Source organism: Tubulanus polymorphus, unplaced genomic scaffold (assembly GCF_964204645.1).
Source record: "Tubulanus polymorphus unplaced genomic scaffold, tnTubPoly1.2 scaffold_25, whole genome shotgun sequence".
Taxonomy (NCBI): Eukaryota; Metazoa; Nemertea; class Palaeonemertea; order Tubulaniformes; family Tubulanidae; genus Tubulanus; species Tubulanus polymorphus.
Genome location: NW_027437432.1, coordinates 1 through 59,144, shown reverse-complemented (window position 1 = coordinate 59,144; position 59,144 = coordinate 1). Strand labels below are relative to the sequence as shown.

At 38.7% G+C, this 59,144-nt stretch overlaps 5 protein-coding genes across 6 annotated transcripts; 4 read left to right on the top strand and 1 right to left on the bottom strand.

Moving 5' to 3' along the window:
- Positions 1-1,725: 1,725 nt before the first annotated feature.
- On the bottom strand, positions 1,726-3,654 carry LOC141914468 (BPTI/Kunitz domain-containing protein-like). 2 transcript variants are annotated; one of them, XM_074805690.1, is made up of 6 exons: positions 3,510-3,653; positions 3,346-3,423; positions 3,111-3,189; positions 2,376-2,540; positions 1,968-2,178; positions 1,726-1,858 (listed from the first exon to the last, which is right to left on the bottom strand). In XM_074805690.1, exons 2-6 carry the CDS (start codon positions 3,373-3,375, stop codon positions 1,849-1,851), a joined length of 495 nt encoding a protein of 164 aa, XP_074661791.1. In that variant the 5' UTR covers positions 3,376-3,423; positions 3,510-3,653; the 3' UTR covers positions 1,726-1,848. The 2 variants fall into 2 exon arrangements, with proteins under 2 accessions (XP_074661791.1, XP_074661793.1); XM_074805692.1 differs by having other exon boundaries at positions 1,726-1,855; positions 3,346-3,654.
- Positions 3,655-4,543: 889 nt separating this feature from the next.
- LOC141914461 (vesicle-associated membrane protein-associated protein A-like) lies at positions 4,544-11,156 on the top strand. The gene is made up of 7 exons (XM_074805683.1): positions 4,544-4,681; positions 5,065-5,217; positions 5,345-5,451; positions 5,535-5,615; positions 5,953-6,042; positions 6,238-6,336; positions 6,744-11,156. Exons 1-7 carry the CDS (start codon positions 4,624-4,626, stop codon positions 6,909-6,911), a joined length of 756 nt encoding a protein of 251 aa, XP_074661784.1. The 5' UTR covers positions 4,544-4,623; the 3' UTR covers positions 6,912-11,156.
- Positions 11,157-12,378: 1,222 nt separating this feature from the next.
- LOC141914475 (terminal nucleotidyltransferase 4B-like) lies at positions 12,379-18,457 on the top strand. The gene is made up of 11 exons (XM_074805701.1): positions 12,379-12,911; positions 13,919-14,042; positions 14,738-14,784; positions 14,859-14,979; positions 15,157-15,252; positions 15,453-15,593; positions 15,699-15,912; positions 16,313-16,442; positions 17,029-17,202; positions 17,321-17,462; positions 18,008-18,457. Exons 1-11 carry the CDS (start codon positions 12,439-12,441, stop codon positions 18,455-18,457), a joined length of 2,112 nt encoding a protein of 703 aa, XP_074661802.1. The 5' UTR covers positions 12,379-12,438.
- Positions 18,458-29,476: 11,019 nt separating this feature from the next.
- Positions 29,477-56,723, top strand: LOC141914462 (uncharacterized). Its single transcript, XM_074805684.1, has 60 exons — positions 29,477-29,510; positions 30,127-30,375; positions 30,463-30,587; positions 33,381-33,499; positions 33,884-34,102; positions 34,207-34,251; positions 34,346-34,432; positions 34,699-34,867; positions 35,064-35,256; positions 35,442-35,588; positions 35,817-35,974; positions 36,317-36,433; positions 36,653-36,765; positions 36,937-37,161; positions 37,394-37,478; positions 37,618-37,731; positions 38,022-38,102; positions 38,190-38,346; positions 38,724-38,878; positions 38,955-39,061; positions 39,218-39,320; positions 39,423-39,548; positions 39,634-39,786; positions 40,029-40,193; positions 40,466-40,562; positions 40,647-40,814; positions 41,120-41,242; positions 42,625-43,497; positions 43,579-44,085; positions 45,279-45,424; positions 45,504-45,670; positions 45,970-46,086; positions 46,172-46,313; positions 46,696-46,834; positions 46,965-47,175; positions 47,388-47,508; positions 47,615-47,812; positions 47,987-48,161; positions 48,432-48,572; positions 48,666-48,767; positions 48,846-48,941; positions 49,037-49,222; positions 49,302-50,230; positions 50,306-50,453; positions 50,819-51,029; positions 51,108-51,303; positions 51,425-51,784; positions 51,929-52,107; positions 52,206-52,386; positions 52,479-52,652; positions 52,739-52,864; positions 52,989-53,186; positions 53,273-53,354; positions 53,595-53,731; positions 53,911-54,068; positions 54,244-54,447; positions 54,554-54,617; positions 54,698-54,953; positions 55,050-55,199; positions 55,281-56,723. The coding sequence occupies exons 2-60, from the start codon at positions 30,144-30,146 to the stop codon at positions 55,655-55,657; spliced, it is 11,034 nt and encodes a 3,677-aa protein (XP_074661785.1). The 5' UTR covers positions 29,477-29,510; positions 30,127-30,143; the 3' UTR covers positions 55,658-56,723.
- A 147-nt stretch (positions 56,724-56,870) lies between these two features.
- On the top strand, positions 56,871-58,550 carry LOC141914472 (uncharacterized). The gene is made up of 3 exons (XM_074805697.1): positions 56,871-56,958; positions 57,678-58,174; positions 58,265-58,550. Exons 1-3 carry the CDS (start codon positions 56,946-56,948, stop codon positions 58,442-58,444), a joined length of 690 nt encoding a protein of 229 aa, XP_074661798.1. The 5' UTR covers positions 56,871-56,945; the 3' UTR covers positions 58,445-58,550.
- Positions 58,551-59,144: the final 594 nt, after the last annotated feature.

The window sequence follows — 59,144 nt, the reverse complement described above, 5'->3', positions numbered from 1 at the left end:
GCGGCCCAGCATTTAAGTTGGGTCAACTACATTCGGTTTCCAAAACGATGACAACTCAAAAACCAAACTAAAGTTTCTCCAAAACCTCTTCGAATTCCTAAATAAACGAATAAATTTATCGTAGAATTAATAGCGTGAATCAACTGACCCGAATTAAACGGGCGAAATTTTGATCCCCCTTCCGGTAAAATCGCTGGTAACATTGTATTTACTAAAGACATTCCATATTCAACCATAAATATTACATTTAAAGCTAATATTGACAGAGTTATTTGTCGTCCTTGTTTACTATTTGTCGAAGCTTCATCTTTGACGTCGATTTGTTGAAGTTTGTGTCTCAGACGAGCCGCCAAACGAACTAATATCGCCATGTGTAGATTACAACCTAAAACAATCAAACCCGGAATAAACTTCAACACTACTTTACCGAATACAAAATCGTAATACAAAGCGTATTGAGTATTGAGAAGCAAGAATCTCCTTTTTGCCAATAAACTACAGACCCGACCAGGCAGCCTTACGTACACTTCTTTATCCCAAATTGTCGGTAAATCGAAAATAAAAGTTAGAATCCAAATTGCAACAGAAACACGAAATGCATTTCGAATCGTGCAAATATTCCTAGCAGACAGTGGGAATCTAATAGCTACATAACGGTCTAAACTTAACGCGAAAAGTAGCCACGAACTGGTGGTCGTCGTCATTTGGAAGATGGCGTCCACGTAAGTATTGATATAACGATAATATTGTTGATAAATGTGATTGTAGCGAATATGTTCAAATGGGAAGCGTCTGGAGATCAGTAACAACTCGCGTCCGAACAAACCGGTCAGACAGTTTACACAATCAGCTACAGCCAGCATCTCCAAATATAGAATACTGCTACCTCTAAGTTTCATCAGATGAATAACGATAAACGCGAGACAGTTTGAGATGATACCGATTGTATAAAATATGCCACGAGTTAATGTCATGATCGTCTTGTACGTGAAGATCGTGCCTGAACCATCACAATATCTACCGCAACAAATCAGCGCAGGATCTGCGGCTGTTTCATTCATTAGTAACGACATTGTTTTTGGTGTAATGCGCAAAACTGTAAGAATCACGGCGTCACGAAGCAGTCGACTCCACTGATGTGAGTGATGCGCGCACTCGTGCAGTTCATACCCATTTATTATTGTTCACAGTTTTGAAGTCTGTAATCATCATTTGGCGCAGCTATATATGTGCGATGCCTATAATTTTCTCTCTCTCTCGACGTGTGTTTAGCTCGACGTCTTCACAGCGCAGCGATTCAGTCTGTAATTTATACAGTAGCGAGGTGTTTGTGTCTATGTTGCCAATTCTATGGACATAAAACTCTATTGATTTCGATATAACACATTATAGTTGCTATTCTCCTGGTGATGGCGATATTTGTAAGACTGTTTTTTTCATTATCAAGTTCTCCGCAGTCACTCACACTTTAAACTAGTTTTAATGTTCTCACTCACACAGCTAAACATATCTATTATATTTTACTAAAAAAGAAAGCGATTCATTAAAAATTCATTAACCCCGAGTGTTTACGAGTTTCTGACTACAGCGGGCTCCAATCAAACCCTGGCAAGCGAGGATGTTTACAATGCACCAACGACCCCATAATCTTATAAAATTCGAAAACTTGATTCAGTTAGAACTCATGAAATTTATTTTTTTTAAACCAAATTGAATAAAGTCATATTCAGTGTCGTGAAGTTTATTCAATTAATCTCCAACAAATATATCTCAGAAATTACACATACAACCCTAACCCTTTTCTTGTCGATTTTCAGATTTAACACACCACTCAGTTCTTCTTCTCTTCTAACCTCTTCTAGAAAATTATAAAAATATTAAACCTAGAGATGAGATTGCCTCACGAGAACAGGGAACCCCGTTAACCCAGCGCCCCCTGCTGGTGAACATGTTGGACTGAAGAATACCTGTTAATTCTGCGAGCACCTGCACACTGTAAAACACACGCTCGTTTGGTTCGGAAGTTATTACTATTTCCGTCACATCCTCCATAAGTAAATTTGACACATTTTCCCAGTAGTTGATCGAAGTGATATCGCTGGAAGGCTCCTCTACACTGGCCGGTTTCAGCTGGTAGGGAACACGTATCAGCGCCATCTAGCTGCGGGATAGGTGAATCTACAACATAATATCAGATTATCAGGAAAACTCGGAAAGTCGCCAAATCGCTGAATCGAGTTCATTTCAGCTAACATCTTATTCAACAGTTAACAGTCAAATACCTAACCGCCGCCGCCCCGATACCCCCTTCCTGTCCCTCCCCCAGACCGATCCTCCATCATTTCTTAAGATGGAGGACCTGTATAATTAATTACCTTTCACACATTTTTGAGCGCATTCCGCTTCTGATTGGAAGTTATTCTGGTTCCCACGACAACCTCCATAATAGAATTCCTTACATTGTCCTCTTTTCTTGTTAAAAAAGTATCGCAATGTTCGCGCTCTGCAGGGTCCGACCTTCTTCGGAAGTGAACAGACATCTACAACACATTAAAAACAAAATGAATGGACATACCTATTTAACACTAACGTTTAGTTGTATTGCAGCAGCACTACGTCTCATGTAGCTAGGACTGGTCTATAGAACATGCGCATTCCCCGCTTTTTAAAGTGTTCTTTCAACCGAAATTATTATTTCTGAAGCTCTGTATTTTGTTATCTAGTTTTACTGTAAGGATTTTAAAGGTTTTTGATTTTGTTTTGGTAGGAATCCCTGGTTTTATGCAGAGGCCTCCTGTAGTTATTGACAATGGTGTATTTACTTATGAGCCGTTGTTGAATGGGGCTTTAGTGTTTCCTGACCTGACCCCATAACAACTCAGTTCACAAACAAGTACCATACACTTATTTATAGTTCCATATATGTTTTTCAAAATACAGCGATGAAGATCATAAAAGACTCAAACAAACTATACATTGCTGATAAACAATGAATGGAACAGTGGAACGGTGGAACGGTGGAACAGTGGAACAGTGGAACAGTGGAACAGTGTACTGTTTACTCCCGAACCCCCTCTATGTAATAAATTAAATTCGTTATCTTTGATCACCTTGTTGTTGGGGGCGAGGATTCTTGTTTGTTCTTGCAGCCAGTGAGAAACTGAATTCAGCCACAAACACAAAAACAAACTGCAATATATAGAATACAGTAGATACAAATAATGGATTCCGAATACTTAACGCATTAGATTGAAAATCATCAAGTTTTATAATGTTAAAGAAATTAAATATTCTGTGGATTGATATAACATTAGTAAAGGTTGTTCAACTAAAGTGTGAACTTACCACGAGTAAAGCAACTGTGATAGACTTCATTTTGTCGTGGAGAGACTTTCAAAACAATTTCTATCGTTTCAATGTGATCTGTCAAATATAAATCTGTTGTAAGGAGTCGATCAGTTCTTGCGTTATTCACGTACACGTAAAACACGAGTGACCCAACTATTCACCTGGCTACCGATCAACGCAATGAATATCCACGCGATATCACCACAACTCTGAGGTGGGGGGGGGCGGACCGTGACAGTAAGAGGTCGACGCATTTATTCACATGGAATTTTTCAAAACTCTCAAGCGAGTCGAATCTCTCGTAACGACCGGTGCTAACCCGGGCGAAAAAAGCCTTGTTCTTGCCTTTCTTGGAAATCATGACTTGTAATTTTTCCAAACAGCCTTTGACTATAGTCCCACCCTGGCCGTAATTCGAGGCTTTTCGGTCATTTTCAAGGTTTCATGGGCCTGCAAACCGGGGCCGGGCCCGGGGCATCCACCTCCCACACTGAAAATTGGCCCGCATTTGTCGGCCCACTACTTCAAAGCCACGGGGCAAAAGACCTCTCGAAACGAACTATCGGCGGTCCCGGCGGGCGTGTCATTATGCGATTTAATTTTCTAATATGCCACCCGTGGAACCCGTCCCGCCCGCAGCTTTATTATCAGAAATCTATCTGGTTTTTTTTAAAATCTGGATATTAAAGCAATATTGTCATTTGAATATGTCACTAAACACATGAATACATTGGACGCTGCCCGGAAATCCACCTTTATAACGTACAATAAAAATTATATTGAATTTAATTGAAAATGATTCTGACGATTATGAAATGGTTGCTACCCCTGTCGCAACTAAGTTGAAAACTATTAACTAATTACTAATGAAGTATCGAAAGATGCATTTTTTAGTATATTAATGTTTTTAGCAGATAAACTTAAATAACGTAATACCATTTTTTTGGTGTATACAACTTCAACAGAAATTCGAAATTTTTATATGTTATACGGTTTTTTAAAGATTCTGAAAAAACTTAAGGAATCAAATTATCACAGACATTGTAAAGTGCTCCCACTTGATGCCTTTGACGTTAAATTTTATTCAGATTCTTTATTCATTTCCATTTGAATGAATATTAAACGAATTTTTTTCTCAAGGCAAATCCGTCGTTTCGGCTTTAGAATTAAAACCGGCGATTGACGCATAATTACCGCGCATGCGTAGTGGTGGTTAATAGATAGCCCGTACTGAGGAGCCTGTAACCTGTAACCCGCTCTCTAACACACAGTAAGATGTCTAAACTCGAGCAGGTATTAGCTCTAGAGCCAGCATATGAGCTGAGATTTAGAGGTAAGACTCAAACATCGTTTAAATCAATCAGCGTTCAATAAAAACTGTTTGAATTCTGTGAAACTGAATGAATTTTGAACAGACTATCTCTCTCTAGGGTTTTGACGTATGACAGCCCCTTTCCCTCCTTCCACTGATCATAAACTACTTTCCATATCATAATTTAGAACAGGGACTGGGTATTACAGAAGTTACTTATGAATTAAACTTCGTTAATTTTGGAGGCTGGATCAGATTTTGACCAATCCCGTGGCTGCTGATCTGATCATCTCCTGCGCGGAATGTCTGAACTGTCAGTCAGTCGAGGATTCTGATATTCTGATACCGGATAGATCAAGATCCTGTAATTCCTGTAAACACTGGATTCATTGTGTTTTTTTCAGGTCCATTTACCGATGTAGTCACGGCCGACCTACAGCTATCGAACCCTACAGAAAAAAGAGTTTGTTTCAAAGTAAAAACGACAGCACCCAAAAAATACTGCGTGCGTCCAAACAGCGGTATCGTAGATCCGGGCTCTAAAGTCAATGTAGCAGGTGAGTTTTACTTAGGCTCAGGCGGAACCGGGCTTAACTGGGGGCTGGTCTGATGATTAGGTGGAACTTGGGGCTATTTAAGCTGAGTTAAAATGTGTAATGAACTAATTGTCAATTATTTCTGCAGTGATGTTACAACCGTTTGACTACGACCCTTCAGAGAAAAATAAACATAAATTTATGGTTCAGTCGATGTTTGCTCCAAACGGGCCGATTGAAAGTGTCGATAATCTGGTAACAATAATTACATTCTACGTTTATTCCATATAACGCAATCTAATTTCACGTTTAAAATTGTTTTTATGAATTATTTCTAGTGGAAAGAAGCTGCTCCTGAAACATTAATGGATTCAAAACTTCGATGTGTGTTTGAATTACCGGTTGAAAGCACGGTACAGGTAAGTCTCATCCCCTCCCCACACTCCCCCCTCCCCACACTTCCCCCTCCTCACACTCCCCCCTCCCCACACTCCTCCCTCCCCACACTCCTCCCAACCCTCGCAATGATTCAGTTCAGTGATGATTTTGAGAAGTTTAACCCTTTCACTGTTACTGGATGTATTATACCGCCTGTGTCAGTGGTGATCGGTTGCATATACACTTGATATTAATAGCTAACAGTTTCAGCTTAGAGAAATTAGTCTCAGTCCCTTGTCTTCGGGTGTCAGACCGCTAGTGCCACCTATCTGTCTCTATCAGCGATACAGTAGTGATTTTATTTCTCTCGTCTCTCAGAACAATCTAGATACAAGTCATGAAGATAATACTAAGGTGAAGGTCGCCACTAATATTACATCATCTCCTGAGAAACAGTCAACTATTAAAGTAAGTTTTACTGAACCGACCAGCTAGATTATTCTTCCTCTGGCAGTCGAGGTTCTCAATCTAGAATTCTGGGTTTTTGATTTTCAGCATGATTTTAATCTCCCCTCTGAGCTTGGGGCGGGATTCCCCCTCTCTGCGGGGAGGGGGGTGAATTAATTTGCGGTATTGACTCGTCAGAATATTTGTGTTTTTTAGGCCAGTAATGTCGAGTCAGAATTGAGGAAAACGACTGAAGAATGCAAACGACTTCACTCTGAAATTAATCAATTAAGACATGAAAATTCAACTTTGAAGGTAGGTGGCGCTTCTCAACATATTCAATTCATTCAACAATATCACTCCGTTTGGTTTAGGTATCAATCTGAACAGTCTTATAGTCGTGGATCCAGTTCCACAGTCGTGGATCCAGTTTCACAGTCGTGGATCCAGTTCTACAGTAGTGGATCAAGTTCCACAGTCGTGGATCCAGTTCCACAGCCGTGGATCCAGTTTCACAGTCGTAGATCCAGTTCCACAGTCCTGGATCCAGTTCCACAGTCGTGGATCCAGTTCCACAGTTGTAGATCCAGTGGTATTTAAACCGATGAAACTGGGTTCAGATAATTGTATGATTGAAATAATTGGTTGAATTAGTGAAATGTTTGATAATAATAATAATAATAATAATAATAATAATAATAATAATATGATACTATTTTCAGGAAAGTGAAGTACGTTTGAGGAAAGTAGCGATTTCTGATACAGTTAAATCAGGATCAGTGAGCCACCAACCATCGACGCAGATTCAACAATCCAATCAAATTCCTCCTTACATCTTGCTGTTTGCTGCGCTGCTTTTCGGTTTTATCATCGGAAAATTCATACTTTGAAATCATTTTTACGTCGCGTTTTTCTCTCCCCCTGGTCCGAGGGTTTGTGCATTATTTCGCGATTAGGACGAGTTTTCTGTATAAGTCCTCTTCATTCGTTTATCGCTTTTTGGAGTTCATCGAATTAATTTGAAAAAAATTATCGCGAAAATTGAACTTTTTTTACTTCGATGAAAAGGACTTATGAAATATGTGGAAAAAAAACTTTGACAAATTTTTGTAAAAAAAGATTTTCTGCCTTGTGACGAGTTTCGACTGAGAAAAAAAAGTGATCATTATTCTATACATGAATATGTACTATAATTATAGCTTCATACAACTTAGAAATATGAACTGATCTCTCCCTCTTCTCTCTCCCTCTTCTCACTCCCTCTTCTCACTCCCCCTCCTCTCTCCCCCTCCTCTCTTCTCTCTCCTCTCACTGGCATGAATACAGCTAATTATAATACATAGTGTATTTCTATATGAGAGATTGAGAATTGTTTGAATTTCTCTTTGGTGATATTTCCCTGGTTACTGATGCATCAGTAAGTTGAGGGTCTGAGGGGTCAGTGAGTTGAGTGTCTGAGGGGTCAGTAAGTTGAGTGTCTGAGGGGTCAGTGAGTTGAGTGTCTGAGGGGTCAGTGAGTTGAAGGTCTGAGGGGTCAGTGAGTTGAGGGTCTGAGGGGTCAGTGAGTTGAAGGTCTGAGGGGTCAGTGAGTTGAGGGTCTGAGGGGTCAGTGAGTTGAGGGTCTGAGGGGTCAGTGAGTTGAGGGTCTGAGGCATCAGTTTGTTCTCTGTAAATAAAATGTAAACTATGCTCAAATGCACGTGATTCTGGATTAACTAAACCCAGGTTTTATTATAACTCTAGCGTGGTTGTCGGTCACTTAAGCCACAGTTTAAACAGCAAGAGACAACAGAGTATAATTAAACCCTAGCCCTTGGTCGGTCGGTCAGTCGGTTGGTTGTCTATATTTTATGCAAACAATCACAGATAAGTGATAATAGTCTCCTTCATCATTATGTATTGTTTAAATCTTCTCTCTAACAATCAATAATTTGTCAATGATGTTTTATTGTAAATTTACCTATTCTGGATCAGGTATCTGTGGGCGAGGCCTCCGTTCTGCGTCTGGTACTAGTTATGGGTTAACTCCGCACCGGGGCTGGTAGTTATAGGTCTAGCAATGGTTGGCTTGTGTTTCCCACGTCCTGAACCGCTCACCTATTCTGTGGTTTATGGGAATGCTGTCTGATACAGTTATAGATGGCGCCACTCGTGCATTTTGCTGTAGTGAAGTCGGCTAGGAGCAGGCTGTGGCACTATTCACCTGGTTCTCCGGGTGTTGATTACTATAAACATGTAATATATATAAATATATATAAATTGCTTTATTAATAATAACAGTAATAATTACTATTGTTTTTATTGTGTGCGAAAATAACAAAGATTTGTAGCAAAAAAAACAATTGGCTTCTAGTTGTTCATTAGTTACTAAGATAAATTAATTAATTCATAATTCTTAAGCTGTATTAATTAATTATGACCATTCATAGTGGTGTGTACAGAAATATACATTGTACTGTGTGAATCCCGCATGCCAGGGTTTGTCTCAGATCCCCTGCATGCCAGGGTTTGTCTTGGATCCCCTGCATGACTGGGTTGTCTCAGATCCCTACATGCCAGGGTTCCTCTAGTAGATTCCCGCATGCCAGGGTTCCTCTCGTAGATTCCTGCATGCCAGGGTTCCTCTCGTAGATTCCTGCATGCCAGGGTTCCTCTAGTAGATTCCCGCATGCCAGGGTTCCTCTAGTAGATTCCCGCATGCCAGGGTTCCTCTCGTAGATTCCTGCATGCCAGGGTTCCTCTAGTAGATTCCCGCATGCCAGGGTTCCTCTAGTAGATTCCCGCATGCCAGGGTTCCTCTAGTAGATTCCCGCATGCCAGGGTTCCTCTCGTAGATTCCTGCATGCCAGGGTTCCTCTAGTAGATTCCCGCATGCCAGGGTTCCTCTAGTAGATTCCCGCATGCCAGGGTTCCTCTCGTAGATTCCCGCATGCCAGGGTTCCTCTCGGACTAAGGATGAAAGATAATTTTCTACATTTTCTAATCGATGTCAATGTGTAAAATACTTTATTTTCTGCTGCTAAAATTATGAATTGCACATAGATGATTTAAACATGATTCAATCTCTATGTGATCACATAGAGATTCGATCTCTATGTGATCATACGTTGATTCAATCTCTGTTATCACTTGGTGATTTAATCTCTATGTGATCACATAGAGATTCGATCTCTATGTGATCATACGGTGATTCAATCTCTGTGATCACTTGGTGATTTAATCTCTATGTGATCACATAGTAATTCAATTTCTATGTGATCATACTGTGATTCCATCTCTGTGATCACTTGGTGATTTAATCTCTATGTGATCACATATAGCTTTTTTAATCCCCGTGATCAAGATGTATTTCACCATTTTAACCGTGTCGTTTTAAAGATGTTTAGGATTTCACAACCCAGTCCTGGTTCCACAGGTTTAAAATCCATGATTTATTGATAGTAAACGAATATAAATATTTATGTTAAATCTAACAGTGTAGCCCTAGTGACTGAAGAGTCCGACAGCCCAGCGACCCCGGAGTCCCACACGCAGCCCATGACTCCTGTAATATTCTAATTCGTCATTTTCATTGATTTGAATTTCTAGAATGCGACAACTCAAAAACAGCAACTGTTGATAAACATTTATTGACATGGATTAGTTTTAGTCTGGTTTTATTAAATCTGGTTTAATGGTTGAAACTTTCTTCCTATAGTGTCTTACAGAACTTGTTTCATATAGAAATAAATTGATATTGAGATTGTTTTTGTATTGAGGTCAGTAGTTTTAAATTACATTCATGTAAAACAAATATTTGATGAAAATTAATTAATGCCACTTTTTTGAGTACACTAATTTTCACGCAGTTAATTGTATGTAGTGAATGATGGTCGAATGTGAAATTTGTTGGTTCTCAAATTGTAAATTCATAGCTGCGTTTAGGGCTAATTTTGGAGCAACCTCCAAAATAATGTTTGGGCCATCTTTAATTTCGAAATTAGAACCTAAAAATATCTCTCGAATTGTGTTATTTTTGTGAATTAAATCAGAATAGTATTCAACGAAGAAAATGGTATTTTCATTAGATATAATTGAAGCTTGTCTGTATTTCTAAGATAGAAACAAGCTGCGATGGTAATTCAGATTAAATGATTAAGTTGCAATAATTTTAGTTTTTATAGAAACAGAATTCGATAAGAATTTGGGGTCGGAGCAAAATGACAACTATTTCGATAAAAGCCTATGAAACATTCGTATATTTCGATATATTTATAGAGCAGAGCTAGTCAAGCTGCAGTTGTGGTAAAATAGAGGTTTATACAACACCTCTCGAGATTTATAACTTGTATGTAAGTTTGAAAATTGATTTTCTGGCCGCTCCTTCTCTGGCACGTTAATGTTACCTCCTTGTATTTGATGATGAGTATTTTTTGTTTGATTATTGAATTATCTCTGAATATGAGATGAAGTACTGACACTAGATCACGTATCGATACTGTGATCAGGTATTGATACTGTGATTAGGTATCGATACTGTGATCAGGTATCGATACTGTGATCAGGTATCGATACTGTGATCAGGTATTGATACTGTGATCAGTTATTGATACTATGATTATCGATACAATGATTAGGTATTGATACTATGATCAGGTACTGATGCAAGATCAGGTACCGTCACCATCAGATACTAAGATCAGGTACTGATATCTGGTCCAATGCAAGTTACAGGTACCGATACCAAATCACTCCTGTGTCGGAGGTTTCCTTGGTCGCGAAGTTTTTTTTTTAGCATATTGATACATGATTAATGATAATAAGGTGTTGTACAGCAACAAATTGTTCACTTATGGTATTAAATGAAAAAGTTGTCGAAAAATTAAATTTGTGTTTTTTTTTAAATATTTCTCGGTTGATTCAAACCACAGTTGGATGTTTTGGAATCATGTTTGTAAGTCTATTTCTTAGTGCTACTTTTTTGAAAAGCTTAATTTGCGGAAGGGCTAGACTAAATTGTGCTAACTTTTTGCATGAAGTGCTGAAAACAACATTTTTTACTTAAACCTGTTTCTGAAAAGTGTTCGGTAGATGAGAAATACAATTAAGTCACGTGACATCCCAGAAATGTGTAATCATTTACTGCGTGTGTAAAATTAATTAATTAATATACCTACAATACAGACTATATTAATATATTCAGTGGGTCTGTTAAAATATTCGAGAATAAATTTTAATTTGCTTTAATTTCTTCCTGTGGCATGTGAGTTTGCCGCTTTACCGGATGCTAATGCATTCGCTGAGAAAAGAGTTCTATCAAAAATCCCCTTAAATGACGCCTTTACGTCGAAAAAGAATTAGTCATTCAAACTGATCTAGTGTTGGGAGTGATGAATGGTATCTAACTTGAAAAATTTATATTTTTTCCTCGCATGCCACAGTAGAGTAACGAGGCGGTGTTTAAATCTCAGCCGTTCAGTGCTGCCCCTATCAATAACGATAGCGGAATTTCTGTGAACTAAAATAGTAACAAATTTAATTGCCGTAATTTGAATTTCCTTTTTACGTACGATACGGACCGGTGTGGTGCCTCATTCTAATAAACTATGATACTCTGAATCTGTTCGAAATTCTATATGATAATAGATTTCATATTGTTTAAGGTGAATATTTCATAAGCTCTGAACTCACTCGGTCTACTAGACATCTTATTCATCACAGACTCATCATAAACTATAAATGATTCTTTTATAGAAAAATTACATGTTGAGTTGGTATAATGCTTTTTTTATGTCTGAGATTTTTCTCGGAATCCGGCCCGCAAATCGGTAAATAGTATGTCCACAATACTGCCGGTCAAAGAGTCTGGCAAGCGAGTATTTTGTTAGTTCACAGTTTCCCCGCTATCGTTATACATAGGGGCAGCAATAGACGGTCGAAATCTGACCTCACTATTTTTTACTGTTGCGGTGAATTTGTTTTTTTGTTTAAAAGATACGAATAAAGTCATGTGTACTCAGTCTGACCATGTTATTGCTATGGCTTTGAATGATGAGCAGATACATTCTTTTGAAAAATGGCTGAACATTGGATTAGATTATTTGGAGTTTCTGCCAGTTGATTTGATAGCGCCGCGGTTCGACGTAAAGAGACGAGTTTCAGATATTCCTCAATTATAAGTGTAGAGAATGATATCTCAATAAATGTTAAAAATATGATCTCAATTATTCAAGGTTTTCTGAAATCAACGGGCGGCACATCATTCTGCGGGATTCGACCCCGCATGCTTTACGAAATGTCGGCTGTGAACCGGAAGCCCATGTCGTATCGGCGCATGCGTACTGTGTGAATCCCGTTTCTCGAAGTGAATGCTGTTGGATTATAGAACTAACTGATTGTAGGGAAATCAAGGATATATTTGGGCGAGTTTTGGTTTATATGGATCGAGTTGTACCAGGCGGAGGAGGGAGAGTGACTTGGATTACATCCTTATTGACCCCCCGGACCCCTAACACTAGCAACACGACCACTGAACAACAACAACTGACGAGGTGGGATTTAACCACTCTGCGCTGCTGGCAAACTCAACTCGAGTTCGGAAACATGAACCTGAATAATTCGAATCCGAATCTAGAACAGAAACCTCAACAGTTCATACCGCTCGATTATACGAACGATTTCGATCAGAAACAAGGACCGTCGAATAGTCAGAGGCAAAATCAACAACAGATTTATAATCATCAGATTAGTGCTGTAAAACCTGCTGCTGGTGGTGGGTTAGGGGAACATCAGCAGCAGCATCAGTGTAATAAACAGGAGAATATCAGTCAAACGACACTCACAGCTCTCTTACAACACAGCTCCAGTCGATGGAAAACACCGGATAAAACTTATTCATATGGAATTATTGGGTAAGAGATGAGATGGACCACTGGTCCACTCTCGGTGCAATAATTCGGGGGTTTAGTGCTGGGCTGGTCCGGTAACGATGCATTATGTGGTCCAGAGACAGGAGGGGTTGATAAAACACAGCGAAATATGAGCTAGAATTCATTACACAACCCACAGTAGGCAGAGAGTCACACACAGTACAGTTAGTGTCAGTACACGGTATAGCCTACATTCACTCGATATACCGTGTAGTGTGAAATCCCCCTCACACTGTAACACGCTACACTCTACACGCACGCACACTGTAACACGCTACACGCACACTGTGTGCGTAGTGTTTATAACTATCAGTGTTTTTCAGTCAATAGAATCATTATGCTATATTCATTACGATAGTTTAAAAAAAATTGAACATTTTTCACTGATTCAGCCCAGGGCTTTATTCTTGTGGGGCTAGTTTTGATAGACCCATGGATTTGGTCTTGTGGGGCTTGTTTTGATAGACCCATGGATTTAGTCTTTTGGGGCTAGTTTTGATAGGCCCAGGGCTTTATTCTTGTGGGGCTAGTTTTGATAGACCCAGGGCTTTATTCTTGTGGGGCTAGTTTTGATAGACCCAGGGCTTTATTCTTGTGGGGCTAGTTTTGATAGACCCAGGGCTTTATTCTTGTGGGGCTAGTTTTGATAGACCCAGGGCTTTATTCTTGTGGGGCTAGTTTTGATAGGCCCAGGGCTTTATTCTTGTGGGGCTAGTTTTGATAGGCCCAGGGCTTTATTCTTGTGGGGCTAGTTTTGATAGACCCAGGGCTTTATTCTTGTGGGGCTAGTTTTGATAGACCCATGGATTTAGTCTTGTGGGGTTTGTTTTAACGTAGCTTCATGAATTTATTTACGGGATCTTGGCCCAGCTGGACTAAATTAAGCTTCAGAATGGTGCTAAATCTGAGTGTTCCCTTGACAACTAGGGGCTGGAATTAGTTTTAAATGTGTTCTGGTTGTTTAAACGATGTTTTTTTATTATTCAAAGGTTGCACGAAGAAGTGAAGGATTTTTTTTATTACATGTCACCGCGACCTGAAGAGTATAATATGAGAAATCAGGTCGTAGCTCGGGTTCGCGCCGTTATTCAGGAACTGTGGCCCGCTGCTCAAGTGAGTATTTAATTATTCAATAATTAAACCGGTTAATTACCGCAGTTTCCCGGGAGACACAGAGAACTTTCTTCTTCCCCGTCAGATTTCTACAACCCTTTCATACTATAGTTCTAATAGGACTTATAAAAGTATTAATTGTAGTAAATTGTTTTTGTAATGAAGAGGGAGTGGAAGGGAGTATGTGGGAGGAGAGTGGGGGGGGGAGAGATGTCTGTAACTCACTTGTTACATACATGTATATATGAAGTTTAGTTGCGTCTATGTATTTTTGTTATTCTTGATGAAAGGAATTTTCCACTGAGCTAGTAACAGCATAGCGCGCGATGCTGCTGCTGCTGCTGCTGCTGCTGCTGCTGGTACCAGTCGCTAATACTCAATAGATGATATTTATTCTCTGTGGAAAGATTAAGACTCGGGGGGAGGCAGGGAGGTACTTCACCTCTGTAGACCTGTAGAGGTAGAGGTACTTCACCTCTGTAGACCTGTAGAGGTAGAGGTACTTCACCTCTGTAGACCTGTAGAGGTAGAGGTACTTCACCTCTGTAGACCCAATTTATTGGTAAACTTAAACTTGATCTTAAAATATCATCAAACAAAAACCCTTTTTTAAAACCATCTAAAAATCAATTCCTGGCCTGGAGTCAAGTGAAAGGTGATTGTACTAAATCTATATGAATTTTTAAATATTCTAGGTAGAGATATTTGGCAGTTTTAGGACCGGCCTGTTTCTTCCCACAAGGTAGATTCGATAGATTCAGCATCATTTTGAAACCGATATCAGAATTGTTGTATATTTTTGTTTTTCTATTTTAGTGATATTGACCTAGTCGTGTTTGGTAAATGGGATTCTTTACCACTTCACACTTTAGAGAAAGCTCTGCTCGATAAAGGCATAGCTAAACAATCTGATATCAAAGTACTAGATAAAGCTTCCGTAAGTATTAGATTATTAACCCTGCTATACAGACAGGGAGGTAGGGGGAGGGGGGAGGGGGTAGGTCAGCTGTTGTGATGTGGTTCTAGTTATATGAATTTTAGGTCGCCCACAAATTGATTTATAAACTTGATCCTGGGGCTCAGTTAGTTATAAATGTGTTTGTATATTTTCCAGGTCCCTATTGTGAAATTGACTGATATTAAAACTGATGTAAAAGTTGATATTAGTTTTAATATGACAAATGGTGTTAAAAGTGCTAAATTAATACAGGTAAAAAAACTATTATTTATTACTGGTTTGTTTTAGGAATCGCGAACTGTGATTCAACAATCACTTCTGTGATTCAACAATCACTTCTGTAATTCAACAATCACGTCTGTGATTCAACAATCACTTCTGTGATTCAACAATCACTACTGTTATTCTGTTACAATCACTGCAGCTCTATTGTTATATGATTGTTATTGTAGGAATTTGTTCAGATGTTTCCTGCTCTTCAATATCTCGTATTAATCCTCAAACAATTCTTATTACAACGAGATTTAAATGAAGTTTTTACTGGTGGAATCAGTTCGTACAGTCTCATCCTACTTACTGTTAGTTTCCTTCAGGTAAGCGCAGTGACGTCGCGCGGGGCAGAGGGGGGCGGTCGCGCGGGCTGGAGGGGAACCATGTCAATGATTGTCAAGGATACGGTGTATTATTATATATTGTAGCTGCACCCGAGAATAGACGCGTCTTCCTCTGAAGCGAATTTAGGAGTTTTACTTATCGAATTCTTCGAACTTTACGGACGTCAATTTAACTATATCCGGACTGGAATCCGGATTAAAGATGGCGGCGCGTATGTACAGAAGGATGATATTCAGAAGGATATGGAGAATGGACACAGACCATCATTATTGTGTATTGAGGATCCTCTTACCCCGGGTAAAATCATTTACATCTCTCTCCCTCCCTCCCCTCTAACTCCCCTTCCCTCCCTCCAACTCCCTCCCCTCACACTCCAACTCCCTCCCCTCCAACTCCAATACTCTCTCAGTTTCAGTCCTATTGTTCAAAAGGCCGCAGTAAGATAACGATATTTACTCAAATCTCCATTAGAAGTGTTAATATTTTAAAACTATTTTTCTGTTAAATTCTTGTGAATCGAGTGCAAAATCAAAACGCGCAGAATGCATTAAATAAGTGTTAATAGATTTTACTGTGAAACTCTGTTTCAGCCAAATCATGACTTACCCTTACTGGAAAATATAAATTCAAAATATAGTTGACTTCAGTAATGCGAAGATTAAACGAGTTAATGTAAATTTGATTGTTATTATTTTAGGTAATGATATTGGTCGTAGTTCATACGGTGCTCTACAAGTGAAACAAGCATTTGAATACGCGTATCTCGTACTCAGCAGTGCTGTTACTTGTTTACCACAAAATACTCATCTGCTCAATCCAAATCAAAGGTAACCGACTCAATTATCATCTTCTGTAGGCCCTGTTGTTGGTAGATTATCTATGGAACCGAGGTTTAAATCTTTTCGAGCCTTCCGATGTCACTGATACTTCATGCCGTTTAAATGGTTTTAAGTCTAAGCCTGGGCCCCTGAACCTAGTTCATCAGTTGTCAGTTTTAAAATTTGATTAAGCAATTTATTAAACATTGAAAATGAGGTAATTTCAACTCAACTGAAGTCAACAGGCCTTCCAGCAGTCCTACGGGCCTCCCGGCAGTCCTATGGGCCTCCCAGCAGTCCTACGGGCCTCCCGGCAGTCCTACGGGCCTCCCGGCAGTTCTACGGGCCTCCTGGCAGTCCTACAGGCCTCCCGGCAGTCCTACGGGCCTCCCGGCAGTTCTACGGGCCTCCCGGCAGTCCTACGGGCCTCCAGGCAGTTCTACAGGCCTCCCGGCAGTCCTACGGGCCTCCCGGCAGTCCTAAATTTGCTATGGTTGGGAGACCTGAGTGAAGCTTTTAGTGAAATCTGAAGTTGAGTTGTAGTTACTACAAACTGATTAGTTGTATTAATGTATTGAGTTGTTATTGTTTGTAGTATATTAGGACAGATAGTTCATATATCAGATGAAGTCGTCCAGTATCGAGAATGGGTTCGTCATAGTTACCCGTGCAGTAAAGTACAAGAGAACCCGATCTGTTTACCGAGAACTTACGCTAGCGTTGCCATGGCAAACGCTACTAATTTACAACTGGCTGATGAACAGAATCGGTAATTAATAGCATTGATTTTTATGTTATGAAGTTTATGTTAAATGTTAATGAAGTCAAGTATAGAATTAAACTCTTTCAATTGAAACGTTTGAAATATTTTACGATCTTATCTTCAGAAATACGAACTCTATAGGAAATACATCATCGGTTGTGAATGTAAGAGATGAGGAGGCGGGGTCAGACGGCGGTGTCACCTGTCAATCATCTTCATCATCCGCGTGCTCTGTCAGTTCTAATTCCAGCATAGCCAGTGATACTGTGAGTATATTTGAAATATAACCATTAGCGACTTAACATTTCTAATCATCTCTTTGAGTCATCATTGACTCAGGGTTCTTACAGATCGAGTTTGAATATTTCATGTCTCGTGGTTCATGCTAGTATCAGTGGCGCAAGGAACCTCTCGATTCGAATATCTTATAATTGCTGTTCACTGGTTGGTGAAATATCAGATCTGTGAGAACCCTGGTGACCTCTAGTGGCCGCTTCTAGCACTATACTGTCCTCTGGTGAATTTCTCTTTCATTTTAACAATATTTCAGAATGTCAATAACAGCTGCTGCATGGCTCCACATCAACCTTCACCTTCACTGTTCATTCCTCGTTCATCGGGCACGGTCACGTTCGAATTCATCATTTAACACGTCACTAACCCGTCAAAAATAACAATCATCCGCGTAAATAACATCCGAGCAAAAATAACAATCATCAGCACAGCATTAAAAACATCCGAGCAAAAATAACAATCAGCGTAATCTCAGGTAAAAACAGCACAAACAATGATTGATTGTTTGTCGTTACAGGATTCAGATTTAAACTCTACCGATCACGTTCAGAAACCTGCCTCGTCTTACAATCGCTCGGATACCACCTCAACAATCGTTACCAAGGCAACGTCGTCGATGACTACAAAGCATTTAAAACGAGATAATTCATCAAATCGTACCGGCTCCGCACGACCTTCCGGCTCCACGCGACCTAGCAGTATGCGGAATGTTGTAAAAACGAAACAGTTCACGAATTCAAATTATTCAGCAGCAGCAGCAGCAGCAGCAGCAGCGGGGAGCAGCGGTGGCTCCACCTCGTGGACGAATAGACGTACTACAGCGGCAACGACAGTGCTGCCCCCCAGTGGTGCGACCGCGTCTAACAATTACAACAACAATCGTGGCAGCAACAACAATAACAACAGTAACCATAGCAACAAACGACGTAAAAATAACAGCAGCAACAGACGCAGTTCTAGTCAATAGTAACGAATCATACGGGGGGGGGGAGGGGAGTGAAAGGGAGTGAGTACTTTAAACAACTACTACTAGTAAAGAAAGTAAGAACAGAATTGGATTTTCTTTCGTTTCTGATTTTCGACATTTTTCAATGAATCTAGAATGGACGAAGTCACTTTATTTAGATCTACTTTAGATCTACACTAGATTCATGTGAATGAAGCTAAATCTGGTTGGTTTTGATTCTAGATTCTAACTCTGTAAAGGCAGGGGACCCTTCAGGGTTGTCATACCCTTTCAGGAATTGATTGTAAATAATTCATTCCAATATTTTCCAACTTAAAAAAATTCAAAAAGCTGTCGTCGTGTCAACAGTTAACAACAATCGAGACTGTTGAGTATAATTTGTAGATTGTTTGAAGTGAAGAAGAGTCGATTGTGTAAAGAGGGGTGGTAGGGTTGTGAGCGAGAGTTGAATTAGTGTAAAAAACATTCCGTTATATTAATCATAATAATAATTATAATATATAGCTATGAATATAGGGGGAGTTGTTGTATAGTACTAGTAGGGGTCGCGGTCATTTCAATTATTGATGATTAGAAAATAAAAAAGGACAATTTGAAAAAAAAATCAGAAAAGAACAAAAACTAAGAAAGTGTCATATGAATGTTTGTGAAGACTGGGAATGCTCCGGTCAGTGCATGACTGGGAATGCTCCGGTCTAGTCAGTACATGACTGGGAATACTCCTGTGTGGTCAGTAAGTGACAGGGAACTGTCTCATATATACCATTAGTAGTCATATTGTAAATGTGTATAGTGCTGCCCTCTGATGTCTATTGACAGTACTGATGCACGCGTAATTCAGGCAAACATTTAAAATTCAAATTCGATCTCATTATTTTAACAGCGATGCTTGTTAGAACTCGTAACCACAGCAACGGTAACAGTTGAATGTATTTAAATGTTTTATAAGTTGATAATACGAGGTTTTTACAAATATTCAATAGATATCGAGTGAATGATATATCACACTCAGTGAGTTCCTTAAAATGATATATCACACTCAGTGAGTTCCTTAAAATGATATATCACACTCAGTGAGTTTCCATAAAATGATATATCACAATCAGTGAGTTCCGTAAAATGATATATCACACTCACTGAGTTCCGTAAAATGATATATCACACTCGCTGAGTTCCTTAAAATGATATATCACACTGAGTGAGTTCCGTAAAATGATATATCACACTCAGTGAGTTCCTTAAAATGATATATCACACTGAGTGAGTTTCGTAAAATGATATATCACTCTCAGTGAGTTCCTTAAAATGATATATAAATGAAATGCAGGATAAATCATGTACGCAGCTAGCACACCTGCCTGGCTGACTGACTCAGCATAGCTGCCTGACTGACTGACTCTCAGCATAGCTGCCTGGCTAGATGGCTAACTGACTCTCAGCACACCTGCCTGGCTAACTGACTCTCAGCATAGCTGCCTGACTGGCTGGCTAACTGACTCCCATTATAGCTGCCTGACTGGCTGGTTGTGCCTGGACTAGCTGGTTACCTATGAACCTGCCTGGCTATCTCTAGCTAGCTGTGTGTACCGTGACTGGCTGGTTGGCTAGCTTTCTTGTCTGTGTATCTGCCCGGGGTCAGTTGCTCAAAAGTTGGTTAGGATTTACCGGTGGATAGTTGACATATGTTACTATGGTATTCATCCGTCAGTTATCTGAATGTTTTCAGCAACTGCAGCTGGTTGCGCTGCTTGCATGGCTTTTAATATAAAACGAAATAACGATATTTGTGCTGAAAAAGAACTATTAATTTGCATTTGATAAAATGTGCTGTTTTGAGTTTGTCTGTAAAAATAGAAATGGAATTTTATTTCTGTTGTTTTAATGCGTAACTGAAGAAATGTGTTTTAGCCAAAATCTCAAACTTCATAAATATCAATCATACTACTCTAACCCGGTACCGTACTCTGTACCGTACTCGAACCCGGTACCGTACTCTGTACCGTACTCTGTACCGTACTCTGTACCGTACTCGAACCCGGTACCGTACTCTGTACCGTACTCTAACCCGGTACCGTACTCTAACCCGGTACCGCACTCTGTACCGTACTCAGTACTGTACTCTGTACTGTACTCTAACCCGGTACCGTACTCTGTACCGTACTCGGTACCGTACTCGAACCCGGTACCGTACTCAGTACTGTACTCTGTACCATATGTCGTGTGTATTTAAAAAGACGTTTTACAAAAAAATAAAGTCACATCATAAAATTATATATTGATAATAATCATAATAATATCAATAAGTGCCTGACATATATACCAATTAGGTAGTCGTAGCAACAAAGTGGAAAATACCGTTAACGGTTTTCATTGTCCCCATGGTATAATTATATTTTCAAAAATGGCCGCCATTAACGCGTTTATTTCGATGTGTAATAATGTAGAATCCTGAGGTTTGTCCGTTTGTAGTGTGTGTGAATCCTGCTTTTATAGAAACCCTCGTTAGAACCTCGTGCACTGATGGAGACTGGTGTGTAGAATGTTGATTTAGTTTTAGAAGTTTATTTGAAATGATCTGTGAACAAAAGTCATTCAATATTTACAGCTTATTGATGCACGGTTTAACAGTTTTCTGGTTACAATTTAATGAACTACGAGTTCAACTGAACCTCGACTCAAACTGTCACGTTCTCTGAAGTCAAATTAAAGAAATTTTGTGAATTTAATGAATCGCTGATAATTCGTGCGGCTTAGATAAGTTTTTTTTTTAGGGGAGAAGAAATTTAGATTTTGTTAAGTTAGGTAAAGATTTTGGCTCGATGATGATCAAATTAATCAGGCTTATGTTACCCACCTTTAAAGTGTCACAGATCGGTAAAACTGGTATTAAACCTGGATAGAATAGAGTCATGTAGTACTAGATATGATTGAGATTATTTGAAGAATCGCTGAAGCTCTAGAGCAGGGAAACTATTAGAGCTCGTAAGATGATAAGGATTATTTGTAGAGGTTTAGATGTAAATAGAGTAGGAGTCCTAATTGAATATAACGACAACGCGGTCTAAACTCGTGTTTAGTTCAGATAAATCACTGAAGGTGTCTCTGACTGTAGGACATGAATTGACAACTTTAATATGAAAAAGGCTTTGAATATTTGAATGCAGCGTGCGGGGTCAACATCGGGCAACATCGGGCAACATCGGGCAACATCGGAAAGTGTAAATGAAAGAAACAGTTCAGTGTTTAATGGTGATTTATAATGTTCTGTACAGCAATGATGATGATGACGGTTATTATTATTATTATTATTATTATTATTATTATTATTATTATTATTATTATTATTATTTGTATATTGTGTAATAAGTTATTGTATATAGAAATTATAGACGAAACAATTTGTGATATTAATGCATTGACATAAAGTGATCTGCAATTATATATAGGAGATGAGACAATCCCTCACGAGGGGATGATGAGACAATCCCTCGCGAGGGGATGATGAGACAATCCCTCGCGAGGGGATGATGAGACAATCCCTCGCGAGGAAGAAAAACCCTCATTCATTACTCTCATCTGTTTAGGAATATTGTGTTTCTGTGAAGCCAAGATTCACGGATATTCAACTGATCTGGTCCGGTGTGCACTGCATGGACTAGACAACCCTAACCCTGTCTATGTGGACAGGATACCCCTAACCCTGCCAATGTGGACAGGATACCCCTAACCCTGCTGATGTGGACAGGATACCCCTAACCCTGCCGATGTGGACAGGATACCCCTAACCCTGCCGATGTGGACAGGATACCCCTAACCCTGCTGATGTGGACAGGATACCCCTAACTCTGCCGATGTGGACAGGATACCCCTGATTTGAGAGGTATTTAAATCCTACAGATTCAACCACTGTGATTCCCTTTTGAATACCGCTACTCTCCTTTCACAGCGGTTTTATGAGATATTATGTTCACTTTCGGTGAACTGTTTCAGGTCAGTGAGACTGACTTCTGTTTCAGGTCAGTTGGACTGACTTCTGTTTCAGGTCAGTGTGACTGACTTCTGTTTCAGGTCAGTGGGACTGACTTCTGTTTCAGGTCAGTGAGACTGACTTCTGTTTCAGGTCAGTGGGACTAAGGTAACTCCTGTTTTATGGCACATACTGTGGCTATTGTAAGAAATGCCTAATTGAATATATGCAAGCAACGCTAAAATGTTTATATTTTAATTCACAGTTTTATTGTAAATGAACAGTAACAATCAGTGTGTTAGGTGCACTGTGAGGGGTAATGTACGCTATCCCCTCGCTCGCGCTGTGAGGGGTAATGTGCGCTATCCCCTCGCTCGCGCTGTGAGGGGTAATGTGCGCTATCCCCTCGCTCGCGCTGTGAGGGGTAATGTGCGCTATCTCCTCGCTCGCACTGTGAGGGGTAATGTGTTTTTGCGCTCTGCAATGAGACACTACTTACAAGTATCTATTAAATGCTATAGGTACTGAATAGTCAGGACTATCTGATTACCTGAGTTCCTAAGAGTATACCCTGCCATAGGAGTATTGTTACTGGTTGAGTCAGTAACAGGAGGGGGGGGGGAGTGGGCGGGGGTGGGGGGTACTGAACACCATGTTCTCATTAAGTGTCATATTTAAATGTATTCTATTATGTTTTATTTTTCACTGTAACTATAATTATAATGTACTGGTTTGTATGAAGATGATGTCATCAAGTGCTGCTATAAGTTCATTTAGTGTCTCCTCAAAGTGATGAGGTCATCGCTCAGCCACTGCTCGGTCTCCTCAAAGTGATGAGGTCATCGCTCAGCCACTGCTCGGTCTCCTCAAAGTGATGAGGTCATCGCTCAGTCACTGCTCGGTCTCCTCGAAGTGATGAGGTCATCGCTCAGCCACTGCTCGGTCTCCTCAAAGTGATGAGGTCATCGCTCAGCCACTGCTCGGTCTCCTCGAAGTGATGAGGTCATCGCTCAGCCACTGCTCGGTCTCCTCAAAGTGATGAGGTCATCGCTCAGTCACTGCTCGGTCTCCTCAAAGTGATGAGGTCATCGCTCAGCCACTGCTCGGTCTCCTCAAAGTGATGAGGTCATCGCTCAGTCACTGCTCGGTCTCCTCGAAGTGATGAGGTCATCGCTCAGCCACTGCTCGGTCTCCTCAAAGTGATGAGGTCATCGCTCAGTCACTGCTCGGTCTCCTCGAAGTGATGAGGTCATCGCTCAGTCACTGCTCGGTCTCCTCAAAGTGATGAGGTCATCGCTCAGCCACTGCTCGAAGAAACTTATTTTTGTTTTTGTATATTTCGAAACCTGTCTTGTTTGTAATTATTATAATGTGCTTTGTAGGGAATAACGAGTTTCTTTCAGTCAAGTGTAAAATTGACGACGCGTGAATCACATCAGTTCTAACTTCCTGTCTCTCCGATATTCCATCGATCAAATAAATCAAAACATACCGGTATCTGAAATTTGAGTCTAAAATGTTTGCATTTGAAGAGATAAACCACCACGCCCTCGGGCCGCAGCCCCCGGGCCACCCTCCACCTGCCCTCGGGCCGCAGCCCCCGGGCCACCCTCCGCCTCTATGATGACTGAAATCATGGCACTTGTTAAACATTTCATGAGTTTCAACTAGAATTTTAACACTGCCCCATCATACGAGCGAGTTAGAACAACTTTTGATCAGATGCTGATTTGATCAAAATCATCAATACTTTACTAGTTAGGTATCGCGATCACCATGCATATGATCTGAAGGTGATCACGGTCCAATTTTATCAAAATTATCCATACTTTGAAAGTTTATTTTTGTGGTCATTATGAATTTAATCGGAAGGTGATTGAAATTATCAATGCTTTTTTAGTTACATTCTCGTGATCCCTAATGATCAAGAACTTGTGTGATCGCGCTGGATATTTTTCATATGATGTGATTAGGAAATGCTCCCAGCACCAAACAGTGCCCAGCTCAGCCTTATGCACTGTATAAAAATCAAAATACACCTTGATGTCAGATAAAACATACAAATGTTTTTAACTTTGAGTAACGGCTGACATAGGTCAGAATCCAAACATTGACCAGGGTAACTGTCTGAACTATACAGAATGAATCTATCACTTGTAAAATTGTAAATATGTTTTTGTTAATGTTTGAAAAATGGCTCCAGTAAAATAATTATCAATTATCTTGTGACCCAAAAATTGGCGTTGCGCCAGTAATGTTTGAATGTAGGTGTATCATACGTAATTGAAATGAATAATAATTCAACAGAATTCGGTTAATTTGAGAACATTGAATTGTTGCCTGATAGAATTTACTTCAATTATATTTGGCTGCATTTCGACATTAGGTCAACTACATCTCAACTTATAGGTTTAATCTGAGAATGAAATATTTTAGAATAAGACTATTTTTTAGTTATTTTGGTCAATGATCTGATCAGTGGTTACTCAGTGGATGCACGTACGGTACTGGTACCCAGTTCCACATTAGTGTTACTGGATTCTGAGCTGTGCTGTAGAACTCAGTTTCAGGACTCAGTTCAGCAGTTCAATTACTAGAGTCCCTAAAGAGTCACTGTGTAGTGAAATGCTTGGCGTAACAACATCAAACCGTTACTTGTGTAAATGAAAATAATTTTTAAAATTGTGCAATAATTACAAACAAATACAAAAAAAACAACTCAGTAATCATGTAAATTTTGAAAATAAAAAAAATAAAAAAATACTGGTTAGCTTTTAAACCCTGTAGAATGTTTTCATTTTATAAAATAAAAAGAATAAAAATATCAAAACTTTGTAAAAATATAAATGTGCGTTCGTGTTTTTGCTTTTAACGGAGCTTTTTGATTCTTTAATTAGTTAAACTCATTAGTACCAGCCAGTGCTTCCCTCTGTCGCTCGAATGATGAACTAATTGAACGCCCGAAATCGATGTGACATGAATAAAAACTCTATTTTCACCAGTAAATCATAATTCATCTCGTAAAATTGATCATAATTATTCAAAGATAAAATAGAGAGAATTTTATTAGAACGGAATGACGTGTTTTAGTGAGAGGAGTAATATATTTATATGTGTTTATAATCGTTGTGACGTCGCATGGATATAGAGTGTAAACAATCATTACTCAGTCGTTGAAACGCGGAGACCAGTGCTCGCCTAATCGAACGGTTCTTAATTAAACTATCATTAAATACAGTTCTACCGTTTGTCTCTTTATGTAAGTAACAGATATTTATTTAACACATTTTGGCGTCAATTTATCGTGGAACAAATATACAAATAGTTAATATATTTTGAATGAGAAGCGGGCCGCCGGGATGGGAGCGGAGAGAGAGAGACTGGCTACTGGACCCGTCGCGTCCGGCGCGCGATATGTGTCACTGATTCAATTGGCCTATCTCATTCCAGCTGCTCATATCATACAAGAGGTTGATTCCGTGAAGTAAGGGGTCTTTAAATTGGCACAATAGTCACTGTTGGTAGGTAGGCTATGTCATGGATTTCAAGAAGGATGGAAGTGACACAACAGTCACACTGCGCCCCGCGACTGCCACCTGTTCCCTTGTTGGTTGTAGTGTATGCTATGTTTATAACTATGGCATCAGACATTCAATTTAAGAACTTATAAAGTCAAGGTCCGGGTGGGTAGGAGGCTGCAGCAGCTGATACTGATCTGTATAAACAAACAGACGAGTCTACACATGGCTTACTGACTGGTCAATAGACTGTCATTGGTCAAGAGCTCAGGTCCTCTGTGATGCAAATCAACTTTAGTCACACCTATAGTTTAACCCTAGGTACCTCACCTAGGGTTGAAATAAACTAACCCTAGGGTTAGGGTTACGCCATTGGTCAAGAGTGATCACATGATACAGGCCACAGCTAGGGTTAGTGTGGTTTACTAACCCTAGCTACATCACCTCTCGGACTAATAGACTAACCCTAGGGTTAGGGTTACTACTGGTCAAGTGAGGCCAGACCTAGAGTTTCATCAAGTCTCATAACTTTGATTTATTCCAAAGTTATATCGATAAAATTCTGATGTTACATATCACAGAATCAGCTGCAATACATTACAATACCCTACAATAGGTTACAATACATTACTACCTGTTGACTGGGGCTGATTAAAACTTCATGTAGGCCTACATTGGGATGGATGTCCTTAATAATAGAACTTAATATCTCAAGCATTAATTAACACATCACGCCCGATATTAAAGTAATTTCATAATAAAAAGCTAAAAGCCCTTTCTACTCGAATGGAAGGAGCTGAACCTATTGGAGAATTGACATCTCAGTCTAAATCCTATGACTTTCAATTATCATCACACAGCCAACTAGTTTCAGAGACTAATTCTTTGTCAGCCCTGAAATGAAATCTAAATAAAAATGTCTGATTTCATTCAAACTCATTTCTCTTCGTTGAACTCGTGGACTGATGATTTCACTTTGTGTAATATTGGAGACATGTAATGTTTAGGAGGTTAGGGGTTTATAATGTCTCGAGTCTACATTTAAAAATCTCATATAAATAGCCGTGTAACCACGTCTGACTCTAATGGCTGCCATGTTGACTGCCATATTTTATAAAAGCCTCATTAGTGAATAACCTGTTATTTATACCATTGCGTGCGTGTCGAGCGTTTCTTTCCTTAAACTTGTTTCACTAGGAATTTGGTTCATGCTGAGTTTAATATTCTGAAATATTTGTCTAAGGACACATAGCCTGAAATTCTTCAAATGCAATTGGTCCAATTTTCTACCAAGAAGGTCATGAAATACCTGATTCGGTTCCCTGGCGCCCGAACTTTTAGTTGTGGCTTCAGTTCAACAATATTCAACTTAAAAACATTGAAAATAAATTGATTTTAAATTGTATAGAGTTAAACTAAACCCAGAACTGAAGAACTGGATCTAATCCTACAGTAGAAAATTCCATCCATGAAACTTTATCAGTTTCTATTTTATCAAATGCCGTACAAGAAAAAAAGATTTAATTAGAAAATTGATTTATTGTTTTACAATGAATAAATAAAACTAAGTTTATAGACTTTAACGCTTCCAATAATTTAACCCTTTCCCCTCCTGAGTCCTATCGATTAATCTCTATTCGCTGCTAAACGCTTTTAAATTCATTTGAACCTCTTGAACCCGATAATTTCAATAAAATATAAATTGATCTATTTACGCTCTGCGGTTGCTAGACACCTTGAGAATCATTAGATCATTGAAATAAATCTCGTTTTAATTTCAATGTAATGAAAACCACTGAAAAACTGTCGTAAATTGGGTCAATTGAACGTGAAATTTTTAAGATAAAGTCATTTGTTATAGAAAGTTGTTTCGCTCCATGGTGATTGAGTATTTCATACAACGGACGCCTTTTTATGTCGCTATATATTATACATATATAGAAATGAAAGCTTCGACTGGTTTGACATAAATATGAAATAAAAATTCCAAAAGTCATAAAGCTCTTATATATATTTCATTCTGGAAAATAGAATTGAAAAAGGTTTTATAAGTAGGAATCAATCATTAAAATTGATTAAAACTTGGCCTGGTGTACGTCAGGTAGGTGCTATTAAAGTAACATTAATCAAATACCTTCAAATTGTTTTATGTCAATTTGTGAAAAATATTCATTTTAAATTTGCTTGAAAATCTACACATTCAGAAATAGATTAAAACGAAACTTCTTAAAAAGATGAAATCTCAACGACAGAATTTATGTTTCAACAGAACCAAAGGAATCTCGATTTACTGCAAGTTTTTAGATCGTAAAATATTTTTATCGTTTGTTTGATTTTGATATAAAATTCTGGAATAATCTTTGAATATTTATAGTTATTCTTTATCATACAGAAACCTAGAGGTCCATTGTCGTTTCACGTATCTAGGACTTTTAGGTATTTTATAAATTGTTGACAGTAGGAGTTCCACTCTTTAGAAACTGGTCGTGTTTTTATTTGTCAAAGCTGTTTTTCTATTTAACGCCGTTTTGAATGATTTAAATAGACATTTATATCGCATCCATTCATTCCAACGTCACCTAGAAATAAAACACACATTGAAACCAGTCTAAATCAAACTTGATCTAAATTGGTGTTTGGCAAGGTGATGTTATAAACCTAACTCACTTCTCCTGGATTCAGTTTCAAAATAAGTTTAACTCCATTCAATTTTTTAGAGTATATTTGAAAGTAGGTTCTAGTTGTACGTACGTTTAATTAGACTGTTTGTGACTCCAAGTCAATACACAGTAAAAACAGTGATTGTGATTTAACAGTTTGATGTTTCCAAATGAATGTATTTTTAAGATATGTGTAAAAGAAGCAGAAATGAATGAATGAATGTAGTGCTGAGGTGTTACTGATGAATAGTTAATGGTCGACACAATGATTGCTCACTAGACCAGTATCTGTTAACTGACTGAATTGATGATATTAATTATTTATCACTCACAGATTGTTAAAATTATTTATTAATTTGATAAATGATTAAATAAATTCAGTTCAATTACTCAAAATCTGTCTTCTCTAGATGATGGGCTTGGGTTAAGGTTAACAGGGTTACCCTTGGGTTAGGGTTAACAGGGTTACCCTGGGTTAGGGTTAATATGGATACCATTTTATTTTTAGAATGGGGATCACCTGTGTTTTGGGGGAGGTTGAGAGAGGAGGAGGGATGAGTAGGTGGAATCACCGTGTTAATCATCTAGAGGAAGATTCTCTCTATATTTAGCTATAGACCGGAATCTGCTCGTTTTGTTGCACTGAGATTTGAAGATATATTCATGCAGTATTTGTAACTACAGTTAGACTTCAAGTCATAGCACATCTGATTTATATATCCAATAGGGAGTTAAGAGAGAGAAAGGGGGTGTATGGGGAGAGTCATCGTGTTGAAATAAATAATAAATATTTAATTTATTAATTACAGTTACTGGGCGGGCGGCAGGTACCAGTGCCGTGCGGTGTGTTCAATGAAAGCATAGTAACCAAACACAGTACACTGCTTCACTATGATATCTCATTTCAGGTAGGTTTTCTTATTCTTAAACAATGGAATTTGTACCAAATTATACTGTGAATTAGCGGCACTTGTTTGTGAATATTAGCGGCACTTGTTTGTGAATATTAGCGGCACTTGTCTGTGAATATTAGCGGCACTTGTTTGTGAATATTAGCGGCACTTGTTTGTATAAGTAAGTGTGGGTAATATTTGTATAATGACAATAAATCGTTCAATATGTTTAATAATTATTTGTTTATCTGAAGTAAATGATATTGATTGAATTCTATCAGTCACATATCAATAATTCTCTTGTTATTAGATTAAAATTCTAGCTTTTAGTCTCATTTTCCAAATTTTTGTTCCTCACCATTCATTTTATCAAAATCAAAGACGCCTGAAATTTCTGCTCAATATTTTTTGTCGCTTTTAGAAATACATTGTTCGTATAAAGTCGTTTGTTGCCGAGGGCAACTAAGCTGATAATTGGTGTAATCAGTAACAGGAAGTCAAGTAACACACCTGAAAATATTACATTGTCTGATATTTATTTTGGAGTCAACGCTATTTTTTTCATAAAAAAAAACATATTTCAATTGTTGATATTTTTAATTTTAAAATATTGATATTTTATTTAAATTAGATATTGATTGATAAATAATGGGAACGGGAGCTTCAGTTGAAGGTGATGTGGATCCGTCCGGTAACGGATCAGTCGTTTCATCATCCACTCGTCAATCTCCTAAACTAGTTCAACAATCGACTAGTAACACAACGACCAGTCGACCCGCGACCAGTCGACCTGCGACCAGTCGACCTGTTTTATCCGCCCGGTCAGCTGCCAGTCAAAAAACATGGAAAAAAGTTTCAGCTCTAAACAATGAACGGAAAGGTAAGAACCTGAATGAGTTAAACCCGATCTACTTTAGAACCAACCATTGCGATGATGTCATTGGAGGAATTATATTTTATATTTCAGGACCGTTGAATATTGTAGTGATATCTCGCAGTGGATTTTCATTACAAGCGGTAACACTATCAGAGGGACAGGTTTTAACATTTGCCTGGGATGATCCGGTTGGAAATGGTTATAACGTTATACAGGTAACACTATTTGAGGGTTATAGGGGTAACACTTTGAGGATTATACAAGGTAACACGATTTGAGGGTTATATGGATAACACTATGTCGATCATCCATCCATCCATCATGAGACTTGTTCCATTGCGTGTTAGTATCCTACCCTGTCCCACGGGTGAAGTGAAAACTAAATTATGATTAATTACTAATGATGAACTTCTCTTCTCAACAATTCAGTAAAATTATGATTAGTTACTAATGACGACACCTTCTCACCCAGTACATGTAGTTTGTATAGAGGTGGATAGTGAGCAATTTCCACTGTAAATATCAATATGAAGTGGAGGACACAGCCACTCTCTCTCTCTGTGAACCACTTCAGTCCCGTCAGTCCCCCCCCCCCCACAGGGTGGTTAGTTTCACTGCACTTACACGTTGTCAATGTGTGTTTTATAAGTAGTGATTAGCCGGATCTTGTCAGTCTTCATTAGCTGTCAGTTTTATCACAGTACCAGCATCAGCAGCTGAATTTCATCAGTACCCCAGTCTCTCCCAACATCACCAGCACCAGCATCAGCAGCTGAATTTCATCAGTACCCCAGTCTCTCCCAACATCACCAGCACCAGCATCAGCAGCTGAATTTCATCAGTACCCCAGTCTCTCCCAACATCACCAGCACCAGCATCAGCAGCTGAATTTCATCAGTACCCCAGTCTCTCCCAACATCACCAGCACCAGCATCAGCAGCTGAATTTCATCAGTACCCCAGTCTCTCCCAACATCACCAGCACCAGCATCAGCAGCTGAATTTCATCAGTACCCCAGTCTCTCCCATCATCAGCAGCACCAGCATCAGCAGCTGAATTTCATCAGTACCCCAGTCTCTCCCAACATCACCAGCACCAGCATCAGCAGCTGAATTTCATCAGTACCCCAGTCTCTCCCAACATCACCAGCACCAGCATCAGCAGCTGAATTTCATCAGTACCCCAGTCTCTCCCAACATCACCAGCACCAGCATCAGCAGCTGAATTTCATCAGTACCCCAGTCTCTCCCAACATCACCAGCACCAGCATCAGCAGCTGAATTTCATCAGTACCCCAGTCTCTCCCAACATCACCAGCACCAGCATCAGCAGCTGAATTTCATCAGTACCCCAGTCTCTCCCAACATCACCAGCGCCAGCATCAGCAGCTGAATTTCATCAGTACCCCAGTCTCTCCCATCATCAGCAGCTGAATTGCCAGTGAAGGAGGATTAAATTCAGTAGAAAGCAGTAGAAACGTGTGATTGATTTCTGTTTGAGTTTCTCTAATCCTCTTAGTAAAATACACAACACATTTTAATCTGATCATATAATATTATACCGGTAATAGAGATCAGCACAATCCATGTGAAACTTACCATAAACCTAGACCACGCTGTGGTCTGAGTGTGTCGGGGTCTGGTGTAAACCTAGACCACACTGTGGTCTGAGTGTGTCGGGGTCTGGTGTAAACCTAGACCACACTGTGGTCTGAGTGTGTCGGGGTCTGGTGTAAACCTAGACCACACTGGGGTCTGAGTGTGTCGGGGTCTGGTGTAAACCTAGACCACGCTGTGGTCTGAGTGTGTCGGGGTCTGGTGTAAACCTAGACCACACTGGGGTCTGAGTGTGTCGGGGTCTGGTGTAAACCTAGACCACGCTGTGGTCTGAGTGTGTCGGGGTCTGGTGTAAACCTAGACCACGCTGTGGTCTGAGTGTGTCGGGGTCTGGTGTAAACCTAGACCACACTGGGGTCTGAGTGTGTCGGAGTCTGGTGTAAACCTAGACCACACTGTGGTCTGAGTGTGTCGGGGTCTGGTGTAAATCTAGACCACACTGGGGTCTGAGTGTGTCGGGGTCTGGTGTAAATCTAGACCACACTGGGGTTCTTAGACACATTCCACTTCCCCATTTTCTCCACTCCCTCTCCCTACCCCTCTCTACTAACTCCCTCTCCCCACTCCTCTCCCCTTCCCACTCCTTGTCAGTGAATCTGTGTCTATAAATAGATTCATCACTCCGTTTATATTCTCTGTTGCCATGGGTTACGCTGATCTGATAGTAATATATCGGCTGATATTTTTTTTTGTGCTGTTTGTTTGAAGTCGGTGACATCACACTGTACAGTATCTACCCCCATCAGTCCCCATCCAATCTCACTAACTCAACAGTTGCTAATATTACACTCCCTTTAGGCGCCAACCTATCTAGAAATCTAGAATCAAATGATTTTATCAATAAAGCTACTACTATACTCTACGAGTCATCTAGTGCCGATACAAACTCTGACGAGATACTAGTTTATTGATGATTTTAGAATATATTCAGTAAATTATTGTTGATCTGGATCTTATATCTGTGAAGGTCATTAATTAATGCTGTGAAGGTCATTTTAATAATCGCGCTGTCACTGGTTACCATAACAGATGAGACCAGTTGAGCAGTTACTAAGGAACTATTATTTTCTTGATCGTGATCGACCTGTTTAACGGAACAGTTCAATAAATAATGCAGATTTTACCTTTAGTAGAAAATTGATTTCTTTTGTAGCGAAATAAATGATTTTCTTGTTTTTGTCGTTAAGAAATCAATATGTAACCATTAAACATCAGGGCTCGGTTTCATAGATATGGAAGACAGATAGTCCCTGGGAACGGTTTGAAATTTGTCAGTTATAACCATGGTTATAACTAGATTGAGGATTTACCCGTAGAAACTGCGCCCAGAAATATCAGATCCATTACTCTTGTTTATACGTTGATAGTTTTGATTTGTATTTGTATTTGTAGGTAGTGCATGATGGAGACCAGTTTCGACCGGTTACCGGCGGTATTTACAGCGGACCGTTAACTAAAGAAGGTCATTATGAACATCAGTTCAATTTAGCCGGAGAATATAAATTTGTCAGGTAAAAAACATGTCTCTTGACTGAAGAATCCAGGATCCAGTTCCGCAGTTGTTGTTTGTTTAATTCTAGAATATAAGTTGTTAAGTTTATTTCCGATATTTTACCTCTACTGTCAAATTATCAACTCATTTTAACGGTTATATCTTTAATATTTAACTCTGAACATCAGGTTTAACACTTATTGATATTTCAAACAGTTAAAGATAGTTAAATCCAACTCTTGTAGAACGGGGTATACTTGGCTCTCTTTAAACTGGTATATGTAATTCTAGTGCCGGACTACGCCGTACCCCTCTGATCGTCAATGTTTTTATGTGTATAATTCTAGTGCCGGACTACGCCGTACCCCTCTGATCGTCATTGTTTTTATGTGTATAATTCTAGTGCCGGACTACGCTGTACCCCTCTGATCGTCGTCGTTCAAGAAAGGAAAGAATTAACAGCTGAATTAACGGACGCAGGATTTACTAATCCAGTTTTACACATTGATCAAGGAACGATTGTGAAATGGCAATGGAAACTATGTGAAATACAACATCTCATGTATGAAGTGAAATATTGCTCAAAACACTGTGGAATTATCAAACCAGAAAATACATCAGGGTAAAATATCAATTATATTCTAGCTGTTCGTCTATCTACATTTACTAGTGTTAATTGTTACCATCTGACTGAACCGCATTGATGATGAAATGATTTATTTTTAGAACCGGGATAGCAACTTCTTCTGGTGTTTACAAACATGAATTCAGGTAAGATGTGCTCTTTATTAGTTTCCAGTTTGGTTTATTTTGGATGACTGTAATTTGTGAGACTGATTAATTTTCTATTTTTACTGTTTTCTAGAAATCCTGGTATCTATTATTTCCAAGCTGAAGCTGGAACTATTGATAAAAAACATCTTACAATAGTTCGAGTTAGAGCTTCACAAAAGTAAGTTTTAACACAGGAGTCGTTTATTGAACTGGTCGACATTGTGAAGAATCTGTTTGTCTTATATTGAACTGGTCGACATTGTGAAGAATCTGTTAGTCTTATATTGAACTGGTCGACATTGTGAAGAATCTGTTTGTCTTATATTGAACTGGTCAACATTGTGAAGAATCTGTTTGTTTTATATTGAACTGGTCGACATTGTGAAGAATCTGTTTGTTTCATATTGAACTGGTTGACATCATGAAGAATCTGTTTATTTTTAGGGAGCATCGAATAGAAGTTGAAGATCGAACATTTAAACCGATGATATTATTGATTGAGGAAGGAGATCGCGTCTGGTGGTCGTGGGATAAAAATAACGTCAAAAAACATCATTGTATTTATCAAACTGAGGCTCCAAATCTCAACCACAATCCAGATGAATCATTTAAAGTGAGTCACACATTTCCAGTTCTACATTTGTCAGTGAAATATGAGTTAAGATTAGTTTAATGTTTTAATCCATTAAGTTGTCAATTCTAAGTAAGAACTGTTGAACTGGGAAATGTTCAAATTGAACTAATTTTAAATGTCATCAAATGTAAAACTGAGATCCAGTTTTGAATGTTTCTGTTTGATATATTTACAGCAAAAGAAAGATGGTTTTAAATGGCCTCAACCGAGTAAATGTGGACTAGTGTCTCATGAGTTTAAAACTCCTGGAGTATATTATTACTCCGATCATAGTTTCCATGAAGCTGCTGAATATCTGGGGACGATCATCGTACGTCCAAAACAAAAACAACATTTCATTGAACTTTCTCCAGAAGGATTCGCACCAGGTTCGTGTCTCAATATTTCACACCCAGTTTTAACGTTTTCAAAATATTCAATTTAGACAAATTATTAATCATACAATTGATGAATTATCTGCTTATTTTACACCAGATATTTCATTAATTGTCGGATTTGTATTCTTTATTTCGTTTATTTATAAACTGAACACTGAATCTCTGTATAATAACAGACTTACAGTACGTGGAGACCGGCGATCAGGTTTGGTGGAGCTGGAAAACTAACAGTTTATTAGATAATAAAACTACATTCTCGCTCGTTGAAGTTGAACGGAGTCTATCTCCTATCGCTAAAGAGGCTCTACCTTTCGATTGTAAAAGTAAGTCCTACTGTTTCATCATTAAATCATAATTTTGTGATGAGTAACATGATAGAATTAGGGACCTCGATGGACTGCTACCTAGCAGGGTAAAGCAGGACCATAAAAGAGATACTTAATGTTCTAATAGACTCAAAAGTCATCGTTTCATTCCGAGGAGCGGCTCTTACGTCACCCCTCTTTCCCTCCCTCTGTATATAACTATCACTTTGCAATCATATTTTTCAGATAAATGTGAATTTCTAGATGAATCCTCGGCTTTGACAAAGTCTTTAGTCGGATTTGAATCTACGAGTTTAAACGCAGTTGGATTATATCACTATAGAATAGCTGATAGTCCTAATAACATTTCTACTTCATCAGTCGTAGTCAATCCTGGATCAAGGGTAAGTATTATCTATCCATCTTCCCCCTAGTAGTTTATCTACCTGTCTATCTGTCTGTCTATCTATCCATCTTCCTCCTAGTAGTTTATCTACCTGTCTATCTGTCTGTCTATCTATCCATCTTCCTCCTAGTAGTTTATCTACCTGTCTATCTGTCTGTCTATCTATCCATCTTCCTCCTAGTAGTTTATCTACCTGTCTATCTGTCTGTCTATCTATCCATCTTCCCCCTAGTAGTTTATCTACCTGTCTATCTGTCTGTCTATCTATCCATCTTCCTCCTAATAGTTTATCTATGTTCTCATCGGATGAAGTGACTATATATTTGTTGTATATTTGTAGAATTACACGGTTCATGTGACGGATAAAGGATTTGAACCGAAGGTTCTCAGTGTGCACAGTAATGATAGAGTTTGGTGGGTTTGGCAAACTAGCGCAAAACAACACAACATTATCCAGGTAAAAATACTGAGAAAAATGCTCTATAAAATGCTCTAAAATATCTATAAACCAGTTGAGCTGTGAGGACCAGTTGAGTTGTGAGGACCTGCTGAGCTGTGAGGACCTGCTGAGCTGTGAGGACCTGATCAGTTGTGAGGACCTGCGCAGCTGTGAGGACCTGCTCAGTTGTGAGGACTCGGTGTTTGTATAACCAGTAGTTATATTATTATATCATAGGTGTCTCATCAAGGTTTTCACGTTAAAGATGGATTCTGTAGCGGAGCTGCGATGGATTGTCCGTCTGCTTACGTCAATCAGTTCACTTCACCTGGTGTTTACTATTATATCAGGTAAACATAGAAACCTCTATCTATAGTTCAATGATTCTGGGGCTGTAAAATCCAAAAAGGGCAATTTGACAATTTTTGTCACTCGTAATAGGACCTCAAACTACACTTCGGACCGACCCCAGTAATGTACAAACATGGCCCAGTGTCTCACATGTTACATATATATTTCAGTGCTAATATAGCGAAGGTATTCGGTGCTATAGTCGTCTCATCTCAGCCGAGAGTTCACAACATCGCTGTTAATTCAACCTCGTTAAATCCAGATCCCCTAATTATAAACACTAACGATGTCGTCTGTTGGTCGTTTAAAGGTTTGAAACAAAACGACGTTCAACAAATAGAATCAGTTGATCAATTGTTGAATATATCGTCGATGCCCGGTACTCACGCTCCGCGGTAAGTCTCACTAAACTGTGATTGGAACAAACATATTTCAGAAACGCTTTGAGATTTTAGATTTAATCCTAAAATGTCGAGATTGTATCAGACTATTCAAAGAATGATTCTATATAGCTACTGTTTCTTCTGACTGTGGTTCTTTGCTAGAATACGAAATTCTCTGTGAATGGATGTGAAACAGGAACCAAGCGTTAGTCGTATAATCAATATAAATCTGTTTGTATTTTAGTCGCTGTATGAATCGCTCATTTGCAAACAGTGGAATTTATCATTTCTGTAGCAAAGCATTTATTAAACCGGGCAAGAAAGATCAGGTTTGTGTCTCTCCACTCTCCTCTCTCCTCTCTCCTCTCTCTCCTCTCTCTCCTCTCTCTCCTCTCTCTCCTCTCTCTCCTCTCTCCATTCTCATTGTTACTTTATGATTGATAAATTGTTTTATTTATAATATTTCAGTCTCAGTATAATGATTCTAAGATCAGTACTGTTATAGTAGATGAAGGTAATGATTGTATTGCGGTTCAGGTCTCAACTAAAGGATTCAATCCGACTAAAGTCAACATTCTAAAGGTATGTTTGTTTGTAACCTAGCTCAGGGGGGTAGGAGTCAGGGAGAAGGGAAACCAGGGAGAGGGGAGACCAAGGAGGGGAAGCTGCCAGGGAAAGGGAGTCAGAGGAAAGGAGTCTAAGGAAGGGTAGCTGAAGAGAGTGGCAGCCAAGAACAGCTATCAGTAGCTACCACATCACGATGATTATTTGATGAAATGTTGTTTAATATATAAACCATTCATGAAGGAGTTGTTTGAATTGCTGTACACTTTTTAATGATAAACTAACAGTTATTGGGTTCGTGGTTTTAGGGTCAGTCGGTTTTGTGGACTTGGAAAAACAACGGAGAAGAGGAACACAATATAGTACATGTGAACCCTCCTAGTAGTGAGGTATGTATCGCCTATATACATCTGTTGTGCACATGTATAATGTATTTAGCTGATGTACATGTATATATGATGTATGTATATTTGTAGACTCCACTCAGTGTAATACAAGGCAGTAAATCATTCAACAGCGGACGACCGGTTCCTAATAACAGCTTCCTCTATACGTTTGATGAAGTTGGAGAATTCTGTGTCGCGTCTCAAGGTGCTCCGGGTTTCGCTGGAACTGTACAGGTTCTGTTAGAAGGTAAGAATTTCTGGTGGTACAGCGTCCCAAGTGGTACAGTGCCCGAGTGGTACAGCGTCCCAAGTGGTACAGTGTCCCGAGTAGTACAGTGCCCGAGTGGTACAGCGTCCCGAGTAGTACAGTGCCCGAGTGGTACAGTGTGCGAGTGGTACAGTGCCCGAGTGGTACAGCGTCCCGAGTAGTACAGTGCCCGAGTGGTACAGCGTCCCGAGTAGTACAGTGCCGGAGTGGTACAGTGTCCCGAGTGGTACAGGGCCCGAGTGGTTTAATGCATCAGTCTTTCACTGGTCTCTCATCAATTCAGGGTTCATATGTTTAAATCCTGACGTGGTTTTGTTTCTCATAAAGGATTCTCAGGTATTTCTCATCAATTTTAGGTAAAAAGACCGATTGTCCTGATATTTGCTCTGATAAGATCGGTGGAGTCTGTGATCGAGGACACGTCGTTAAACTGACCTGTCAAACTGTGGACGCTAAGATATTCTACACGTTAGACGGATCTTTACCTGAACCTCATAGACAACAATCAAAGGTCTTTCAATCATTCATTTCTGATATTTCTATTCATCGTCTTTCAGAGAAACTGATTTTATTTTATTGTTTTCTAGATTTATAAACCTGATAAAGGAATTGTATTGAAGGAAAGTGGTTTATTTGTAATCAGAGCTTTAGCTGTGAGTGATTCCTGTTTACAAAGCGATGTCATGACTTCCAGGTTTGTCAATTAGTTCCTTTACCCGAAACAGGTCCAAATTTTGAAATGTTTAACTCTATGGAGTCAGAGCTGGATTGATGTGCTGGTTTTTGTTCACAATTTAGACTCCATTTTCAAATGCAGATGAATTGATTGTGATTATGTGTATTTTTGCAGACGTTTTTGGGTGTTGAGTAAAATATCAGATGAAGAATCAGGTGAATCAGAGGCGTCTGATACCGAACCGGTAAACGATGAATTGGATACAGCAGAAACTACTGTAAGTTTTCATAAACATCAAGAGAAAAGTTGATTGAAAGATGAGTAACTATAAATCCTCGCTTGCCGCAGGTATTTCATTTACTTAATACGTTTATTGCAGACAAAAACCTGGCAATGGTGGGGCTGTATCCCGAAAATAAAAGGCTGTTTCACCGGACCTGGAATTTTAGAAGTTTTCTGGGACCCACCTCCTCAAGAAAGTTTGCATCTGATCAAAGGTTATGAGGTAAACTGAAGGGCTGTTTAAACGTAACGAATTCTCAATCTTCTCATTGTCAATCATTTCACATTTGTCTAATTTGATATTTCAGATATATCTAAATGGAATCTCATATTGTGAGATATTTCCTCACAATCACCACAGTTTAAATATCGCAGGTCTCGCTGGTGGACGTACATACGATATCTGGTTGGAAGTTTTCCCCGAAGAAGAAATGTTTCTACCGCATAAATCTAATCATTTGGTAAGTTTTCAGTTTCCCAGTCAACTCTGTGCACAAAATATCGAACCTAAATCATCCCTTAGGATCCAGTTCCGCAGTTCTGAGTATAAATCTTATTTACTTGTGTTAAAGAATTGAAGGTGTCTCAAGAGTTCAAACTTCAACTCACAACAGTAGAACTGAGTCCAGGATAATTTCCACAGTTCCATAGTTCTTCGGTAAATTGGATTCTTGGGAAATGAACTGATATTTGAATATTTCAGACAATGCATTGTGATAAGACAACAGCTCTTGGAGGTCCATTAATATCACTAGGCATCACTGATAATGATAACGCTATGGCTATTATCTGGATGTCTATCTCTACTCCTGAATATCCAGTAGCCGGTTATAAAGTATATCTCAACGGAAAACAATGTGGAGGAATGGTACGTAATGGTCTAATCCACCTGAGCTGAGTCCAGTTACTTCTAATCCACCTGAGCTGAGTCCAGTTGCTCAAAATTTGAAGTTTAAACAATCAGATATATATTTTTAATTGTTCAACCAACTTCTCAGAAACTGGCGTCCGATGACATGTTTGAATCTTTTAAACAATGAAACCATTCGCTAACTTAAATCTTTATCAACATATTGTATATTGAATGATTGTAGATATTGTATATTGAATGATTGTAGGTTGTATATTGAATGATTGTAGGTTGTACCCGATGAAGATTGTCAGAGATGTAAAGTAGTAATAGAAGGATGTCAGTTGGATATAGTGTATAGAGTAGCAGTAATGGCTATACCAGCTGGTGATAGTAAGAATACATTCTCTCTCAATCCCAGTTCAACGCAGTCTAATCACTTATTTATATAATTTCATATATTATTTACAGATTTAAGTTTACGACCGAAACTGTCCAATCAGTTGGAACTATCGTTGCCATTAGATACAGAGAATATTGACCTGCCGGATATTGAGTTGAGAACGGATGATGTTGATATGTATTCGGAATATGTGGAAGTTCGTGAAGGTTCGGGATATTTACCAGATATGGACAGACGTACGTTCCTTACACAGTTCCACAGTTACTGTCCTAATTAAAAACTTGACTGATATTTGAGAAATGTTTCACAGTTTTCAGTAGGAATAGGTTTCCATCTGGAAAAGAATATATTGAACGAATCCTAGCTTTGTTAAAGAAGCCTCAATAAAACAAAATTAGGAGCATCAGAAAATCTGTTTGCTACAGCCTACCGATAGAGCCTACTGATAGAGCCTATTGATAGAGCCTACTGTTAAACCCTACTGTGCTATTATTAGATGATTTGTTGGAATTTGATGATGTGATTAATGATTTATTTGTAGCAGCTCAATTAGAACCAGAACTAATAAGTCAAGATGTAATAATCAAACAAGAAGTTAGTGCTGAACAAGCAGTACCTGTGATGACTGAAGAGGGAATCGAAAATAATGGTAAAACAGAACAGGGTAAGAAAATAGTTTTATATTCCTCAATTAAACTGCTAATAACAGCAGGGTTCAGTTCAATCTGTATTCAGTTCTGTGACTGAAAATTCTGGATTTTGATCCATTCTGATACAGTCTATAGAACTGATACAGTCTATAGAACTGATCCAGTCTATAGAACTGATCCCTGTAGTTACTATTTGTATTTAATGGTTTCAGTGTTTCTATGTAATATTAATTGTCAATGTTGTTAAAGTAGCTAGTAATACCTGTAATACTCAGTAATACCTGTAATATTCAGTAATACCTCTGTAATACCCAGTAACCCAGTAACTCAGTAATACACAATCTCTAAACTTCACTGTAATGCTCTAACTAGATTTAGTGGTTTTGCAGCCATCTTTTGGAAGCTGGTTTCATTGAAGAGTTTTTACTCAAATATTCAAATCTCTGAGGCCGGAGGACACTGTTACACTGTTTCTATGAGACCAGAGTACACTGTACACTGTATCTATGAGACCAGAGTACACTGTACACTGTATCTATGAGACCAGAGTACACTGTACACTGTATCTATGAGACCAGAGTACACTGTACACTGTATCTATGAGACCAGAGTACACTGTACACTGTATCTATGAGACCAGAGTACACTGTACACTGTATCTATGAGACCAGAGTACACTGTACACTGTATCTATGAGACCAGAGTACACTGTACACTGTATCTATGAGACCAGAGTACACTGTACACTGTATCTATGAGACCAGAGTACACTGTACACTGTATCTATGAGACCAGAGTACACTGTACACTGTATCTATGAGACCAGAGTACACTGTACACTGTATCTATATGACCAGAGTACACTGTACACTGTATCTATGAGACCAGAGTACACTGTTACACTGTTTCTATGAGACCAGAGTACACTGTACACTGTATCTATGAGACCAGAGTACACTGTACACTGTATCTATGAGACCAGAGTACACTGTACACTGTATCTATGAGACCAGAGTACACTGTACACTGTATCTATATGACCAGAGTACACTGTACACTGTATCTATGAGACCAGAGTACACTGTACACTGTATCTATGAGACCAGAGTACACTGTACACTGTATCTATGAGACCAGAGTACACTGTTACACTGTTTCTATGAGACCAGAGTACACTGTACACTGTATCTATGAGACCAGAGTACACTGTACACTGTATCTATGAGACCAGAGTACACTGTACACTGTATCTATGAGACCAGAGTACACTGTACACTGTATCTATGAGACCAGAGTACACTGTACACTGTATCTATGAGACCAGAGTACACTGTTACATTATCTGTTTGTCTAACAAATTCTAACATTTGAATGACTATTTTCTCCCCTCCTTTAGCGGAGTCATTCTGGCAGACGGTAGCCAGAAAATCATTGAATATCGATCGACAAATTGGGAAACTGCATCACATTGTTGGTATCCGTGGACTACTGAATAGAGCTACAACTGGAGAGTTTATAACTCAGCCTGAGATAGAGGAGGAGGTAGAGGAGGAGGTAGAGGAGGAGGTAGAGGACAGAGAAGAGGTGGGAGAGGAGAAAGGAGCTGATGATCCTGAGGCTCCTTTAGCTACAATTCAAGATCCTGAAACAGAGAAACAAATAGTGAAACAAGATTCAATTGTTAAACCACAAACTTCACCAAAACAAAGCCGTGTTAAAACTGATCCAACAATCGAAAAACCACGATCTCCGTTACGGCTTAGCAACACAACAATACCATCGATTGATTCAACCAGTAGATATGTGGTTGCTAGGCGACCATCTGTAGTGAGTTTACCGGCTGGATTTCCCCGTTCGCTTGACTCTAAACCTCCGTCTGGTCCGAGATTTAAACCAGCCCTGTCTCCAGTTCAACCTAGAGCCAGCAGCGATGAGACATTTAAACCAACAACGCCACCTATACCAATCACGCGAACTAAAAGTTCATCTTCTGATAAATCGAATAAGAGACAAATTGCTACTGAAATTATAAATAAACTCACTGATTTAAAACCGAAACAATTGGGAAGAATTTCACAAGCCGAGCGCGAAAACAGACAGAAAACATTCAACAATATGATGAGTAAATTAAGAGAAGTTTTAGATGACGGTGAAGATGATGGAAGCGCAATTGAGGAGGAAATTATAGATGAGGATGAGGAGGAAAGCATGAAAACAGGAAATGAAAATGTAGATGAAGAAAATGATGAAATTCACGAAGAAACGTCAGGTAGATTGTGATAGATTTTACGGGCTCAAATTAGACCTGTTTCTGTTCGTATAGAAATATTATTTTCTGTTTCTATTGAAGTTGAAGGTCGTTCTCATGAAGTCCCCGCAGCAGACGTCAAAGTTCAAGGTCAAATAGACGCACCGATACATCCTAGCGATGATAATATTGTTGTAGATCGAGTTGATGAAGAATCTGATCAGTTGGATAACGATGGCGGCCATCTTGAATGTTCAGTACATAGCGGTGCGGGTAGCGTAAACCAGCAGATAGCAGCGCCCTCTATTAGCGATGAATCAGAAAATGGTTGCGATGTTTTAGAGATTGATGCGACTAAAGGTCCGTGGATGAATAAACTAAAAACAGTCGCCGGGGCTCGGATGGCTGTCGACTATTTACATCGTAAATCACAGGTTAACAATGTAGTTAAAACGAAGAGTATCGCTGGGGACGACGAGATCATTTCTATCGGCGATATCAGCGACCTAGATACCCCTCAGCGAAAACCAAAAAAGAAAAAAGATCTGGGAAAGATTTTATATAAATTGGAACGAGAAAAAGTCAAACAACGACAAAAACAGAGAAAAGGTTGAGAATTTATTAATTGTCACTACACCTGCACGGTGGCGACACCTACACCTGCAGGCATGAATCAGGCATGGATAAGTTATTTTATTTTTATTACAGAAAATCAACAGAAATCAATGCTTTTATATTCACTTGATGATTTGAAAATGATTCCCATTGTGATAAACCATTTATATGTATCTTTTGTTCTGTTTAATTCAACATGATTTTACATTTTAACCCACTCCAGTCCAAACCCTAAATCATTGGGTTACAAACATTGCGTTCATTCTTTCACAAAGTTTTCGTGTCACAAAACGAACCAAAAACATTTTCATGTTGAATATTACAGTAATACATCCTCTTATGCTGCATGTAATCACATCACAACAATCTGTCACTTTACTCTGAAGCTAGGTTTGTATCAGGTGACCAGCTCTAGACCAATCACAAACCTAGGGTTGTTCCATTTTAGCAACTCCAGGGTAAGATAGCAACCCTAACCCTAGGGTTATTAGGGTTATTCCATTTTAACCCATGGGTTGATAGCTATGGAACCCTAGGTGTGGCCTGACTCTAGACCAATCAGAACCTAGGGTTAGGGTTAGTAAACCATTGAAACCCTAGGTTTGGCCTTGGGCCAGTCTATTCTAACCCTAGGGTTAGTAGCTAGTTTGGCCTTAGGATTATTCCATTTTAACCCTAGGGTTAGTCAGCTATATCATTGTTTATTTGCATAATGATAAGCAAACTAGACCAATCAGGAACCTAGAATTACTATATTTGAAGTGATTATTTTCCTGCACCAAACACAACTGTTCGTTTGAATCATTCACAATAAAAAAAACTATTTTTAAGATTTGAAAATAACTGATTTTATTTCAGATTATATTTGGAATGCATGATGAAATCAGCTGATTTTATTTATTGTATAAACATCACTTTACTTAAGAATCTTGAACTTTCCAATGACAGAAATAAAACATTTCTTTTTTAAGTGAAAAATCTACACTTGATAAAGATGAAAATAATAAAAAGAATATTTTTTAAAGATCCAATTCTATCAAAAATCTATTCTTTGGACTGAACTTCACTGAATAATAAAAATATTAGAACAAAGCTTCAATTCTTTAATTTATGGTAAAAAAAGACAATTCAAACTGATATATTTCTATGAGATATAGATTTATAAGAATGTTGTGAATGTTTTGCAGGTGATGCTGTAGTGAATGTTGAAGAAACTGCTGATTTGAGTTTAAATCAACAGGAGGCTGCTGCGGCAGTTGAGGTTGAGGAAGCTATAATTGTTCCCACTGATGCTAAGAAAGATAAATCAGCTGCAGTTGGAACAGCAATGGAGGTACATTGAATTGCAATCACTAATCATCTCTCATTGTTAATTGTATTTTATTGACTGTATCATTGTTGTGTTTGTATAGGCTGATAATTTACCGTCGCCGTCGGTAACAGTGGAACCAGAAGCGTTGAATTCTATAGTAATAGAATGGAGTTTACCACATCCTCCGCTAAAACCATACAAACTCATGTTGTACGTAGTGAATGTGATTGGACAGAAATTTGAGAAGAAAGTTAACAGTGATATCAGGTAGGCTGAACTTAGTTTCTTCACTCACATATAGAATTTGTAGCCGCCAAAACAACTGAGGGAGGGGCCCATTTATCGAGAGCAACCCATTTTTACAAAGTATTTTAACTGCATAATTTTGGTTGTGAATCTGAACCTAAAACTGCAAATCAAGACAAACAAACAGGAGCTGATTTGACAAACAATGAGGAGCTGATTTGACAAACAATGAGGAGCTGATTTGACAAACAATGAGGAGCTGATTTGACGAACAATGAGGAGCTGATTTGATACGAATTTCTTGGTGTTTTATTTTATAGTTTTGAATGTGATCAGGAATTTGATGGTAAAATGTCGAGAGCAATTCAACATTCATGGAATATTGCTGATAAGAATGAATGCGTCGTACATGGTATCGTACCATCTCAAAAATACAGGTAAATATAGCATTAAACGCGGTATTGTACCATCATAAAATGTACTAATTAAAAAACCAGTACGTAAATGATTTGTATATTGTAGGATATTTGTAATTGCGAATTATTCAATGGTTGATGCTCGGCAGCCCGGTGAAATACAAGTGTCTTCATCTGTGATATATTATACAGCATTAGGTGCTCCAGATTCTCCTCATGTTAAAGTTTATAAAGCTGATCTTTATCAGGTACGTTACAAACCAATCTGTTATCAACCATTGATTTATTTCAGCCTTTCTATAAAGCTTCTAGGTTAAAAGATGTGGACTTGGTAAAGCCATATGTTATATATAAAACTTGACCCTGGGCCCCTCCCTGGTTTGACTAGTTTAACAGACTTCCAATGATTTTTTGCGAAGAAATTGCCTTGAAATTCTTCAGTTAGCTTTTGTTTTCCCTTCCTCCTTTAATTGCCAGTCTGCCATAAGAGTATTTGAGCAATTAACCCTGCCTATGGAATGGGATTCTGTCTATGGAATGGGATTCTGCCTATGGAATGGGATTCTGCCTATGGAATGGGATTCTGCCTATGGAATGAGGTGGTTTATAGCTATGTGTCTCTATGTTCAGGTGTGTTTAGAGTGGGATGGTTATGAAGCTATCGATGGTATGGATATATCTGGTTTTATGATAATGGTCGATGGTCAACAACTTGGTGAGAAACTGAATCCTAAAGTTACTAGAACTGTTATTGATAGTCTTCAACCAGGTCAGTTTATCATCATCTACTCTTGTTGTATATGATTATTTATGTAACTCTCGGTGTTTAATCCATCTTTCCCTTCAATATTTTAGAATTGATGAATTTCGAATGATTTCTGAATATTTTGATATTTTAGGAACCACGAAAAACATTCAAGTGATAGCTACTACTGATCACGCAGTAGGGAATAGTCTACCGTCTAAAACTATACAAGTAACATGTCCGAACGTTCCACCCCCGACATTCATCTGTCAACAACCTTCGTTTAAAAAAGGAGTGGTTGTGATTGGTTGGGATAAACCGACAGCGGGAGGTATTCCCCGATTAGAGGATGTCTCTTACTACAAGTGAGTACTTCATCCAGTGTTTCAGAAATATCGATGAAACATCTTATTCTAGGAACACAAGAATATATCTGTGGCCTATTATAAAATTGTTAATTTTATTTGCTATGAGATATTTCAAAAGACCTTCAAAATTGCCGAATGCTCGGCTGTAGCTCTACGACGGGTAGAGGAGATAAAGCTTGTCTGACCGGGATTGCGTTTTCTATTTGTAGGATATTTGTAGATGGGAAATGGCACGGTGAAATGAAATCTGTTAATACGGCTGATAAGAATGGTTATCAGTATTATCTGACCGATCTTATCCCGGGACAAGCTTACGAAGTCTCAGTGAAGGTCAAATATTTCTCAAATCTTCCCTGAATTCAACCATTTCTGACTCTAGGCCGAAGAGTTTGTTTTAGAAATATTATTGATGGTTTAGTGTTTTTGTATTTTCCAGGCGTATGCAGGTTACTCGAAGACCGATAATAAAACTGATCACGTTTATTGTGTATCTGAGAGTCAATTGTCTAATGTAATCACTGTTGTCAGTTCAGCACCACCGCAATCTCCAAACTTACGAATTGAGGGTCTCGATACTGAGGGCATTCATCTCACGTGGCAAACACCGCAGCAATACGGAGACGCTAGAGTATCTGTGAGTATCTCGTGATTGTAGAGTACCCTCCTAGTATAGATCACTAGAGAGGTGTCTGTTTGACGAGGAAAAACCTCGAGAACAAATCAGGGAATTTGAAGGCCCTGGAAACTGGAAATATTCAACGTGTTGTGTTCACTAAATCTGGATGGATTTTAAATTGTATATTTTCAGGGTTATCAGATATTAAAGAATGGTAAATTGTATGGTTCAGTGGTTCCTCCCGATGTACAGAATTTCACTATTAAAGATGTTGAACTCGGTGATAAAGTCGTTTTACAACTGATAGCATTGACGGAACATCCAGTCGGTCAGGGCAATGAGAAATTAGAGAACGGAGATGACTGGGGTAAACTTATAAACCAGGCATTGATTAGTGTTAATTCTTCTACAATTCTCGGTTTAGTTAGAAACAGTTAATGTTCGATGTTTAAACTCTATACAGTCAAATATCAACGATGAACTGTGGAACTGCGTGTTCTAATACTGAACACTACTAAACTTAGCAAACTTTCTTTCACTCTAAATTTGGCTCCATAGCAACAATCTCTCTGTAAACTGATGAATGATACTCCATATTTTCAGATATTTTAAGATTATTTCATCGATGTTTTTACAGATAATATTAAACATGATCAGTATACAGCTTGTAAGGCAGGACCTAAACTGTCAGTTCACTACACAGGGTTAGTACAACCACCGTCTAAAGTGTGGTGTGAAACAGTTACCGGTCATTCAGCATTCATTGTCTGGAATACATGTAAGTACTCACTGTGATTCACATTGTTGTCTCAATCAATTCTATTATTATTTCAATAATTGTCTAATCTCGCTGAGATGTGTTTATTTATAGCTAACAAACCGCAGGCTCACTTCGTAGCTCCTGAGAGTTATGAAGTCACATGGTGGCCAGGGGACCAACCCGAATTAGATATTAACAGTCAGATTACATCAGGTTTGTTCTAACATTCCTTCCATCTCCTCCTTATTGTTGCAGCTCCTTGATTTTCTCAATCTCTCTCATTGTTTTTAGAGGATCACTTGTTGTTAGATGATCTAAAATCGGACACAACTTATACGGTGATCATAGAAGGAAGAAGCACCAGATCTTATTCGGCTTATGATGAAGGTAGACAGATTACCGTAATCACTCTACAATTCATTTCTATAATCCATCTAAAATATCAAACATTACAGTAAACTCGTGTGATTGTATTGTTGTAGATGTTGATGGGAACCTCGTTGAGAACGGAAATAACACGTTAATTCTAACTGGAAAATCAAATAAATTGAATATTCACACGGCTAGGCCTCCGCATCCACCTAAAAATATCGGAGTCACAGCTACAACGTGTCACAGTATTCAACTAGCCTGGGATCCACCTAAAGAGCACGGAGTTGAAGTCATCGGTATAAATCAGTTTAAAACTCTTCAGTTCTCAAACTGCTCAGTTTGAAAATAGATAACTGATTTGATTGTTATTTGTAGGTTTGAGAGTTGATTGCGTTCCTATGGCGACAAATCCTGAGATAGTAACGTTAGATCTGTTGCCGGACGCGACGAGTTGTACGATCGAGAATCTCGGAGAACGCGTAGAACACATTGTTACGATCACCACGGTAACCGAAGAATTCTTTTACGAACTTCCCGATCGCGACGAGACGAAACGACTTCAGAAATTACCGCAAGATTTCAGTTTAATCCCGAAAGACAATCGTTGGTTGCCGCAGGCTACCGTTATTGCTCTAACCTCGGGAACGGACGCGCCCTATAACCTATCAGCCGATCAAATACATACTGATTGTATCGTTATCCGTTGGAAACCACCGACCGTTTATGGATCGAATCGTTTATTAGGTCAGATCGTCCGGTGGTCCGAGGCTCCGTTATATCCTCGTAAACAAGATGAATTAAATACAGCCGATCACATGAATCTAAATCCCGGTGATAATACGATATCGATCGTTAATTTACTGCCCGGAATTCGGTATAAAATCGTCGTCGAGGCGATCGTTAGCGTTAAAACAACAATGGACTCATCGTCGTCGACGACGACTGAAATGATGAACAGACGGACGACTCACGTCGTTTCGAGTTCGTTGTTTATACGTACGCGAGCTCCGTGCGAACAGCCCGTAATCGGTATCCGTGGTTACACGCAGAATACGATACAACTTGCGTGGAATAAACCAGTTTTATACTCTGTAATCGGTAAATATCGGTGTGACGGGTCACCACGGTTACTACAACGTTCGTTACAGGGTTATAAACTGATTATTAACGGTAAATTCCACCGATGTTTATCACCTCTCGCTCAGACGTGTACTCTCACTAAATGTAGAGGAGGTAAAACATACAGTATTGTATTAACAGCTGTAACGTGCGTCGATGAGGTGAAGAAAGATCGCAAGAGAAAGGTCAGTTGTGATGTCATAGGTTGATATAGTGATGTCATAGGGTGATGTGCTTCTAATTGTAATATTTATAAACAGATGAATGGTGAAGATGCTGTAATTAGTTCCGGTACAGATGACTCTATTTCTCGCACCAGTTTCGTCAGTCTTTCTGGAGATGAACAAATAGAAAATGATGAATCGATGTCTGAATCTGTGTCAGTGTCGATACCTGAACTTTATCCCGGTAAGAGAGATTTATTCATTAATATCAATTTCACAATCGTGTTAATTTGAATGCTATTCACATCACCAGAACATCTATCTCACAGTTGACCTAGTTTTCTGGTTGTTATCTCACAGTTGACCTAGTTTTCTGGTTGTTATCTCACAGTTGACCTAGTTTTCTTGTTGTTATCTCACAGTTGACCCAGTTCTCTGGTTGTTATCTCACAGTTGACCAAGTTCTCTTGTTGTTATCTCACAGTTGACCCAGTTCTCTTGTTGTTATCTCACAGTTGACCCAATTTTCTTTTAGTTATCTCACAGTTGACCCAGTTTTCTTTTAGTTATCTCACAGTTGACCCAGTTTTCTGGTCTCTCTATTTTCAGGTTGTATTTCTGAAATGAGTGCTGTATTTGTTCCTAGATCCGCGACTCAAACCGGCGGAGGTGAAATTTACTTCGATTGGAAAATACACGAACAAAACGATAAAATCAAACAATTCCGTGTGAATTATTACAATAAACAGAAACCAGTCGTAAAGAGTAAAGTATTAGATTCTAATGTGAATAGATGTTCAATAGCTGTGAATGAGGACAGGTATAAAATATTGATACAACTAAACTGAATGATTTTACACTAAGAAATTGGTCTGAGTTTGACATGTTCTTGTTGTAGATGCATTTATGAACTCGGTTTAGAAGTGATCCATAAAAAAGAATCGACCACGCCGAATTATCCGCACTTACAAGTACTGATACCAGGTGTCGCCACTGCTCCGGAGATATTTTTACGCTCGATTGAAAGTGATGAATTCAGTATTGTTTGGGGAGAACCTCGAATTCATGGACAAAATAAAATCAAAGGATATCAGGTTAGAAACAATCACTGTTCCCCTAACCCTTAACTCTAACCCAGCCCCAGACCCTGACCCTGTCCCTCTCACTGCGGCTGCTGTTGATTTTTAACTAAGTATGAATCTATTTTATCCACAGTTGCTTTTAGACGATAAAAGAGTTGGTAAATCATTGACTCATAAACACCATAAAGCAGTGATTCCGTGCCGCGCGAATCGACATTATAAAGTGAATCTAATCGCTATAAATGAATCGGGAAGTGAATCGGCACTGTCTAATACGTTATATATCAGTACACAAGACGGCGCTAGCTATCTACCAGAAGCTGGCAGCTTACATCTCTCAGAATATACGTCTGCTGAGGAAGATCACGACATCATTCCATTAAAATCAATACAAACAACCGATGATTCGATTCATCTCGATTGGTCCGGATATATAACACCAGAGGGAGTTACTGGTTATAAAGTACAATGGAGCAGTATGGCACAACCAATGGTTTGTACAATGTCTGATTTACCCGAGTCTGTGTAACTGACACGTGGATCTGTGGACTCAGTTGTTACTGACACGTGGATCTGTGGACTCAGTTGTAACTGACACGTGGAATGTCTGATACATTTTTCGACATGTTTATTTCAGCAAAAAGAAGTAACGGTTGCATCCAATCAGCAGCATTGCATCATTAATGGTTGTTTCCCGGGAACAAATCATTTTATTCATTTACTCGTTTTGGGTGAAGATAAAGATGTATTAGAGAAATCATCACGGATTGTAGTTCAGACTTCAGCTCCACCAGATACACCAGTTCTATCTCTCAGGTACCTACTCTTTCTCCTCTCTTTCTCCTCTCTCTTTCCTCTCTCCCCCTTCTCTCCTCTCTAAGCTATTCATCGAATTTTTCAAATATTTTTTTCAGAGCTTGTAACTTCAAATATATCGCGATTGAATGGGATAAGATTAATACGTATGGTGAGGGTGTTATTAGTGGGTTTAAAGTGTTTGTAAATGGAGTTGTTGAAGCCATGCTCGGACCTGATCAACTCACTTATACATTTACACACGGAAAATGGTGCATGGAATACGCATTCCAGATACAGGTATATATTGTCAGTTCTGGACTCCACAGTTCCACAGTTGTGGATGTTGTGTAAGTGGATGTTATGTATTTCACATGTGTTTATGTTTATAGGCGTTATGTATTAATGAGAAACTACACAGTAAACCGTCAGAACCGTTATTTGTCACGTGGCCCGGAGTAAAAGCACCGATGTTAACACAAGCTGAAAGTATCACAGGAAATGCTGTAAGAGTTCGCTGGACTGATCCTTACTGCACGGGAGGTGTCAAAATTAAACAGTTTAAGGTAAAATCACTCAACTATTACTGTTACTCTCCCCTGGTAGTTTTTGCTATTTGTAAATGGTTTCATGTTATATCAATAATTTCTAGTTGTATTGTACGGAAGAAGGAACTGATAAAGTTGTACAGACTGTTAGTCCGATTCATCCTGAAACTAGAGTCGCTGAATTAAAGAATCTAAAGAAAGGAACTTACAGGGTGCATCTTGAGGTTCTGGTAAGTATTGATTTTCTAGTTTATTTGAGAGAGACTTCAAGGGGGGGGGGGCTGGATGTTAGTTACTATTTTTAGATCCATTTGACAGTTATTTTGAATTTTGGTTTTCGATGTTATTGTTTAGGTTCACGGAACGAGTGAAATTAGTCGGTCGGAGTCGATCTCGATCCAACCGGCTTTAAGTCCGGATCCGCCGGTTATTGCTATCACCGTCGTCGGTTTAGAAGAGCGCAGACGAATCGAGAAAATCACGTGTGATTTATTGAATAAACGAGATCGATTGTTGACTTTAAATAAATCATCGAAGAAACTCGATTCTGAGGTAAAATGAATTTTGACATTTCTGAGACTGATTTGGAACTCATCGAATGAAATCGTTGGTTAATGAAATATTTTATATTTTTTTAGGTTGGTTCTAAAGTAAATGAAAGTCTGGTGCTTGTTGAAGACATGTTAGAGGATTGTTTCTCATCATTAGCTCATTATACAGGTTCGTAGATTAGACAATCAAAATACACAGTTTTTAGTTTATACCATTTGACTCGAGATAACTTCATTTCAAATGATTGAACTATACATTTAACAGACACCCCTCCTCCTGTTCCCCCTCCCCTCCCCTCAAAAGTTGAAGCAGTTAAATGTGCAGCATCACTTTATCTAGGTCCGCTGGTTAATAAGCAACTGAAACCCTCACAAACTGTATGAGGTCTGTTTGTTGTTGTTCTTTCAGGTCACCTGTTGGCACATGTCAGTTGGCAATGTCCTCAGAGTAATGCAGATATAAATGTCAGTGGTTATAAAGTACTGGTTGATGGTAAACAGTATGGTTGTACTTTACACGCTGGCATCAAAACTGTCAGAATCAAGGTAAGTGTAGAATTACTGGTGGCCATCTTGGATCACGCAGATCACGACTAACATTTCAATCGATCAGGTCATACATACATTTCTTCTTTCAAAGGTTCTTCAAAAGAATTCCTTGATTTAAGCATTGTTACCATAACTGAATATGCAACTGTTGTATAAATGAATTGTTTGTTTTGTAGTTGAATTTAGGTGAACCTAGTCACAGATTGAGTATGATAGCAATAGCTGATAAACCACACGCAAACAGTGTCGAGTCAAATATAGTCGAATTATTAACACATCCATTCCAACCATTCTCATTCTACTGTCTCAATAATATGCACAATAAAGAATCCAAGTAAGTTCTACTTATAAATATTCATTTCCTCAAAAGTTTTTTTTTTGAAAATTTGAGATATTCTACAAATTCAACTGATGTTTCATGTTGAAATTAAGGTCTCTTCATATTTTGAATGCCTGTATGACATCAGTATTTACTACAGTGACTGCAATGATATTGTTTATGTTTGTAGGTTTCCGTCACAAGGCTGCTGTCACTATCCAGATACATATAGGATGGAGATGCACACGCCAAACCGTCCGATTCACCAGGGCGCCCTCTCACAGCCCGTACCCGCACCACCCTGCGCTTTAAGAGATGTATTTGATGGAGAATTTAAACCGATGATTGCTGGTAATACCGATAAACCAACAGTCATCTTATTCTGGACTCACTGGTAAGTGAACGTTTCCTGTGCGAGGAAGGAGAGCTACGGTTCTCTGAGGGGAAGTGAGTGGCCTTCGTGAAACCTCATTTATTCGTGTTATTTGATTGTATTTCAGGTGTTTGGCTTCGATGAAAGTTGCCAGTTACTTCTTCAAATTCGCTAAAGAGAAATACACAACTGTAAGTTAACATTTCTGTTTATTACTCATTGTATTTCAATTCTGTTTTCATGAAACTGGATTCAAATAAATGATTTTCAGTGCAATTTCCTGACGGTTGCCGTTGGTTTAGACAGTAATATAATCGCTGAACGTCAGGAATTGATTCACGTTCTAATGAAGAATGGTTGGAGAGATGACGTAATAATCAGACATACAACCGGTCAAATCGTAGGATTAGATAATAAAGATCCTTCTACTCCGAAAAGCACGCCTTCTAAAGGAAGAAAAGATCAGGATTTGAGTAAGAAATTAAAGATTCAAGGAGTTCCGTACATTACTATTATGTATCCACAAAGTAAGTGAAATGTATAAATTAACCTGCCTCGCGATATCATGAACAATCATCTATAACCCATGGTCTAAGACTGATCTTTAATTTTAAATATTTCAGATAATCTCGTATGGCAAGGTCGTAACTGCAGTTTTGATTATTCGTCATTTTCTGCATTTCTCGATCAGACACTTTACACGACGATGACTGAAGTAGATGGTTTAGATGATATAGATGGCGCTAGTACTGATATCACTTCAGAATTCCTCGGTAATATATCGGTCCAGTTCTCTCGATCTGATCGCTTCAAATTCACCAGAAATTCTATAAACTAAAAACCTATAATTTCAGATATGTCAAAATATCGTAAGAAAACTGCGAGTTTACTGATTCATACGCCCTCTAGTGAGCATTCGACTCCCGCTATAACGACACTACATCCGCAGCCTAGCAACGGATTCATAAACGGTCACAGTCGCGATGGTTTAACATCCCCGAAACACAGCGGTATGAGCAACAGCGGGTCGCCAAAACTATTTATCAAGAGTAGTAAATCTCGGAGCGGAGCCGGTGGCAGCACCAGCGCGAGGAAAGATAAACTATCTGTAAATAAACGTCCGTTTTCAGCTTCAGGAAATTTAAACGCTCAATTAACGAGTCCTTATTTAGAGAAATTCCAGTCACCCCTGGCAACAAAAACTAGAAAAATGAGAAAAGATCGATATTGATTAAGGAGAGAAGAATTTCAATGAGTTGTTAAACTGTTTGCCGATGACTTGGGTGTTTATTATATTTCTCTGTGTCTTGTCACCGATTTTTGCTCCCAATTCTCTTTACTTTAGGGAAATACAACATAATAAAACATGTACATGTCAGTCGCACATGTTTCAGCTCGTCACATGACCTAGAAATATCAAATATAGATATTTAGATAATTTATTCATGAAAAAATGTAATTTGTATTCATTTTATTGGTTTTGATATTGATAAAGGAAAAATTGTATACATTTTGAATACAGATTTTATGTATTTATAATCGGTATTTGTTTCAATATCGTGAAAACTGAACAACATGTAATTCATTGTAATACAGCGTAATACATCATTATACATTGTACTAAATGTAATACACTGTAATATTGATATTATGTGTTTATTTGCTCGTAGTAGAAATTAGGTTTTTAGACAACAATTGTAATGTTACGTTAGACCACCATCTGCAGCTAGCGCCCTCAGTAGAAGCCTTCGAGCGCAGCGGGCTGGGCTGTTGCTAGCACTCTGTACAGTAACCCCTCTCACACGCTGACCACTGTCGCCTGGCATATACTAGGCCTCATCATTCACATTCGATTAGCATCTAAGGGTTAAACTTGAATGTATTCAGCCTTAAAACAATATCAGTCTCTCTATAATGAATTCACTGGGTTTTTGGTTATAAAAAATTTACAAATCCTGTTATATATTTTCTACTAAACCATGGAACTAACTATTTACTAGAAAATGTCTCGCGTCGGGGCAGTGTGGAGGTTGTTAAATACTGGAATTATATTTTATTTTTCTTAAGGAATAAGCTCCCATTATAGCTTCATTGCTCCGAGACATTCGGATTTTAGAATCTTGACTATTTTTCTTTTGTTTTGTTTTATTGGTGCCAGTTTTAGGATAAGTCTTTTATTTATTTATTTGTAATGATGATATTTATATATGATAAATTGTATAATTGTTTTAATATCAGAGATCTGTGATATATGAAATTGTCGAATATAATTGTTGTTTCCGTCCTATAATTTTTCTTTATTTATACATGAATATCATTGGTTAAATAAACTAGATCCAAGAGAATAAGTCACCTTGGCTTAGTTAATTGTGGGAAATTAGTAACAGTCTAGACGGTGCTGCCACCCTCCTCTGCGGGATATCCATTCACTAGCGATGCCGTCATGTTTCGGGAACCCTGAATGACGTAATTGGGAAAACCCTGTTGTGAACTAACGGCAGCATATTGTTTAATAAACAATGGAAATTACGGGTAATTATACTTAATTAAGACCTAAATCACGAAGCAACTATGGAACACCTGGAGCCCGGCCTGTAATACCACTTACCGTGGTCATTCTCGGGCCGGGGAGAGACTTACAAAATTAATCTCTGCTAATTGATGATGAACAGATGTCGATCCGGATGATGATAGATAGATGTGAACAGCTGATCCAATCGATCGATGCCTAGCCCGGGCTAGTTAGTTACTCCTTGTTGGTGGTAAGCTTTTTATAATCGGATTGGCTTATACTATGAGGGTTGTGAAAATATGCTATCGTGAAACTAAACCACAGACAGGTTACTGACTAGTTAGTATTAGCCCGGGCTAGTAGATAGAGACCGACTTGTTTACCGAGAGGAATCCCACAATAACAAAGTAAAGATTGAAAAATTCTATATCAGATATCTCAAATACAATCATTGTGATATATAATTTTTCAATCTTGACTTCGTTATTGTGGGATTTCTCTCGTTATCATCATACACGGATATTGTGTATCTTCTAGTCCAATACTTACTTGTTTACCCCTTTAGCTTAATAAGAGGTATCCTATAGAATGAGAGAGGAGGATCATATTGCTGTCTGTCTGGGTATAAGTTGTGACCCTCGTACCATCAGTGTGGTGGTAGTGAGGGTCACCCTCTGGAAGATGCGGTGAGTGTCACAGGGTGAATCAAATATTTAAAATGATTGATATTGTTTTTAAGATGAAGTTAAAACGTTGAGTGAGAAACATTTAAAAACAAGTCTGGAAAACAATGCAAACCACACAGCGCGAGAACCCGGACCAGAGAAACCCGGACCAGAGGAACCCGGACCAGAGAAACCCGGACCAGAGAAACCCGGACCAGAGGGACCCGGACCAGAGAAACCCGGACCAGAGAAACCCGGACCAGACGGACCCGGACCAGACGGACCCAGATTGGAGGAACTAACACCAGTTGAGGAAACTGATGATAAAAGTGAAATAGATGATAATTCAGATGAGGATGATGCTGAGAGCGGTGATGAATCTGATATTGAAGATAATGATCAACAGGATTCAGCGATGGATCATTTATTCCCGTCTCAACGAGCGATCGAACGCCCTGAGTATCCTAATTTACCGGATACCGTCACGACGCTAGAGACAGCAGACGGCAGTAAGGTGTATATTGTAGGAACTGCTCATTTCAGTGAGGAGAGTCAGGCCGATGTAGCTCAGGTCTGTGTCGTCATAAATCTGATTAATTTTCTCTTTCCTCGTAATCGTGTTATTATTAATCAAAGATTGTTTTTTCTATTGTATTAATAGACGATTCAGGAATGTAAACCAGATATAGTAATGGTTGAATTATGTCCAGGAAGAGTTAGTATTCTTTCATTGGATGAGAAAACTTTACTGGAGGAAGCAAAAACAATCAGTATTGAGAAACTACGAACAGCTATTAAACAGGTATTGATAAACTACGAACAGCTATTAAACAGGTATTGAGAAACTACGAACAGCTATTAAACAGGTATTGATAAACTACGAACAGCTATTAAACAGGTATTGAGAAACTACGAACAGCTATTAAACAGGTATTGAGAAACTACGAACAGCTATTAAACAGGTATTGATAAACTACGAACAGCTATTAAACAGGTATTGATAAACTACGAACAGCTATTAAACAGGTATTGAGAAACTACGAACAGCTATTAAACAGGTATTGATAAACTACGAACAGCTATTAAACAGGTATTGAGAAACTACGAACAGCTATTAAACAGGTATTGAGAAACTACGAACAGCTATTAAACAGGTATTGAGAAACTACGAACAGCTATTAAACAGGTATTGATAAACTACGAACAGCTATTAAACAGGTATTGAGAAACTACGAACAGCTATTAAACAGGTATTGATAAACTACGAACAGCTATTAAACAGGTATTGAGAAACTACGAACAGCTATTAAACAGGTATTGAGAAACTACGAACAGCTATTAAACAGGTATTGATAAACTACGAACAGCTATTAAACAGGTATTGATAAACTACGAACAGCTATTAAACAGGTATTGAGAAACTACGAACAGCTATTAAACAGGTATTGATAGAGCTACAAACAGCTATTAAACAGGTATTGATAAACTACGAACAGCTATTAAACAGGTATTGATAGAGCTACGAACAGCTATTAAACAGG

Bases quoted from the DNA above. Each gene is read 5' to 3' on its own strand.
- LOC141914475 (XM_074805701.1), top strand. From the start codon at position 12,439: ATGGATCGAGTTGTACCAGGCGGAGGAGGGAGAGTGACTTGGATTACA. The intron at 14,043-14,737 runs GTGAGTATTTAA...TAAATATTCTAG, and splicing joins AACTGTGGCCCGCTGCTCAA to GTAGAGATATTTGGCAGTTT. The intron at 16,443-17,028 runs GTAACCGACTCA...TATTGTTTGTAG, and splicing joins CTGCTCAATCCAAATCAAAG to TATATTAGGACAGATAGTTC.
- LOC141914472 (XM_074805697.1), top strand. The intron at 58,175-58,264 runs GTCTGTGTCGTC...TTGTATTAATAG, and splicing joins GTCAGGCCGATGTAGCTCAG to ACGATTCAGGAATGTAAACC.
- LOC141914462 (XM_074805684.1), top strand. From the start codon at position 30,144: ATGGGAACGGGAGCTTCAGTTGAAGGTGATGTGGATCCGTCCGGTAAC. The intron at 47,509-47,614 runs GTCAAATATTTC...TGTATTTTCCAG, and splicing joins CTTACGAAGTCTCAGTGAAG to GCGTATGCAGGTTACTCGAA. The intron at 55,200-55,280 runs GTAATATATCGG...CTATAATTTCAG, and splicing joins TATCACTTCAGAATTCCTCG to ATATGTCAAAATATCGTAAG.
- LOC141914468 (XM_074805690.1), bottom strand. From the start codon at position 3,375: ATGAAGTCTATCACAGTTGCTTTACTCGTG. The intron at 2,541-3,110 runs GTGATCAAAGAT...AATGTGTTGTAG, and splicing joins TCCTCGCCCCCAACAACAAG to ATGTCTGTTCACTTCCGAAG. The intron at 2,179-2,375 runs GTAATTAATTAT...ATTATGTTGTAG, and splicing joins CGCTCAAAAATGTGTGAAAG to ATTCACCTATCCCGCAGCTA.
- LOC141914461 (XM_074805683.1), top strand. From the start codon at position 4,624: ATGTCTAAACTCGAGCAGGTATTAGCTCTAGAGCCAGCATATGAGCTG. The intron at 5,218-5,344 runs GTGAGTTTTACT...TTATTTCTGCAG, and splicing joins CTCTAAAGTCAATGTAGCAG to TGATGTTACAACCGTTTGAC. The intron at 6,337-6,743 runs GTAGGTGGCGCT...TACTATTTTCAG, and splicing joins ATGAAAATTCAACTTTGAAG to GAAAGTGAAGTACGTTTGAG.